The 72,089-nt window shown below is 43.0% G+C and overlaps 1 protein-coding gene and 1 non-coding gene across 2 annotated transcripts; one reads left to right on the top strand and one right to left on the bottom strand.

The window, feature by feature from the left end:
• Positions 1-22,537: 22,537 nt before the first annotated feature.
• Positions 22,538-45,728, top strand: LOC144502022 (uncharacterized). The gene is made up of 5 exons (XM_078226037.1): positions 22,538-22,622; positions 24,262-24,363; positions 34,652-34,719; positions 39,860-40,289; positions 41,998-45,728. Exons 1-5 carry the CDS (start codon positions 22,538-22,540, stop codon positions 42,204-42,206), a joined length of 894 nt encoding a protein of 297 aa, XP_078082163.1. The 3' UTR covers positions 42,207-45,728.
• Positions 45,729-58,148: 12,420 nt separating this feature from the next.
• trnay-gua (transfer RNA tyrosine (anticodon GUA)) lies at positions 58,149-58,220 on the bottom strand. The gene has a single exon. It is a non-coding gene; the product is annotated as a tRNA-Tyr (tRNA).
• Positions 58,221-72,089: the final 13,869 nt, after the last annotated feature.

The raw sequence follows: 72,089 nt of genomic DNA, 5'->3' as shown, positions 1-72,089 counted from the left end.
GAAAATATTATCAGTTGGCAGGTGAGGAAATGCAGAAGGAACCAACCAGAGCAATCGGATTTTGAATCAATACTGCACACAAAACTCCAAACGTGTTGTAACCAACATCCTGAAATAAAGTAACTTCACATTGAAGTATAATATTCTATTAGCTTCCCTATTACTCGCTACCTCTGAAGCGCCGCTACCTCAGCATCGGCTTGTTGGCCTAGGGTTATGATTCTTGCTTTAAGTGTTGCTATCAATGAATTTGCATTGACGTCCCAGGTTCAATTCCCGGATAAACACTCACTTTTCTGTCATTTCCTATTGGCCAAGTCGCAGATTTTGTTCATTTATTTATTCTTTGGAATCATATGGCCCAGCAGTCTGTGAATCCTCAGTCGAACAGAATATTGAAGGTTGAGGTGGAGAGATTTTTGGAATCTAAGGGAATGGAGGGCTATCGGGAGAAGGTGGGAAATTGGGGCTGTGGCTGTAGATCTGTCTTGATTCAGGCATGGAAGAGGCTCAATGGGACATCTGACCCAGTCCTACTCCATTGATTCTGTTCACTGGCAATACCAGATCGGGCACCAATGGCTTCTGCTGGTAGCGATGATGAGTTGTATCTCGCACTGAATTCAGAGTAGCAACTATTTGTGAACAAAGAACAAAGAACAGTACAGCACAGGAAACAGGCCCTTCGGCCCTCCAAGCCTGTGCCGCTCCTTGGTCCAACTAGACCAATCGTTTGTATCCCTCCATTCCCAGGCTGCTCATGTGACTATCCAGGTAAGGCTTAAATGATGTCAGCGTGCTTGCCTCCACCACCCTACTTAGCAGCGCATTCCAGGCCCCCACCACCCTCTGTGTAAAAAACATCCCTCTGATATCTGAGTTATACTTCGCCCCTCTCACCTTGAGCCCGTGACCCCTCGTGATCGTCACCTCCGACCTGGGAAAAAGCTTCCCACTGTTCACCCTATCTATCCCCTTCATAATCTTGTACACCTCTATTAGATCTCCCCTCATTCTCCGTCGTTCCAGGGAGAACAACCCCAGTTTACCCAATCTCTCCTCATAGCTAAGACCCTCCATACCAGGCAACATCCTGGTAAACCTTCTCTGCACTCTCTCTAACGCCTCCACGTCCTTCTGGTAGTGCGGTGACCAGAACTGGACGCAGTACTCCAAATGTGGCCTAACCAGCGTTCTATACAGCTGCATCATCAGACTCCAGCTTTTATACTCTATACCCCGTCCTATAAAGGCAAGCATACCATATGCCTTCTTCACCACCTTCTCCACCTGTGTTGCCACCTTCAAGGATTTGTGGATTTGCACACCTAGGTCCCTCTGTGTTTCTATACTCCTGATGACTCTGCCATTTATTGTATAACTCCTCCCTACATTATTTCTTCCAAGATGCATCACTTTGCATTTATCCGGATTAAACTCCATCTGCCACCTCTCCGCCCAATTTTCCAGCCTATCTATATCCTGCTGTATTGCCCGACAATGCTCTTCGCTATCCGCAAGTCCAGCCATCTTCGTGTCATCCGCAAACTTGCTGATTACACCAGTTACACCTTCTTCCAAATCATTTATATATATCACAAATAGCAGAGGCCCCAGTACAGAGCCCTGTGGAACACCACTGGTCACAGACCTCCAGCCGGAAAAAGACCCTTCGACCACTACCCTCTGTCTCCTATGGCCAAGCCAGTTCTCCACTCATCTAGCCACTTCTTCTTGTATCCCATGAGCCTTAACCTTCTTAACCAACCTGCCATGTGGGACTTTGTCAAATGCCTTACTGAAATCCATATAGACGACATCCACGGCCCTTCCTCCATCAACCGTTTTTGTCACTTCCTCAAAAAACTCCACCAAATTTGTAAGGCACGACCTCCCTCTTACAAAACCATGCTGTCTGTCACTAATGAGATTGTTCCGTTCTAAATGCACATACGTCCTGTCTCTAAGAATCCTCTCCAACAACTTCCCTACCACGGAGCATGCACTCGAATCCCATCACTGCTAAATGTTCAGTTCTAAAACTTTAAATGCCATGGAATACCTTTGGTCGAACATGTTATCACATGAATTTCATGTAGCAGACATGAAAGGTCACCGGTTCAAACCCAGGTAGAAACGGTTTCACAAAAACAGAAAATGCTGGAGAACCTCAACAGGTCTAGTAGCATCTGTGGAGAGAGAGTAGACCCTTCGTCAGAACTCCTGATTCGAAACGTTGGGTCTATTCTCTCTCCACAGATGCTGTCAGACCTGCTGAGACTTTTCAGCATTTTCTGTTTTTGTTTCAGATTCTGGCATCCACAGTGTTTTGCCTTTACAAAAACATTTCCAAATGTTTTTAATTTTAGAATTATACGGTTTTCAGAATTATTTGTGAGTTTGTCACTAAACATTAACTGACCTGTGGAGCATACCCAGCGTTTTCTGATTTAAGTGAGCACTCACTTGGTAAAATGAACAAAGGTGAAGGTCTGTGATGGAGAGCAAGGTATGATCGGTTAACTATCACAAGAAATGATGGACCAGGCAATATTGAGCTGGTGATGGTGGAGTCCCAGTGGTCTAGTGGTTCAGGGTCAATGGTTTTGCCTCTCGGGCCCGAGATTGATGATAAACTGTTAACACAGCAGAACATTTTACTCAGCATGTACTCAGTTTCTGGATGTGAAAGTATCTGAACATAAAGGAAGAAGACATAATTTGATGCAGTTGGTTATAACGTAATTGAATGACTGTTTGACTATGTCTGTACTGGAAGTGACCTGAAATGAAGCAATGGAGACAGAGATTGTGATCAATGAATTACAAATCTCTGACATTAACTTCCCTGGGTGTCTCGTGGTCAGGATTCGGCCCTGGGTTTGATTCCCATCCATGAAGTGAATACATTTTTATTTAATTCTTCATTAAATGAAAACATGCCTCGCAGCGTCTGTGAAAGGAGAAACAAGAGTAATCTTCCGGCTGGATGAACTGGTATCAGAACTGGAAAAGTCAGAGATGTAACATCAACAAAAAGCTCTGAAGAAGAACCACACGGTAGACATTTATCACAAAAGGAACTGACACACGTGTCAAATCCTGCCCCTTTCAAGTCACATCGATTAACTCCTTGTTCTCCATCTCAGACTTTCCACATCCTTCACATATCACCTGCCTGAAAATTCAGCCTGTTCCTCGTTCCACTGATGATGATACACTAACTCTGCGCTGCGCGCAGCAATTGGCTGGTTAGAACAGATTGGGTCTAATGTTAGAAAATGGGGAGATATTCCCTTGTTCATAAACGTAGAAAGAAGGAACATGTTTTAAAAGCTGAGCTAGTTATAAGTATTGCTGTCCAAAGAGAGTTGCCTGTGTTTGTACAAGGAACGCAGGAAGTTAGCATGTAGGAACAGCAAAGAATTAGGAAGGCAAATGGCATTTTGGTCTTTATTACAAGCAGATTGGAGTAGAAAAATAAAAAAAACCTTGCTAAATTTATGCAGGGTGTTGCTGGGGCCACATGTGGAATATTCTGTGCTGTTTTGATATCGACATTTAAAGAGGATATCCTTGCAATTGAAACGGTACAGTCAAGGTTCACTAGATTGATCCCTGAGATGAGCAAGTTCTCCTGGGATGAGAGGCTGTTAAATTGGGCTGAAATTCCCTGGAGTTAAAAAAAATGAGAGGAGATCTCATTGAAACCTGCAGAATACTAGTGATTAGAGACATTGAGTCATAGAATTTTACAACATGGAAACAGGCCCTTCTATCCAACTTGTTCATGCTGCCCCTTTTTTATAACCATTCAGCTAGTCCCAATTGCCCGCGTTTGGCCCATGTTGTTCCATCCCAATCTTACCTATGTAACTGTCTAAATGCTTTTTAAAAGACAAAATATACTTGCTTCTACTACTACATCCGGCAGCTTGTTCCAGACACTCACCACCCTCTGTGTGAAAAAATGCCCATCCGGACCCTTTTGTATTTCTCCACTCTCATCTTAAACCAATGCCCTCTACTTTTAGACTCCCCTACCTTTGGGAAAAGATGTTGACTATCTAGCTGATCTATGTCCCTCATTATTTTATAGATAGAACATAGAACAGTACAGCACAGAACAGGCCCTTCGGCCCACAATGTTGTGCCGAGCTTTATCTGAAACCAAGATCAAGCTATCCCACTCCCTATCATCCTGGTGTGCTCCATGTGCCTATCCAATAACCGCTTAAATGTTCCTAAAGTGTCTGATTCCACTATCATTGCAGGCAGTCCATTCCAAACCCCAACCACTCTCTGCGTAAAGAACTTACCTCTGATATCCTTCCTGTAACTCCCACCATGAACCCTATAGTTATGCCCCCTTGTAATAGCTCCATCCACCCGAGGAAATAGTCTTTATAGACCTCTATAAGATCACCCCTAAGTCTCCTATGCTCCAGGGAAAAAAGTCCCAATTTATCCTGCCTCTCCTTATAAGTCAAACCATCAAATCCCAGTAGCATCCTAGTACATCTTTTCTGCACTCTTTCTAATTTAATAATATCCTTTCTATAATAGGGTGACCAGAACTGAACACAGTATTCAAAGTGTGGCCTTACCAATGTCTTGTACAACTTCAATAAGAGATCCTAACTCCTGTATTCAATGTGCTGACCAATGAAATCAAGCATGCCGAATGCCTTCTTCACCACTCTGTCCACCTGTGATTCCACTTTCAAGGAGCATTGAACCTGTAACCCTAGATTTCTTTGTTCTATAACTCTCCACAACACCCTACCATTAACTGAGTAAATCCTGCCCTGATTTGATCTACCAAAATGCATCATCTCGCATTTATCTAAATTAAACTCCATCTGCCATTCGTCAGCCCACTGGGCCAATTGATCAAGATCCTATTGAAATCCTAGATAACCTTCTTCACTGTCCACTATGCCACTAATCTTGGTGTCATCTGCAAACTTACTAATTATGCCTCTGAAGTTCTCATCCAATCATTAATATAAATCACAAACAACTGTGGACCCAGCACTGATCCCTGAGTCACAGGCTGGTCACAGGCCTCCAGTTTGAAAAACAACCCTCTGCAACCATCTGTCATCTGTCATCAAGCCAATTTTGTATCCATTTGGCTACTTCACCCTGGATCGCGTGAGATTTAACCTGATGCAACAACCTACTATGTGGTACCTTGTCAAAGGCCTTGCTAAAGTCCCTGTAAACAACATCAACTGCACTGCCCTCATCTACCTTCTTGGTTACCCCTTCAAGAATCAAATTTGTGAGACATGATTTTCCACTCACAAAGTCATGCTGACGTCCCAAATCAATTCTTGCCTCTCTAAATGCCTGTAGATCCTGTCTCTCAGAATACCTTCTGACAACTTACCCACTACAGATAATAGGCTCATTGGCCTCTAGTTCCCAGGCTTTTCCCTACAGCCCTTCTTAAACAAAGGCACAACACTTGTCACCCTACAATCTTCAGGCACCACACCTGTGGCTGTTGATGACTGAAATATCTCTGCTAGGAGACCCGCAATTTCCTCCCTTGCCTCCCACAATGTCCTGGTATACACTTTATCAGGTCCCGGGGATTTATCTACCTTGATGTGCTTTAAGACTTCCAGCACCTCCTTCTCTGTAATATGTATAACTCCTAAAGACATCACTATTTAATTCCTCAAGTTCCTTAACATCCATGCCTTACTCAATGGTAAATACCGATGAGAAATATTCATTTAGGATCTTATCCATCTCTTGTGGATCTGCATATAAATGACCTTGTTGATCCTTAAGAGGTCCTACTCTCTCCCTCGTTACTCTTTAGCCCTTTATGTATTTTTAGAAGCTCTTTGAATTCTCCTTTGCCTTATCTGCCAAAGCAATCTCGTGTCTCCTTGTTGCCCTCCTGATTTCTCTCTTAACTCTACTCCTACACCCTCTATATTCTTCAAGGGATCCACTTGATCCCAGCTGCGTATGCATGTCATATGCCTCCTTCTGATTCATCCAGGGTTCCCTACCTCTACCAGCCTTGCCCTTCATTCTAAGAGGAATGTGCTTACCCTGAACTCTGGCTAACACACTTTTGAAAGCCTCCAACTTTGCCTTCACTTTGCCATCACTTTGCCTGCCATCAGACTACCCCATTCAATTTTTAAAGGTTCCTGCCTCAAACAATCAGAATTCGCCTTGCCCCAATTTCGAATTTTCATTTTTAGGCCAGACGTATCGTTCTCCATAACTATCTTAAAACTAATGGAATTATGGTCACTGGTCCAAAACTTCAGTCACCTGCCCTTCCTTATTTCCCAAGAGGAGGTCAAGTTTCACCCCCCCCCCCCCCCCCCCCCCCCCCCAGTCCAACCTACCATTGATTGCTTCCACTGCTCAGGAAATCTGAAACACAGGGGTCCAGTTTTAGGATTAGGACCCCCAGAGAAGTGACACAAGAATACAGACTTCTTATTTGAGGCCTCTTATTTGACTTTAATTCTGAATTTTAGTGGTATATTTGAAGTAAATAGAGTATGAAATGTAATATGTATGAAATTAATATTCATTAACTAAATAATGTTGGTAACACTGGATAACAGTAGTTTTTAGTATTTTCAGTATTTTTTATTGTTGCCCAAGGATCCAAGCACTCTTTGCAACAATGAATGCTGATGGGAATCAAAAGGAGAAAACTCTGTTTGTGGATGGTTTTGAACCATCAACGTTTACGATTAATAATCGAATGTGTAGATCAATTGCACCAGTGAGACTGACAGGGTTAGGGCCCACAATATATCAGTGTGTCAGTAAGTGCTGGATATATCCACCCCTCAATTCTCTTTTTTGTAAAACCTTATCCAGAACTATCGCATGTTCACGCCGTTTACAAATCTTTTCAAGTGCCTTTGACTATTTTACCCCAAAGTTGTTGTTGTGATTTACCTCCTTCTCCTAACATGTGTGTTTGATAGAGCAGATAGGGACAAATTGCTTCCACTGACCAGGGTCAGTAACCACAGGACTGGGATTGAAGATAACTAAAGAAAGACAGACTTGCATTTATACTGCGTCTTCCCCGCTTGCTGGCCGTCACAACGCGCTTTGCAGCCAATGATAGGCAGCTATAATTGAATAAAAAATGGTCACTAAAGTAGAGGAGCACTTGGATTTGAAGCAAGGACCTCTTGATCAGCAGTCAAATGCTCTCCCACTGAACTATACCCCCTAAATTGTCAAATGACCCTTGGAACATACCAAGATCTAAGTCAGTGTTGGAGGAGGCTCGAGGGGACAGTATCCATCCCAATTCCTCTCACAGTTACTGGTTTCTGAGTGAAGTCGGAGATTTTAGTGTTAATTCAGCGAGAACATTTCTTTAATTTGGCTAAAATTTGGATCCAGATGTTGGCGATATCTGTGTCAGTGTAAACAATAAAATCTACCCCATTACCACCCAGATTTTACCATGCATCACCATCTTTACTATCAGTGCTTTGCAGCACATCACTGTTCTTCTCCTTCTGTACTTGTTCTTGACCTGTTGCCCATGTGACGTTTCTATCTTGGACATTAAATTACAGATCTCAGTCCATTGATTCTAACAGAGCTGTTTTTGATCAGAAAGTATTTCAGGTTTGTTTAACGGATTATCAAAAGCATTAAATCTTAGTATATTGAAGTCTGTCTGTGGCCCTGAAAGCGGCGAATCCTAACCATAAGACCACCAGGATCTTATCTTCCAGACTCTCCCAAATACTGATGACAAGAATGTGCACAGTGTCAATTATCCACAGTCACACTCTCCTTCCAATCTTTTGCATGTTGTTAAGCTTTGAGATTGTTCATATTTCCACACTAGCTTCCAATGGGAGGAAAGCAGAGCTGTGATAAGCTGCTGTTGTTCAGCAGATTTACCACAATATGTCTTATAAAGTCATTGCTTTTTGAGTGTGGTGAGCTACAGTGAAATATAATGCAGTAGATGGCAACTTACTAATTTTGACAGGAGGAACCAGCAAGGGCAATGTAAATATGAATTGCTGTGGGTAATTGGGAGGATTGTGGAATGGGACAGATTTTTCTCCCCGTTGTTCACATTGTCACAAGTATCACTCCTGCTTTAGATGAGGAAGTCATTCCAGCGCTGCACGAGAGCAAAAAAACTTCATTCCCTGACACGGAATCGATCCCGAGTCGGCTCGAGATGATTATTTCACCTCAGTGTTGATTTCATGTTGCAGCTTACAACAATCGGTGCTCTACTTGGCTAAAGGAGTGGTTAGTGTCCCAGCCCAACATGGCATTTTTTCCGACAAACCTGCCTTAGGTACTTTAAAATTGTTGACGTTGATAGGTGAGGTTAAAGCCCTTGCAGTCGTCTTCCCTGTTGGTCTAGTGGTTAGGATTTGGCGCTCTCACCCCTGGTCAAGGAACGAAGAGTTATTGCTCTGGTGCAGGGTATGGATTAAGCGGAGCTGCAATAACTTCCTGATAGGACACAGGAGCGATACGTATGTCATTTTCAAAAACAAGGAGAAAATATCCATCCCATTCCACAGACACGTCAATTGCCATCAGCAATTTATATTTACATTGCCTCTGCTGGTTCCTCCTGTCAAATTGAATAACCATACAGTGCATTAAAAGTGAGCCAAAAAATCTGTTCGACCAAAAGCATTTCATGAAATTTGAATTAAATCAAAAGATTTAATTCAAAATTTAACAAACGATGTCACGTCTACAAAAAAGCTGCCAGCCTGCGTTCAGTGCTTTAGACCAGTCGTCAACCTCACTCACAGAATCAATTGTTGACTGATCTGGATTGCTAAGGAGCAGAATCAATGAAGTAGGATTGGTGCCGAAAGAGCTCCCATTAAGCCTCTTTCACCACTGAATAAATTCAAGGTGGATGCATAGCCTCAGCACCGATTTCCAACCCGATCCCACAAGCCATTCATTCCCTTAGAGTCTAGAGATCTCTCATCTCATCGGTCAATATCTCCAAGGACTGAGAAGCCACAGACATCTGGTCTATGGAGTTAGACAGATTCACAAGCCTTTGAGTGAAGAAATATCTCCTCACCTCAGTCCTAAATGGCGCACACATTATCCAGAGAATGTGAACCCAGTTCCAGACGCTCCGACCGGGGAAGAAACAACCTCCAGCAGGTAGATAAAGACAAATTACTCTGGGTGCTGAAATCTGAACCAAAAACAGAACATGCTGGATAAACGCTGCACGTCTGACATGTATCTGTGGCGAGAGAACAGAGCGACCATTCCAAGTCTGGATGTATCTAACAATGAAACTTGTCCATGAGGAACTGTTCAATTGTGTTTGTTAACTGAAGTGAAGCAGTGTTTAATTGCAGTGGTTACTGTCAGCTTCCTTGGAGGTGAAGTGGTTAAGATTCAGCTATTATATCCTTGCGACCCAGGGATTGAGTCTCCGCCAGTTCTAACATACCGTTTTGTAAACAATCACAGTGAGGTTTTTTGAATGAAATCGGTTTTGGCAGCGTCTGTTAATCTTCCAGCTAAATAATCTTTCATCAGATCTAGAAAATCGGAGATAAAACAGGTGGAAAACAAGCCCTTGGCTATGATCATGAGCGGTTCCAAAGTAAATGTGCATTTCTGATGCGCATCCATTATGTTCTAACTCGGTGCATTCAGGGCAATAGTTACCGTGCATTTTTAAGAAGAAGCATCGCCCATCAATTATCTCCCCCATGTCAATGATTCCTTCTGTAACGGAATACTCTCTGGTTAGGGAGGTCTCTATAAATAGTATGGATAGAGGATTGGTTAACTAACAGAATGCAAAGAGTGGGGGTAAATGGGTGTTTTTCTGGTTGGCGATCAGTGACTGGTGGTGTGCCTCAGGGATCAGTGTTGGGACCACAATTGTTTACAATTTACATAGATGATTTGCAGTTGGGGACAAAGTGTAATGTGTCAAAATTCGCAGATGACACTAAGATGAGTGGCAGAGCAAAGTGCGCAGAGGACATTGAAAGTCTGCAAAAGGATATAAATAGTCTGAGTGGGCAAGGGTCTGGTAGATGGAGTACAATGTTGGTAAATGTGAGGTTATCCATTTTGGTAGGAATAACAGCAAAATGGACTATTATTTAAATGGTAAAAGCTTGCAGCATGCTGCTGTGCAGAGGGACCTGGGTGTTCTTGTGCATGAATCACAAAAAAGTTGGTTTGCAGGTGCAGCAGGTAATTAAGAAGCCAAATGGAATTTTGTCCTTCATTGCTGGAGGGATGGAGTTTAAAAACAGGGAGCTTATGTTGCAGCTGTATAAGGTGCTGGTGAGGCCACACCTGGAGTACTGTGTACATTTTTGATCTCCTTACTTGAGAAAGGATATACTGGCACTGGAGGGGGTGCAGAGGAGATTCACTAGGTTGATTCTGGATTTGAGATGGTTGGCTTAAGAGGAGAGACCGAGTAGACTGGGACTATACTCATTGGAATTCAGAATAATGAAGGGAGATCTTATAGAAACATATAAGATTATGAAGGGATTAGATAAGATAGAAGCAGGGAGGTTGTTTTCACTGGCAGGTGAAACTAGAACTTGGGGACATGGCCTCAAAATAAAGGGGAGCAGATTTACGACTGAATTGAGGAGGAACTTCTTCACCCAAAGGGTTGTAAATCTGTGAATTCCCTGCCCAGTGAAGCAGTAGAGGCTACATCATTGAATGTTTTTAAGGCAAGGATAGATACATTTTTGAACAGTAAAGGAAACTAAGGGTTATGGTGAGCAGGCAGGTAAGTTTAGCTGAGTCCACAAAAAGATCAGTCATGATCTTATTGAATGGCGGAGCAGGCTCGAGGGACCAGATGGCCTAGTTCTGCTCCTAGTTCTTATGTAATTTGCTTTTGTTATTTTAAACAGTTGACTCTTTTTTAACCCAGATTTCATTGAATATTATTTAATTATAATTGAACACATAAATATTTTTCTCTGCATTTCCCATTCTTCAGTTATCATTTATTTCTCAGTCCCTTCTCAAATCCAGCACAACCCTACCTATATTCTGCCTCCTGTATACTTAAAGAATATTTGGGGTTATTTGGAATTTCTACTCGAGCACAATTAGGATCTCAACTCACACTCAGCTATAACACACACTGTGAAATGCATATGCGCTTTGCAATCATTTAATCTTCACTTCTTCGAGTTATTAGCAAATTTTCCCAAATGTATTGTCGAATGATGATGCTGAATTTTAATAAATGCAATCACAGCCATTCCAATATCCCAGCCCGAGCTGCAGTCTGACTCTGAATGTAACTAGAAGGGAGAGGAGGGGGATGGAGGTGTGTCGTGATTATGGTAGGGGTTGAGAGTGCGTGTGTGCTGGGGAGGGGGGTGGAATGCAGTGTGAGTTGGGAATGGATGAGGCTGAGGGCTCTTCTCGTCAAGGGTGGTGCATTGGAATTGAAGTTAAATACTACAGTCCTGAACCTCACTCCCAAATTAACAGGGGAATACTCTGCACAGGAACTAAATGTGTAAAGTCAATGCTGAATCGAAGGATTTAACTGATTCAAATCCAGAGTCCTTCAGAACTATATTTGTTTCCAATTCTATTTCTGAAGTGTTGTTCATGGCACTATCGGAATGCATAAAGTAAAACCGACCTCACTGAGTGTCTGAATGAAATGAGGTTTTGTGCAAAACACCAGATAAACATGCTGTGATCATGGAATATCTGATCACTGTTTAATGAATTTCATAATTACAGTAAATGGAAATCTCACCACATTCTTCAGATCCTCTCTGAATTGTGCCTGGGTCACTGCATAAATACATGTGTTGGTGCAGAAACTCAGGAGTTGAAGCATAAATCCCAGTTCCCTTACAAACATGGGTGGATAGAATCAAATTAAATTTAAATCGTACAATCGGTCACAAAAAGAACTGAACAGGAACATAGGCCATAACAGGACAAAATTCCCCGATAGAGCAAACAGTAAGATAATTGATTTCCTTCGCTTCTCTATGTCTGGGTCACTTGGACTCTACAATGCTTGTGGGTGTGAAGTCCCCTGTGGACTTTGCTCAACAGTCGAATCTGTTTAACGGTTATAACATTGAACAGCAGAATCAACAAGAAAGGAGCAAATGAGGTTAAAATATAGTGCAGACTTTCAACTGCTCCCTATGCTGATGAAGAAGGGACATCAAATTCAACATCACAGAAATAGGGATTATTGGAAAGCCAATATGTATCTTCAGACATGAAGAACCAGAAAGTGTTCTTTACAATGAACTGCACACTCACTGTTCCGAGAACCACAGCTGCCATTTTCTCAGTGCAAGATTTTATTTTCAGCTTCTGACAAGTAATGGCCATGAATCGATCAAAGGTAAATGCAACAGTGAACTAGACAGAACAATCAGCGACTGTGTAAAGCAGGACAGCATGGATATTACACACTCTAAAGTAATACAGGAACAGAAATTGATCACTAAAATGGATAGGAATTTGCTTCAATATGACATCGATGATAATGACCAGTAGATCCATGGCAGACATGGAAATTAGATAATGTGTGACACATTTGGAAAGCCCACACCTTCCTCGAGGATTAGAATCATCAATAAGTTCACTGTAAGGAGGAGAGATACAATTAACTCATTTTTTTCAGACTGAGAACAGGACCAGTGGTCTGTTAAGTTTCTGGGGAACAGTTGCAGCATTTTTACTGAATCCAGCCTCAGAAAAGAATGACTTCACCTGTTTTGCTTGATGGAGTAGGGAAGATCCACACTGATATAGCAAATAACCAAATTCACCAAAAGATCAGATCTCCAATTTCCTGCCTTCTCTTAATTTGTATTTTGGAAACGCAGTATTGCCAATGGGTTTAGGCCAAAGTTTTCTGGTCCAGGTCACTCGGTCTGGGTGACTGTGCTGCAGATTGTGCATTTGTACATGTTGGATGAGCTGATTTGGAATTGGCTGTGAATCGTGAAATTGTAAATTACTATTTTTTTAATGCAGTAGATTCCTGTAGCCACTAAGGTGGAAACGGTCAAAGGAGGCGCTCGGGGTTTCAGGGTGAGGGGCGTGGATGGTGCGGTGCAAAGAGAGGGAGAATAGCTGCTCAGTGGGAGTGGCGAGCAGTGCTGTTGGGCGAAAGGAAATTATTTCCAGTGCATTAGGAGATACAGATGAGGACGTTCACACAAAATGGTATTAATAACTGATTCACATGGACAAGGGCATTAACACAGTGAAATATGACTCATCAGTAACACCAACAATAGCAAGATGTGGGTAGTAAATCCTTTGAATATTGTACAGCACCCAAACAATACGAAGCTCAAGTGGAATCATTGTTGAACTGAGTTTGAGATTCAATGATCGCTGTCTGTACTGGAAATCACTCTCAGTTTTAACACTGCTGCACACAGTGAAAACATTCCCCATTTATAGAGTGAGGAATGCCGCCAATGAAACAATTAAACTTCATGCTGAATTACATTAATCACGATCACTGAACAAACAATATGACTTAATCTTTTCATGCAAAATACATGTTTATTGAAAGTCCTTTGCACTTATGCTAAAGGATCTGACTGAAGGCAAACACATTGGTCCAAGCATTTTGGTGAAAAATATGTATATTGATTTAACAGCGTGTTACAGAATTGAAGTGAATTCAAACAGTTATGAAAATTTCTGTCAAATAATGTCAGTCTACTATTTCAGAATTTCTCTCCTTTTGTAAATGTGAATTTAGTGGAGATTCGGGGAATAATGTTGATCATTCCATTGATACAAGAGAGGTGCCAGGAGCATGATGATTGGAAATAATACACTGCTGCCATTCAGCACGAAAAAGTCTAAACTCGGCAAGAGGCATTTACTCTCACAGATATTATTTTATGGGGATTAATCCAAGAGAGAGGTAAGTCACATGTCCCACCTGCTTTCCAAAACATGTAACATTTCCTGTATCTTTGATGATAAGCGAGGATGTGTCCTGTATCCTTCACTCAACCTTACATCTTCTTCCTCATGCATTGCTCCTTCCAGTCTGTATGGAAGCAATTCCTTCCGACTGGAGCCATTACCTTCTCGAACTGTCTTGGAATTTCAATTAATTTTACCCAGTAATGTTTAATACCCTCTATTATTTTTGCTCGGAATTAAAGAAAATCAGACCGAGAAAAACCTAGAAAAAAGAATTAAATTGCATGCAATGTAATGGTGCTGAAGGAAGCCATTCATTCCCCAACTTTCAGCTGAGGTCCACCTATAGCTCAGTGAATCACCTAGTCAGTATTCCAAAATGTCAAACAGCTTTTAAAGGAAAATCTGATAGAACATGGAGACAGAAAGTTTCTGCTGTGTGTCTTTTTCCCCGATGTTCCCATGGTGGGGGTGTCCAGAACCAGGGGTCACGGTCTGCAGATACCATAAACTGCTTAGGCGAGAGATGATGAGGAATTTCTTCACCCAGAGAGTGGTCAGCCTGTGGAATTCATTACCTCAGCAAGTAGTTGAGGCCTAAGCATTGTATGATCTCTAGAAGCTGTTAGATATAGCACTTGAGGTGAAAGCGATCAAAGGAAATGGAGGGAAGGCAGGATCCGGATATTCAGTTGGATGATCATCCATGATCACAATAAATGGCACAGCAGCCTCGGCCAGAATTGTCCTCCTGTTTTTCCTGTGTTTCCATATTTTCAAGATCCAAAAACAAGTGCAGTTGCCATCACTACTGAGCCAGCAGTCTGAATCATGGAAGATATTAACATCAGAACCCGGCCTGTCACAACTGATGGACTAAAACAATGGAGCCACTGTGTTGAACTTAGTTATAAACTATTTCATCCACCCGACTGCCTTTAAATACAGTTTTTATTTAAATGTGAGCACTAAATATGTCTGCTGATGAAATAATGTTAGATCCTGAGTCCTCTTGACAGGGCACATTAAAAAATAAATCTCATGTTGTGCCAGAATCTAGTTCTCGGCTTGAAACTGATGAAAATATTTACTTTTTCGAAAGGCTTTGGAACTCTATTCCACAAAATGTAGTTAAAACAGCACCTTGAATATTTTATTTTGATAAACAACAGGGAGCAAGATTATCAGGCATAGATGGGAATGTGTGCTTCAAGTTCTGTTCAGATCAGCCATGATCTCATTGACTGGAAGAGCAGGCTCGAGATGCCATGTGACCTTTTCCCGTTCCTAATTTCTATGTTTGCATGAAATCTATTTTCGACATCAGAGGTCTTCTCCAACAGGCATTTTGTACTATCACTTTGTTACTTGCGGGTGTTCTGGCAGCCCAGTTTGGGAATCCATCAGATACTGTGTGCATTTAGCTTTGGAAAAACTAAAAACATATCCGTAATCTGTATATTTATTACTGACACGGTACGGTAGCACAGTGGTTAGCACTGCTGCTTCACAGCTCCAGGGACCTGGGTTCGATTCCCGGCTTGGGTCACTGTCTGTGTGGAGTTTGCACATTCTCCCCGTGTCTGCGTGGGTTTCCTCCGGGTGCTCCGGTTTCATCCCACAGTCCAAAGATTTGCGGGTCAGGTTGATTGGCCATGCTAAAATTGCCCCTTAGTGTCCTGAGATGCGTAGGTTAGAGTGATTAGCGGGTAAAATGTGTAGGGATATGGGGATAGGGCCTGAGTGGGATTGTGGTCAGTGCAGACTCGATGGGCCGAATGGCCTCTTTCTGCACTGTAGGGTTTATATGATTTCTATAACTTCTATGACATACCACAAACTCCTCTGTTCCTGCTTCAATAATGCTTGTAGAAGATAGCGAGTACAAAGCTCGGAACTACTTATGCAGCAATTTCATTATATTACACCAAGTTTATGTTGAAAAGAAAAAAAATAGGCAGTAAACAGAACAAATCAGGTCGGCACAAATATCTGCACCCTTACCAGAGTCAGTCAACATTGATGATTGCCAGTGAGACAACAACTAGGGAGAACAATCTCTTGGAATATCACAATTCTCAAACAGAGAAGGGCACAGATGCGAGTGAAAGAGACAGATGAATCTGAAATTAGTTTAATAATCAGACACAAAGGGTGTTGGTAGAAGCCTATTTAAGTGAATGAACGGCAGTGTCCAGTAGTGTAACACAAGGTTCAGTGCTGATACCTTTATTCATTGCTTTCTATGTAGATGATAATGTTGGGGAATTAATACGCACGTTTGAAGATGACACCAAGATTGGCAGAGTCATTAATGTTGAAGAAGAACGTTGTAGGTTACAGGATGATATAGATGGGTTGCACAGATGGAGAGAGCAGTGATGTATGATATTTAACCAAGACAAGTGGGCGGTGATGCACTTTTGAAGAAGTAACAAGTGAAGAGAGTATTTAAAATTGGCAGGCCACTAGGAAGCTCACAGGGATAGACAGAACTTGGGACACTTATTCATAGATCTCTGAAAGCGGCAGAGCGGAGAATAGGATAGTCAAGAAGGCATATGAGACACTTGGTTTTATCAGTCATGGCATAGAGTATAAGAGCAAGGAAGTCATGTTAGGAATGTACAGGTCGTTGGCTTGGCAACAAATGGAATACTGTGTGCAATTCTGGTCGCCACACCATAGGAAGGATATAGTTCCACTCAAGGGAATAGAGAGGAGTCTTGTCCAGGATGTTGCCTGGGATAGTTATTTGGGCTAGAAGGAGAGACCGGATAGAGTCAATTTGTTTTCTCTAGAGCAGAGAAGGCTGCAGGCTTACATAATTGAGGTATAAAAGATTTTGAGGGGTATGGACGAGGTGAATAGGAAGCAGCTGTTCCCATAGTTGAGGGGTCAATAACGAGGGAGCATAGTTTTAGCGTAAGGGGCAGGAGATTTAGAGGGGATTTGAGAAAACCTTTTTTTCACTCAAAATGTTGTGGCAATCTGGAATGTACTGTCTGAGAAAGTACTGGAGACCAAAAATCTTAAAACATTTAAACGCATTTGGATGAGCAGTTGAAACATTATAACATTCGTGGATATAGAACCAATGCCGGATAATGAGATTAGTACGACTTTAGTGGTAGGTATTATCATAGAAATCATAGAAACCCCACAGTGCAGAAGGAGGCCATTCGGCCCATCGAGTCTGCACCGACCACAATCCCACCCAGGCCCTACCCCCACATATTTACCCACTAATCCCTCTAACCTACGCATCTCAGGATTCTAAGGGACAATTTTTAACCTGGCCAATCAACCTAACCCGCACATCTTTGGACTGTGGGAGGAAACCGGAGCACCCGGAGGAAACCCATGCAGACACGAGGAGAATGTGCAAACTCCACACAGACAGTGACCCGAGCCGGGAATCGAACCCAGGACCCTGGAGCTGTGAAGCAGCAGTGCTAACCACTGCACTACTGTGCCGCCCTATTATCGGGGAGGTATTGAACAGCTGAAGGGCCTTTTCTGTGCTGTATGACTCTATGACTGTATAAAAGGGAAAATGGGGTCCTTTCATAGGAGAAAGATTGGGAGGCTGCAGAAAGAGGCCTGGTAACACATTAGAGATATAGAGGTTAACAGCATGGAAACAGGCCCTTTGGCCCAACTTATCCATGCTGCCGAGTTTTTACCACTACGCTAGCCCCAATTGCCCGCATTTGGCCCATATCCCTCTATACATCTTACCATGTAACTGTCTAAATGCTTTTTAAAAGACAAAATAGTACCCACATCTACTACGACCTCTGACAGCTTGTTCCAGACACTTACCACCCTCTGTGTGAAAATATTGCCCCTCTGGGCCGTTTTATATCCCTCCCTTCTCACCTTAAACCTGTGCCCTCTAGTTTTAGACTCCCCTACCTTTGGGAAAAGATGTTGACTGTTTAACTGATCTATGCTCCTCAAAAAAAATATTTTGTCGGGGAATGTAAAATACACAGTTTCCTTGTCGATGGTATAGTAAAATAAAGCAAATGTAAATAGGAAATTAGTGGAAAACTGTTGAATTGGGGGGAAAGAGGGGGAAATTAGTTAATTTGTTGAAATAAAGAGGTAAATGGGGTCATATTCTTGAATGGATCGAGAAAAGAGGTGGGAAAGTGAGACATCATGCTGAATGGAAGCAGGACAGAGAGAAGAGGGAAAGAAAGGAAAATGAATATAACATTGTTGAATTGAAGGGATAAAAGAAGGAAAATAATGCATATAGTGGAACAGCGACAAAATGCAAACCATTCATTTATAGACTCATATATTGTGATTCGCGAGAACAGCGGATTAATGAATAGTGTCTGTTACAATCAGTCTGTCAATTTCTAAGTTGATCTTTCACTGTTCCCTGTACAATTGTGAACTGTTTATGGAAATGATTTATGTAGAAATATTGGGAATAGTAAGTTTTCACAAGCATGTTGACATTATCGAAATGCATGTCTTGCAACATAAAATTTACTGTTAACTCTGTGTTGCTACCTGATTTACTGCATACTTATTTATGTAACGAAGAAAAAAACTTTGAATCGTGTTTGAAGCAATCAGTACTATCAGTTTTAAGATTTGCGTTCCTTGATATTATGAAATCTGATTTGTGTTGTTGGGGGAAACTGTTGCTTCTATTTTCTCACCAATCTCTCTCTGCCACTTCTCTATTTTTTGCATTAATTTACATAATGCCTGACTTGTTTTGTTGCGAGTTTCTTGCCATCTGCTTATCTGTTCAAACTCTGATCGAACTATTTTAGGAAAAATACAGTTTTTCACTTTAGAACACAAATGGATTCGAGCATAATTAATGTTGTATCTGCCGGGCGATGCACTGATAACTGCTCCGAGGAGACTGCTCCGAACTTAGTTGATATTTTATTTACTTTTATTAAAAGGTGGGCTGAAGAAAGCAAGATACACAAAATATGGGAAGGCGTAAATAGCACCAGAATTAAGAATAATAGTGAAACAAGAGCAAAAGGATTTCAGGCAAATAGCGACGCAGTTTGACGTGTGCTGGCAGAGAATGTTCGGAGAACCTTGAATGGCAAATAGGATAGATTGACTGCAAAGAATGTAGCCACGTCAGACTATGCTATCGTGGCAATAGTAGTGGGACCTGATTAAATGCTGGCATTGATTTAAAACTAATATTTTAGTCTATAAGGGCCTCAGGAAAAATTGTGAATGGAATAAACGATGGGTTAATATTAAAGAATTTGGTAAGTCGCCCAGAAAAATAACATATTTAAGAAGTTAAAGGCGGATTTCATTTGGCTAAAGTTAAGGAGCAATAGAGGATTGGATGCTATAGACCAGTGGTTCCCAAAGGGTGCGGAGCACCACACTGGTGCGGTGAGAGAGGATGACAAATGTGGCGGGAAGATTCAAGGACAATCAAAGAAACATTTAAACATGGTTTAAACAAGCATTGTTTTATACTTTCTGGATGTCCCATGATCATATTATAAAGTAGTTGTGTTCTATGCTATGAATCAAGCACTGCTAGGAGTTGTTTTTTTTTGTTTTTGAATGTATTTCTTATCAATAAAAAATTTGGTGTGGCGAGAGCAAATCTTTATTCCGAAAGTGCGGCCCAGTGAAAAAAGTTTGGGAACCACTGCGATAGACCATCAAATGGTTTGTAGGAGATGGCAGACCATAGCTGCAAGTTATTACGGAAAAGATGCAAAACCTAGGAGTGGTGATAATGGACGACATCAACTTTCTCCTTGTCTCTAAAGATTGAAGTTTTGTCATCAAGTTAAATGCCCCGAGCAGTCAGAACTCTTTCCGACACTAACTCTAACTCTGACACTCAGTGTTCCTGCCGGAACTAAATTCCACATTCTATCAACTTATTGATCCGACGTTCGTCGTCCGCTTTCTTCTCCATCACCTAAACCTCATCGCCATTGCCCATCCTGCACTCAGTCACTAATTTCTATTTTGTAATCCGATGGCTGGAAGCAGTGTTCCTTTTCCGCAATAAAACATAAATTGTTCTTTCGCAGACAATGCAGCAGATTATTTTTATTACATTATAAGTGAACTGCTCAGTCAATGAGATTTCTCCTTAATGACTATTTAGCACACAGTGACATTTGTTTCAATGCAGCCAGATAATTGTCCACCGAGGCTCTGTGGAAACATCTCATTGGTGCTTCACTGTCGCTGGGTCAAAATCCTGGAAGACCTTCTCTATCAGCACTGTGGGTTTCCCTACACCACAGGGATTGCAGAGGTTCAAGAGTGCAGCTCACCACTATCTTGTCAAGCGCAACTAGGAATGAGAAATGAAAATGCCAATCTAGCCAGCGAGGACAACATTCTATGAACTATTTTTTTAAAAGCAGCGATGGAAAGAAAAATGGGAACGTAGTAGAAATGGTCGAGAGCTTCAAGTTTTTAGGTGTCCAGATCAGCGACAACCTGTCCTGGCCCCTCCATGCCGATACTACAGTTGAGAAACTCTATCAATGCCTGTACATTCTCCTCTAAGTTACAAGTCTGAGGACACGTACCAACTGACTCAAGAACAGCTTCTTCACTGCTGCCATCAGAATTTTGAATGGACCTACCTCACATTAAGTTGATCTTTCTCTGCATGCTAGCTATGACTGTAACACTACATTCTGCACTCTTTCCTTTCCTTCTCTAAGAATGGTATGCTTTATTTGTATAGCGTACAAGAAACAATACTTTTCATTGTATAGTAATACATGTGACAATAATAAAATCCAATCAAAAAAACATAATTTAAGTTTCTCGTTATTCAAAATAATTTACAAGGAAGGAAACTATTGAAGAATTTGACGGCCAATATGGACTCAGAGTGAAGGAGAAATAGATGTTAGCACAGGAAAAAGCAACAATTCCTAACTATAAAAAATCTGTGAGTAGATAAAGCTGCTGATTAGGACAGCGTGGTCAAAGGATGTGCATTGGTAGAAGCTCCATTTATAACCAATCAGCAGAAGCAATTGTAAATTACACAAAATAGCTGAATGCAACCATTATCCTTCTGGAAATCCCAGCAAATGGTAACATCTTTCCTGCATCTACCCTATCCTCTAAGAATTATATAGGTCTCTTTGAATTCCTCCCTCATTTTTCCAGAGCATCCTTTCCAGATGTATCACAGCTTAGTCTGGCTCTAGTTCTGTCCAACATCGCAATAAACTACAAAGAGTTGTGACCATAGCCTCCCATCCATTGTCTCTGGCTACTCTTCCCGCTGCCCCAGTAAAGGAGTCAGCATAATGAAGATCCCCATGCACCCTGGACAAACTCTCTTTCACCTTCTTCCATCAGGAAAAAATGTATACAAAAGTTTGAGAGCAAGTATTAACCAACTCAAGAACAGTTTCTTCCCTGCTGGTATCAGACTTTTGGATGGGCTTATTAGATATTAAGCTGATTTTTTTCTTCACCCTATGTGTAACTGCAACACTATATTCTGCGCCCTATCATTTCTTCCTCCCCTGAACTCTATGAACACTACGTTTCATCTGTATAGCAAGCAAGAAACAATACTTTTATACTTTTCACTGCATTCCAACATGTGATAAAAATAAATCAAATCAAATCCTAAAAGATTAACTCCTTGTCCTCAAACTATGACCACTAGTTCTGGACATCCCAACATTATGTCTGAATTTTCCCTGTCTCATCCTGTCAGAATTTTATAAGTTTCTATAAGATCCACATGGTTGTAGATCTGAAGGTGAAGGCTACCTGAATGCATGCCACAGGCATGGCCATTTCTTTCGATGAACATTAAAGGCTGTTGGTAATGAGAATCTGGTCTTTGTCTGCATTACTACACTGGCGATGAGGACAACCTCTGTAAGTCAATAATCTTATTGGTAAGAACCAGCCATTATGCATCTTTTCAGGAAATGCGAGCCCTACTGCATCAGTGGGGAAGACCTGGCCCAATATACTGAGTGCATGCATTACTTCTACTGGGCGGCATGGTGGCCATTGTTGCCTCTCAGTATCAGGGACCTGGGTTTGACTCCTTGCTTGGGTCACTGTCTGTGCAGAGTCTGCATGTTCTTCCTATGTCTGCGTGGGTTTCATTCGGGTGCTCCAGTTTCCTCCCAGAGTCTGAAAGACGTGCTGGTTAGGGGCATTGGTCATGCTAAGTTCTCCCTCAGTGTACCCGAGCAGGTGTCGGAGTGTGGCGACTGGGGGATTTTCATGGTAACTTCAATGCAGTGTTATTTTAAGCCTACTTGTGACACTAAATAAACTAAACTAAACAACAACAAAGGAGACAAAGTCCAAAAGTGATATCACTGACAGCATGTGGGGCACCGACTTTCAGTGTGATAAAAAGTCTGTCCTGTCCAGATGTCCATGACTCAAAAAGATTTAATGAACGAGTAAACTAATTTTAATGAACTAGTAAATCCACGCAGTTAAATGAAACCACCAGGAGAAGTTTCAGGAAGAGGGAAAATGCTCACTGGCTCAGAAGAGAGCTCAGTGCAGTACTTGAGCTGACCAAGCAGGTATACCCCATTCCAGAGACAGCAACATGACAACTGAATCACATTATTACAATGAAAGTTGTCCTGATAGTGGGAGAATTACTATTGAAACACCATTCTTTGTAGATGGAGGTATACGCAGGAGCTGTATTAGAACAAAGAAAAGGACAGCTCAGGAACAGTCTGAACCAAAAACCCCTACCCTTCCAGGGACCATATCCCTCTATTCACATCCTATTTATGTATTTGTCCAGATGGCCCTTAAAAGCCACTATCATATCTGCTACCACTACCTCCCCCGTCAGCGAGTTCCAGGCACCCACCACCCTCTGTGTAAAAAAAACTTGCCTTGTACATCTCCTTTAAACATTGCCCCTTACACCTTCAGCATCTGCCTGGTATGGAGGGCATTTATCGTCATCCATAATGAATAGCCAGTAATTGTATACATGCAGAATGTCACTGTGCTGAAGTAGACCATTTAACATTGAATTTACGGACATTGTATAGGATAACACCGTAAATGAAGGTGTTAAAATGAGCGTGTTTACAATGAACGCAACTGTGCCATGCAGGAGCTGTCCACTATAAATTGTGTTTGTTCGTATTGAATGCAACAGCACTGTCCTGAGCAAAACAAAAACGTAGGGACATGAGTTGGTAATTGATGCTATGCAGACTGCTCCGCTATTCCATTAAACCATGGCTGATCATTTATCTCAAGGCCACTCACCACACTATCCCAGTGTCACTTGGTATGATCATTCTCCAAAAGAAATTACCGATTTATGTTCTGAACATGTGCAACGATGAATTTGCACAGGTCTGTGAGTATTCCACTGACTGACCACCCTTTGTGTGAAGAAATTCCTCCTCATCTCCGTCTTAAATGGCCTCCCTATTTTCCTGAGGTCGAACATTTTTCCCAGTTTTAGATGATAAGTCTGCATTGCATTAATTTTTGAAGAAGAGACAACATGAATTTGACTGTGACATTACTTAACTGTACCTTACGAGATGAAATACACAGACGTCTGTGTTAAAGTGTGTGTTCAGTCTTACAACCATTCACAACCTCAAACACCTAACCAGTGATCGCTGGGACTGAATGATTATCAGAAGCAAGAACCTGGCTGAAATTTTCTGGGAAAATTTTCATTTCCCAGCATGGTCAACATAGAGCAGCAGTGCATTGAACTGGCCACAAATGTTCAGGCAATCATATTGATACAAATAAGTGTTACTGGGATAATTCTGAAATTTCTGGATATTCCAGTTTGGAACAATGAGAGGCTTCATAAAGAAAATCAATTCCAATAAAACAAAAACACCAGAAAGCAGCAGCTGCACAAGTCTGTTCGTCATTTTAATGAAGCCAAAAGTCAAATCAACTAATTATCTCCCTAGGGGCTAGCATGAGATATAACAATGATTATTTTCAGCATGCTTTAGACCACGCTCAGAGCTTCAGATAGAAATGCACGCAATACCAAAAGATCTGGTGTTTGCTATTTACTATCCCATCCTTATGAAGAAGGGAAAGGGTTAATGTTTTTTGTATTCAATGTATTTTGTACCTAAAGGGTTAATGGATTTTGTACCTAAAAGGTTGAACTTTGTACTTAGAATGTATCACAAGCATAACCCTTCATTATGGCTAATCCCCTTGTTTATACTGCTTCTGACATTAATACAAGTTAACTTTTATTCTTATAGCAATAGATAGTCAAATGTAAATGTGAATGTGTTTGAGAGAATACCTTTTCTACAGGCTTGCATGGTAAATGTAAACGGAAGAAAGCATTACAAGATGTGGAGCATGATAACGGCCGTTTAAAGGAGGACTCCCGCTGGGCCAGCTACAATTGTGCCGGTAACTTCAAAGGAAGGGCCATGGAAGAGCAGGAAACCTCAGACTGTATCGTGACTACAGCTGCCAGAGAACTGCTGCTTCGTGATCAAGGACTTTTGTATGGACTTTGATTCATGACCAGACCAGTGTTTGTGTCGTGACTGATGCTGGGAGCCACAATGTATATATATCCCCACTTTTCTGTGTTCAGAGAGAACTTTGGCTTCCGCTTTCAAGGGGTCAAGTTCTCCTACAAGCTTGTGAGAATAAAGCCTACTCTATTTTGACTCATACCAGCCTCAGAGGTATTTTTTACCGACTACACTTGCAACAATTGGTGTTCTAGGTAAAGTATTATAGTTAGTGAGTAACTGTCGGAATCATTGCTTACCTGCATTAACTCACACATCTGCAACTCTTTTCCACATTACAAAAGCACTTGCTCACATTTTACAAGATAAATGTTACATCTCTAATGCAATGTGTTTAGTTTAAATGCTGAATTTTCTCTTCTTTTACCGAACAATCCTTTTATCAGTTAACAATTTTAGCATTTTTTTTCCAATTACCTACATAATTTTGTGATATTCGTATTTATATTGCACTCCTTTAAGATTGTTATTTCATGTCTGACCAGCATTGTTTCATTATTTGCTTGCATAATATGTCAGCTTTAAAGACATATTAAAGCTATCTTTCCGTGACAGGTACTATGTCACCACTGTAATTTTACAATTTCACCCACTTAATAGCTGACGGTGCATAAGGAATTCTGTTGTTGAACTGCAACTGGTACTTGGAATGAATAAGCAGACTATTATTCATTGTGCTATTGTCAAAGTTCATGCGGCTGAGTGACTGCACAACTATTATGGTATATATGTTGATCTATTATCACAGATTATTTTGGCTTCTGCATTCTGACACGACTGTCACCATGTCAATGAAATTGTATTGTGGTACTAGCGCTGTTCCTAGACATGATTTTTTAACATTGTTATCACGCCATATACAGAGATTTATTGCACTATTGACATTGAAGCAATGGAACAATTCCTCAAATAATTCATTAAGAGGATTGAAACATTGAATATTCTGAACTGAATCCCATGAGTTTTTTTAAGGAATATTAGGAGGCACAGAGCGGTTGACAGGTAGGTAAGCAATTTCTCTCGTTGTCCTTTAATGGATGATTGTTGTTTACCCTTAACTCACTGAGTTCAGGCTTTCCGTTCTCAGTCTCTAATATTTACTGGTTCAGCCTGCCTCTGTGCATTCAGATTTGCTGTTGTTTATGGCTCTAAGCTGATGATTGCTGAATAGAGGATTTTCTTATCTTCCAACAGACCTTTTGGTATTGCATCTTCTTTGCATATGGCAACGTCTCTGACTAGTCACACCTGCGCAACTGTTTCAACAATGAGAAGCTCCATAAGTAGTGGCATGACTTGTATGTCGTGTACAAGTTTCTTATTTCAAATATCAGCTACTGTTTAAGTTTGATCATTTACCCAGACAGGGCTGTGCAACATGGAGGAAGTGCTGAATTGTAGAAGCGGTTTTGTCAACGTGAGACAACATCATCTGACTGTTCCAATGAATCAGCATAACCTCCAGTGATTTGGTGGCGACGTCCTATTTATCCCTGAATAATATCTACAATGTCCCAGCAAGTCAGAGAAATACCAATTGTCCATTGCTTCCCATCTGTTGAGGATATTTCTGAATCAATCTGCTGCTAAATTTTCTAAAAGCAAATAATTTTACTGTGTTGTAGGTAAAAAATACCTCTGAGACTAGTCTGAGTCAAAATACAATAAGGCTCTATTCTCACAAGCTTGCGGGAGAACCTGACCCCTGAAAGTGGAAGCCAAAGTTCTCTCAAAACACAGAAAAGTGGGGATATATATATACAGCATGGCTCCCAATACTAGTCACGACTCAAAAGTACAATTCACAACTGCTGGTCACGAAGCAAATTCCAGACCAGTTATAAATCAAAAGTACAATTCACAGCTTCTGGTCACGAAGCAAACTCCGGTTTCCCCTTTGAAGTTACCGGCGCAATTGCAGCTGTCCCAGCAGGGAGTCTTCCTGTCAAACGGCCGTATCGCACTCCACATCATGCAATTGCTTTCTTTCCTCAAACTACACACAAGCTTGTAGAAAAGGTAAGACTTTACAATTAACATTCACATTGACTGTCTATCATTATAAGAATAAGAGTTTAAAGAATGAATAACTTGTATTAATGTCAGGAGTAGTATAAACAAGGGGAGATTAGCCACAATGAAGGGTTATGTTGGTGATACATTCTAAGTACAAAGTTCAACCTTTTAGGTACAAAATACATTAACCCTTTCCCTTTAGGTACAAAATACATTAACCCTTTCCCTTTAGGTACAAAATACATTAACCCTTTCCCTTCTTCAATCCCCCCCTTTTGGTCGGAGCCAAGTTCAAACATGGCCCCATGACCAACTCAGAACCAAACGATACCAGCATATGGGCCTTCCTCCTTCATCAGGAAGTCTGCCCCCTCTGCCTGTACACTTGCACTCGGCATAATTCAAACGGTGACTGTTTGACAACAAGTGTTCAATAATGCCATACCAACACAACAAACGATAACAATGACAATTAATACAATCAACCCATGCATCAGGTATGATCCCCACGACCCAAACCATTTCCCCAGCCATCCCGGAGGGTTATAATTATGATATTGGCTCCCTTCACCTTGTATTGTCTTCGCTACTCGTTCGATATGATCTGCCAAACGAGTTATATTTTCCAAATCATGTGCAGCATTTGGATTCAATTTTCGCGCACGTTCCTCCCTGGAAAGCCAACACATAATCAAGTGTCAATCGGTTCTGTAAAGCAACAGTCCGGATAGCTATAACCTCGGCTGATACTTCAGAGATGGCTGTGCTCACCTCCTCAAACCTATCTCTAGTTTCATTCGCAATTCTCTCCAAGGTCGAGGCCATATGTATAAATTCCTGTGCTGCTTTTGCTGTCCCATAAAGTGGGAAAGCTATCATAAAGAACCCTTCTGTCTCACTAATGGTGAATATAGGGTACTACATATACTAAATAACACGATCCTGCCCAATCCCAAGGAAGCCATGGATAGGCATTGTTTCCACAGACACAACAGGTACCATTATATGCAGTCATGCTGCTCATATAAGTAGAGGAGAGGCTGACCAGGACATCAGCAGTAGGGCAATGGATTGTAATCTGTTGCACCAAAGCCCAGGCACCACTGGTGACATTAATCTGCTGGGTACAGTAGCTACGGCCAATAAGTATGGTTCCGTTTCTTACCAAGCAGATAGATCCCCCCTTGTTGGTTTTTCACAACATGCCTGATGGGGTTTTAAATGTCACTTTCCTTGTCCTGTCTTGGATTCCATTCTGATTCAAAATCCCCTCTACCATTTCCGGAGTTGACAAAGGGATAGGGAATAAAGGACTTTCCCCCCTTTCCTCTGTGCATGGGAATATGTAAGCAGACCCAGCACTTGCTCAAATTTGACTGTAATGCAAACAAGTGAGACATATACATGAAAGTGTTCATGTGATGGGATCTGATTTTAGAGGATTGGTACAATGATCGCTTGGATCGGCCAAATCTCGTGTTGATGTGCACATCCTCTCGGGCCCTCTGCTGTTGCCAGGTACAGGTTCATCCCGGTCCCTCAGCTAAACACCGAAAATTCTAGTTACATCAAGTTACATTGCATGGAAGACCCCAATCACCTCGCCCCTCCAACAGAGTTGGCAACATGGCATGGTTAAGGAATCCCGAGGAGCGATCCCTATGGGTTACCTCCCAGGGACCTATTCCATGTGTCGGAAGGTTACAATAGACAGAGCCATCGTTACAGAGATGCTTGCAATGCTCTGTCCCCAAGTCTACACAATTCCATCTATACTTCCCCTCTGTAACTAACAGGGCAAGGATCGTGAGAGGCAGCAAGAAAATCATCCTATCACTTAACTAATAACCCGCGCGACCGTTATACAATGGTTCAAAGGCTATACCGCCCGCGCGCAACTTTCTGCGAACCCGTTCAGCTTGCTTGGAGGTCAACCGTCTCACATATCTGTGAATTAAGCACACTACACAATTTTTAACCTCATAGGGACCCTTCCATTTAGGGGCGATCCCAGGTTTGTCAAGTAGTGCTTACTAGGACGCAACTTCCCGCCCATCAGGGAGCATTTCAAGTTCTCTCTCTCTGTGTCTCTTTGTTCCGGATTGTCTTTTACCAATTTGCACATCCCTTTTAGTTGGGTGCTTAGTTCCAAACATATCTCCTGAATTCATCTTTTAGTGAACCTACATCATCGCCCATTCTGTCATTAATTCCTAAGAGGTTAATCCGGTTGTCCGGTTTGTGGTTACTCTTAATCTCATTAGTATAGTGGACCTCTGTCCACATTTTCCTGATGTCTGTATGGCTTTAGCTAGTACATTATACAGTTAACTACACATTCCCCCTTCCATAGGAAAAGCTTAGTGTGAATTAAATAACACTTTACACTGGCTTTTTGGCTGCAGTTGGACATCCATTCATTTGTATATAATCTCATCAAAAGACATCGCTTTCCCCATTAAATCACATGCCATATAGCTCCAATCTTTATATGATGTACTCTTACACTATATCTAATTTAATCATTTGTATGGCGAGGAAAACAGGAAGCTCCTACAGAATGATGTTTTATCAACACACAACATATAATATATAACCATATTATACAAAATTGGTGAAGGCTTTTCGGGATTTGATTTTATTCTCGTGTCTATATGACAGTGCTATACTGTATAAAAAATAATCAAGCGCCAGTTGTATCATACCACTTTACACATTAAAACCGTAATATCCAAACCCTTTTAATTCAAGCTGTTTCCATTTTTGAGCTCCAGATCAAACCCCGGCACTCGAGGAAAACAACAGGTGCCAAATCAAAACCAAAGTAGGTACAATACATACTAGTTAATTAATCAGAAACATTTTGGTTTGATTTTAACTGGCTAGATTTTAAGCTTTGCAGTATTTTATAATTAGAAAACTTTGAACAATAGATAGCACATAAAATTCCAACGGCAGTACATAATTTTAACCAGTTTACAGAATATTAAACTATCAGACATTCGTAAATCGCTATATCGTGCGGACCTTAATACTGCATTCTAAATGGGCAATTTGCATTGGCAACTAAGATTTAATTGATTAATCTCCTGATGGAACTTGGAATAAGCAGAATTATGATTCATTTCACTCACTTAATATATTTTAAACTGACTCATAGACAGTACATTTATCTCATTCTTTTGTTCTTGCTTATCTACTTTTCCATAAAATGACTTATTTTATAAGTGTGTGGTGGTTCATTTTGGCAGGTTGAATTGGATGAAAGAATATAATATTAAGGGTAAGACGCTTGGCAGTGAGGAAGATCAGAAGGATCTTGGGGTTCGGATTCACAGGACGCTCAAAGCAGCGTCGCAGGTAGAGGCTGTGGTTAAGAAGGCGTATGGAATACTGGCCTTCATCAATAGAGGAACTGAGTTTAGAAATCGGGAGATAATGCTGCAGCTGTATAGGACCCTGGTCAGACCCCACCTGGAGTACTGTGCCCAGTTCTGGTCGCCTCATTACAGAAAGGATGTGGAAGCCATAGAAAGGGTGCAGAGGAGATTTACAAGGATGTTGCCTGGAGTAGGTGGCATGCCTTATGAGGATAGGTTGAGAGAGCTAGGTCTTCTCTCCTCGGAGAAGCGAAGGATGAGAGGTGACCTAATAGAGGTGTATAAGATGTTGAGAGGTATTGATAGAGTGGATTCTCAGAGGCTTTTACCCAGGGCTGAAATGGTTGCCACAAGAGGTCACAGGATTAGGGTGCTGGGGAGTAGGTACAGAGGAGATGTTAGGGGTAAGTTTTTCACTCAGAGGGTGGTGGGTGCATGGAATTGGCTGCCGGTAGTGGTGGTGGAGGCGGATTCGATAGGGTCTTTTAAGAGACTTTTGGATAAGTTCATGGAAGTTAGTAAGATAGAGGGTTATAGGTAAGCCTAGAAGGTAGGGACATGTTCGGCGCAACTTGTGGGCCAAAGGGCTTGTTTGTGCTGTAACTTTTCTATGTTCTATGTTCTTCTCCCAATTTCTCAACTAACTCTCTCATAATCTTCACTTTAAGACAAAGGGGAGAGCACATGGTTCCCTCCAAGGTTTAAATCCTTCCTTAACAAAATTCAAACACAGGTTTAATCAAAATTCAAATTGGCTATTTCAAACTTCAATTTATGTACCTCGATTTTGAAATTTCAATTTACTTTCCAATTTTATTTAAACTCTGTATCAAACCCACTGTTGTAAAATCACAACTGGGGAAAACACCAAAGCAAACAACTTTGTTAAACACACACATAGACACATATGGAAGCTTCCAACATTCATTCAAACTTAACATCAACTGAGATGTAAGTAAAACATTTTTAAAAATACAGAACGTGGATTAAGACAGTCACTTTTATTCTTCTTTCTTCTGTTGTGGGCAAAGTTTTGGAAAGGATTATAAGAGAGGATTTATAATCATCTAGAAAGGAATAATTTGATTAGGGATAGTCAACACGGTTTTGTGAAGGGTAGGTCGTGCCTCACAAACCTTATTGAGTTCTTTGAGAAGGTGACCAAAGAGGTGGATGAGGGTAAAGCAGTTGATGTGGTATATATGGATTTCAGTAAAGCATTTGATAAGGTTCCCCACGGTAAGCTATTGCAGAAGATACAGAGGCATGGGATTGAGGGTGATTTAGCGGTATGGATCAGGAATTGGCTAGCTGTAAGAAGACAGAGGGTGGTGGTTGATGGGAAAAGTTCACCCTGGAGTTCAGTTACTGGTGGTGTACCGCAGGGATCTGTTTTGGGCCACTGCTGTTTGTCATTTTTATAAATGACCTGGATGAGGGCGTAGAAGGATGTGTTAGTAAATTTGCGGATGACACTAAAGTCGGTGGAGTTGTGGACAGTGCAGAAGGTTGTTGCAGGTTACAGAGGGACATAGATAAGCTGAGAGGTGGCAAATGGAGTTCAATGCGGAAAAGTGTAAGGTGATTCACTTTGGAAGGAGTAACAGGAATACAGAGTACTGGGCTAATGGTAAGATACTTGGTAGTGTGGATGAACAGAGAGATCTCGGTGTCCATGTGCATAGATCCCTGAAAGTTGGCACCCAAGTTGATAGGGTTGTTAAGAAGGCATACGAGTGTTAGCTTTTATTGGTAGAGGGATTGAGTTTCGGAGCCAGGAGGTCATGTTGCAGCTGTACAAAACTCTGGCGCGGCCACACTTGGAGTATTGCGTACAGTTCTGGTCGCCGCATTATAGGAAGGATGTGGATGCATTGGAAAGGATGCAGAGGAGATTTACCAGGATGTTGCCTGGTATGGTGGGAAGGTCTTATGAGGAAAGGCTGAGGGACTTGAGGTTGTTTTCGTTAGAGAGAAGGTTAAGAGGTGACTTAATAGAGGCATACAAGATGATCAGAGGATTAGATAGGGTGGATAGTGAGAGCCTTTTTCCTCAGATGGTGATAGCTAGCAAGAGGGGACATAGCTTTAAATTGAGGGGTGATAGATATAAGAAAGATGTTAGAGGTAGGTTCTTCACTCAGAGAGTGGTAAGGGCGTGGAATGCCCTGCCTGCAACAGTAGTGGACTTGCCAACATTAAGGGCATTTAAATGGTCATTGGATAAACATATGGATGATATTGGAATAGTGTAGGTTAGATGGGCTTTAGATTGGTTTCACTGTTCGGCGCAACATCGAGGGCCGAAGGGCCTGTACTGCGCTGTAAGGTTCTATGTTCTGTGTTCTAAAACTGTGCACAATAGTCCAGGTGCGGCCTCACCAATGTCTTGTATAGTTGCAACAGTACTTCCTTACCTTTATATTCTATTCCTTTAGCTATAAATGCCAACATTCCATTCACTTTCTTTATTTTCTGCTGTACCTGCATGCTATTTTTCTATGACTCTTGGACGAGGACACCCAGATGCCTCTGCACCGGAGCAACCTGAATTCTCTCCCCATTTAGAGAATAAGTCGCCTTCCCGTTTTTCTGACCAAAATGCATGACCTCATACTTATCCACGTTAAACTCCATTCACCATCTTTTCGCCCAGTCTCCTAACCTATCTATATCCATTTGTAGGGTTCCTATTTCCTCATTGAAACTTACTGCCCACCTATCTTTGTGTCATTTGCAAATTTGGCTATAGAGCCTTCTATCCCTGTATCAAAGTTGTTAATATAGATTGTAAATAGCTGGGGCCCAAGGACCGAACCCTCTGGCACCCCACTAGTTATTTCTTGCCATCCAGAAAAAAAAATCATTTGTCCTGACTCTCTGTCTTCTGTCCATCAGCCAGTGACCTATCCAAGCTAATAAATTACCCCCAAGCCCATGTGATCTAACCTTGTAAATTAACCTTTTGCGCAGCACCTTATCAAATATCTTCCAGAAGTCCAGATATACTACATCTACAGAATCCCCATCATCCATTTTGCTTGTTACATCATCGAAGAACTCTAGCAAATTAGTCAAATATGATTTGCCCTTCATAAAACCATGCTGACTCTGATGGAGAGTGTTTTGACTTTCCAAATGTTCTGATATTTCTTCCTTGATAATTGATTCCAACACTTTCCCACCAACCGATGTTAAACTGACTGGTCTGTAATTTCCCACATTTTGACCCCCCTTTTTTTTGAATAAGCATTTATTAGCATTTTTCCAATCCATTGGAACCTTTCCAGTGTCCAGTGAATTTTGGAATATTATAACCAATGGATCCACTATCTCCGCCGTCACTTCCTTTAATACGCTAGGATGTAGGCCATCAGGGCCAGGGACTTGTCTGCCCTCAATCCCAATAGTTTGCTGAGTACCTTTCCCTATCGATGTTGATTGTTCTAAGTTTTACTCTTTCTATCACCTCTGACTTGCCCATTCCTATAAGAATGGTACTAGTGTCCTCCACCGTGAAAATTGAGGCAAAATATTGATTTAGCATCTCTGCCATTTCAGTGTTCCCCACTATTAACTCTCCGGTTTCATCTTCCACCTTAGCGAATCTCTTCCCTTTTATATACTGAGAGAAGCTTTCGCTAGCCTTTTTGATATTTTGTGCTAGTTTTCTTTTGTAATTTACTTTCGTTCTTTTTATTTTTTTTAGAATCCCTTTGTTTATGTTTGAAAGTTCCCCAATCTTCCAGCTTTCCACTGGCCTTTGCAATATGGCATAGCTTAGTTTCTGTCTTTATATTGTCCTTGACCTCCTTGTTTAGCCATGGATATTTTTTACCCCTGGTCCCACAAGTTACCAGATTGATTCAGCTCAATGTCACAAGCTGTTTTTCTGGGTTCTCTCTCACTACCTTTTTTCTGTTTTAAATCAATTTGTGGAGATGCCGGCGTTGGACTGGGGTAAACACAGTAAGAGTTTTAACAACACCAGGTTAAAGTCCAACAGGTTTATTTGGTAGCAAATACCATTAGCTTTCGGAGCGCTGCTCCTTCGTCAGAGCAGCGCTCCAAAAGCTAATGGTATTTGCTACCAAATAAACCTGTTGGACTTTAACCTGGTGTTGTTAAAACTCTTACCCTGTGAAATTGATTTAAACACAGTATCAGAAGGGGATATCACATCAGGACCTGACAGAGTTGTCTGATTGATTGTAACCTGCAAGTCATTGGATATTAAACAGGGAAGGGAAAAGCACTGTTCACAATGGGGGGAAACCTTACATGTGTTCTGCGTTTGGACAAGAATTCAGACAATCTTCTGGCCTGTCAAACACAAATGCAGTCACGCTGGGGAGATGATGTGCAAATGTGGAGACTGCAGGAAGGGATTCAAATACCCGAGTGACCTGTAAAAACATCAACACAGTCACACTGGGGAGAGACCTTTCACGTGCCCCACATGCGGGAAGACATTCACTCAGTCACCTAACCTGCTGAGACACCAGTGAGTTCACATTGGAGAGAGGCCGTTCACCTGTCCCCAGTGTGGGAAGGGATTCAATTAGTCATCCCAACTGCTATCACACCAGCGAGTTCACACTGACGAGAAACCTTTTAAATGCCCAGAATGTGGGAAATGCTTCCAAAGTTCCAGGGAACTGATGTCTCATCAACAGGTTCACACGGATGAGAAACCATTCAATTGCTCTAACTATGGCTCTGGGTTCAAGACATCATCTGAGCTCACTGTACAACAGTGAGTTCACACTGGGGAGAGATCATTCATCTGCTCCAAGTGTGGCAAAGGATTCAGTCAGTTATCCAATCTGGTGAGACATCAGTGAGTTCACAACTAGCTACATCATGCTGTTTTGCTGTTATTCAATTTAGATCAGATCCATGTTTCTTGGGGTCAGTTTCTGCTGATGTCCACCAACTCCAACTCAGTTCTAGGTGTTAATATTCTGAATAAAAATCAAATAAATCTGCTTCGTGTAAGCTACCATGTGTGTCAAGGCTTTATAATATCTCTGAACCAAGTTTGTTCATTTTGAAGGTCCCTCCCTCTCTCCTGCCTCCTCTATTCTCATTTCCAACAACAAGTGTAAGGAGCTGATGAAGCTTCTTTGTCACTAAGAATGAAACAATTTGATCAGCTGCCTTTCCTGCTTCTATCCCTTCCACTAGCCCCCTGGACATATCAGGAAGCATAGTGGAGGGAATCTTCTCTCCCACTTCAATGGGGATGAAGTAGAAATGGTATAGAGCTTCAAGTTTTTAGATTTCCACATCACCAAAAACCTGTCCTGGTCCCCCCATGATGGCGCAGAGCAGTAGCCACACCAAGCTGTGATACAACCAGAAAGAATTCTTTCTATGGTGCATCTGTAAAAATTGGTGAGAGTCGTCCTGGACATGCCAAATTTCCTTAGCCTTCTGAGAAAATAGAGGCATTGGTGGGCTTTCTTAACTATAGTGTTGGCATGGGGGGACCAGGACAGGTTGTTGGTGTTCTGGACACTTGAATACTTGAAGCTCTCGACCATTTCTACTTCATCCCCATTGATATAGACAGGGGGTCCTCCACTACGCTTCCTGAAGTCGATGATTATCTCCTTCATATTGTTGACATTGAGAAATTATTGTCGTCATACGATAAAGAAAGGAAAGATAGATTATGAAACTAAACTAGCTCTAAACATAAAAATAGTAAAAGTTTTTACAAATATATAAAAAGTGGCTAGAGTGAATGTTGGACCCTTGGAGGACGAGAGGGGGGATTTAATAGTGGAAAAATAGGAAATGGCTGAGACTTTAAATAGGTTTTTTGTGTCGGTCTTCACGGTGGAAGACACAAATAGTTTACCGAATATTAACGATCGAGTGTTGGTAGGAGGAGAGATACTCAATACAATTATTGTTACGAGAGAGGCAGTGCTTGGTAGACTAATGGGACTGAAGGTGGACAAGTCCCCGGGCCCGGATGGAATGCATCCCAGGGTACTGAAAGAAATGTCAGAGGTAATAGCGGATGCGTTAGTGGTTATTTATCAAAATTCACTGGACTCTGGGGTAGTGCCAGCTGATTGGAAAACGGCTAATGTTACGCCGTTGTTTAAAAAAGGAAGTAGACAAAAGGCGGGTAACTACAGGCCGGTTAGCTTAACGTCTGTAGTTGGGAAAATGCTGGAATCCATCATTAAAGAAGAAATAGCAGGCCATCTGGATAAGAATGGTTCGATCAAGCAGACGCAGCATGGATTCATGAGAGGAAAGTCATGTTTGACGAACTTACTGGATTTTTATGAAGATGTGACTAGTGCGGTTGACGGAGGGGAACCGGTAGATGTGGTGGTTTTGGATTTCCAAAAGGCATTTGATAAGGTGCCTCACAAAAGGTTGCTGCAGAAGATTGGGGCACACGGAGTTGGGGGTAGGGTGTTAGCGTGGATTGGGGATTGGCTATCCAACAGGAAGCAGAGAGTTGGAATAAATGGGTGCTTTTCTGGTTGGCAGATGGTGACTAGTGGCGTGCCGCAGGGATCGGTGCTGCGGCCTCAACTGTTTACTATTTACATAGATGATCTGGAGGAGGGGACTGAGTGTAGGATAACAAAGTTTGCTGATGACACGGAGATAAGTGGGAAGGTGAATTACGTGGAGGAAGCGGAAGGTCTGCAGAGAAATTTGAATAGGCTGAGTGAGTGGACGAGGATTTGGCATATGGAGTATAACGTTGGCAAATGCGAGGTTATTCACTTTGGAAGAAATAATAGCAAATTGGATTATTATTTCAATGGAAAAAAATTACAACATGCTACTGTGCAAAGGAACTTGGGGGTCCTTGTGCATGAGTCGCAAAAACTCAGTCTGCAAGGGGCGGCACGGTAGCACAGTGGTTAGCACTGCTGCTTCACAGCTCCAGGGTCCCAGGTTCGATTCCCGGCTCGGGTCACTGTCTGTGTGAAGTTTGCACATTCTCCTCGTGTCTGCGTGGGTTTCCTCCGGGTGCTCCGGTTTCCTCCCACAGTCCAAAGATGTGCGGGTTAGGTTGATTGGCCAGGTTAAAAAAAACAATTGCCCCTTAGAATCCTGAGATGCGTAGGTTAGAGGGCTTAGCGGGTAAATATGTGGGGGGAGGGCCTGGGTGGGATTGTGGTCGGTGCAGACTCGATGGGCCAAATGGCCTCCTTCTGCACTGTAGGGTTTCTATGATTTCTATGAAGTACAACAGGTGATCAAGAAGGCAAATGGGATGTTGGCATTTATCGCGAGGGGGATAGAATATAAAAGCAGAGAAGTCTTGCTGCATCTGTACAAGGCATTGGTGAGACCGCAGCTGGAATACTGTGTGCAGTTTTGGTTCCCTTATTTGCGAAAGGATATATTGGCCTTGGAGGGAGTGCAGAGAAGGTTCACCAGATTGATACCGGAGATGAGGGGTGTAGATTATGAGGAGAGATTGAGCAGATTAGGTTTGTACTCATTGGAGTTTAGAAGGCTGAGGGGTGATCTTATAGAGGCATATACGATAATGAAGGGGCTGGATAGGGTAGAAGTGGAGATATTCTTTCCACTTAGAACGGAAACCAGAACTAGAGGGCACAGCCTCAAAATAAAGGGGGGTCAGTTTAGGACAGAGTTGAGGAAGAACTTCTTCTCTCAGAGGGTGGTGAATCTCTGGAATTCTCTGCCCACTGAAGTGGTGGAGGCTACCTCATTGAATATGTTTAAGTCACGGATAGATGGATTCCTGATCGGTAGGGGAATTAAGGGTTATGGGGAGCAGGCGGGTAAGTGGAACTGATTCGCTTCAGATCAGCCATGATCTTATTGAATGGCGGGGCAGGCTCGAGGGGCTAGATGGCCTACTCCTGCTCCTATTTCTTATGTTCTTATGTTCATACCAGTTCACCAGATTCTCTATCGCTTTCCTGTACTCCGTAATGTTTTGTCTGCATAGGATGCAAGAAACAATACTTTTCACTTTAAATAAAATCAAATATGGTTTCTAAAATTGCCCCTTCTCTGAGCCCTGAACCCACATCTTTCTTTATTATATCTCCCCTCCTCATTCACGCCCTCTCTGTGCTCATCCTGTCCACGAGACCCATCTCCTGTTCCATTGATTTTTTCTCCACTGAACTGATCACCCTAGGCCACCAGGTTCACTGATATTTTCAATGGTTCTCTCTGTTCAGGTACCATTCCGCTCTCTTTCAAATCTTTCATTGATGATCTGCCATCATCACCTCCTCAAAAAAAAACTTGACCCAATATCCTTGCAAATCCCCTCCCCAATCTCCAACTTCTTTTTCTCTCCCATGTCCTGCTCATCTTCCAAATCCATGCCCAACTTTCCGGGAAGTCCATGTTTGAATCCTGCAAGAAGATTTGTGTCCCTGTCACAGTATTGAAGCAGCTCTTCTCAAAGTCACAATTTCAATGCAACGTGAGTGTGACTCAGGTAAACTCTCCCTCATTGTCCATCTCACTCTGTCAGCCACACCTCTCACACTGACACCTCACAATGCCCGGCTGATTGACGGCAGCTCCGGACCAATACGAAGAGAGGGGGCAGCAACTGCTGGTCCTTCAAACAATCGGAGTGAATGAGGGCGGGACCGGAAGTGGAGTATGCGCACTGTGAATTTGACGATGGAGATGCTTGTTACTGGGATGCGTCCTCGGTGAGGGAAATAAATGGCTGTGAGCAGGAGCTATGGATCCGGCGAGTGAACGGAAAGGCTTTGTAACCATATTGTGTAAGTTACAAAGTCCCGAAAATCCTCTTCCCGGTCCCCGATTACCCGGAGCCGGCCGCAGTTTCTTTTCCCAAAACCCGTGCACGTTCACCATTTTTCCAGTGGGCGACGCGCGATAGAGCGCATGCGCCGCGGCCATGTTTGTCAGGGGCAATGGGCACCTGCGTGGTCGCCATATTTGTGAGGAGCAATGTTCTTCACCCTTTTCAATGTGAACAACTTGTCCATCAAACTGCTCCATCAACATGTGAACAGTCTGGTTCCGCTCGGACAGTTGTCAGGGAGAGGGATGGAGTCAATGGTCAGGGAGTGGAGTTTGCAGTGGGAACGGATGACAATGACTTAAGTCTTCCCAAAATTTAAATGCAGTAAATTTCTACTCAGCCAGTTCTGAATGTCAGACCAATCAGTTCCTCTCCAAGTATGACTTCAAGGTGATGGTTTTCACATACACCTGCTCCGCTGGTCGTTCTAGGTGGTGGAGGGTGAGGATTTTGGAGATTCTCTCATAGTTCTGGTTGTGTTCTGCATGAAGTACAATTGAGCACTATGTCAGCAGACTGGTATCGCAGAATCTCAAGAGTGCAGAGGCAGGCCATTCAGCCTGCTCTGACCCAGACCCTATTCCTGTAACCACATGATGACTATCTCCTTTGTCCTGTTGATATCGAGGGAGAGATTACTGCAGTCGCACCAATTCACCAGATTCTCTATCTCTTTCCTGTTCTAAGTCTCGCCATTGTTTGAGATCTGACCCACAACAGAAGAGAGAATTTTGTGAATTTCTATCTGGACTCACACTGATGGCTTTTGAAACTCCTTTTACAGGGGATTAAAAGGGGAGCATTTACACACACAAAACTCAAACCAAGGGGAATCTTTCTATGTTCTCAATTAATATCCTGGACTGATACTGACTGTATTTTTGCAGGATATGTAATGAAGACTGGAAACTCAATTCAAACACCACGTCAATATCTAACAAGAGTCACTCGATCCATCAGGACCTGAATGTCAGTGGATTTTGAATATGGAAGAAAACAACACTGTTCACATTGTGGAGAAACCGTGGAAATGCGTAGACTGTGGGAAGGGATTCAATTATCCCTCTGGCCTGAAAACTCATCGACGCACTCACACTGGGGAGAGGCCGATCATCTGCCCCAAGTGTGGGAAGGGGTTCACTCAGTCATCTGCTCTGCAGAAACACCTGCGGGTTCACTCTGGGGAGAGACCATTCACCTGCTCTGATTGTGGGAAGGGATTCACTCAGTCATCCCATCTGCAGACGCATAAGAGAGTTCACACGGGGGAGAGACCATTCACCTGCTCCGAGTGTGGGATGGGGTTCATTAATTTGACAAACCTGCAGACACACAAGAGACACCACATTCAGGAGAAGTCGTTTATCTGCTCCAAGTGTGGGAAAGAATTCACTCGGTCATTTGACCTGCTGACACACCAGCAAGTTCATACTGGGGAGAAACCGTACATCTGTACCGAGTGTGGGAAGAGATTCGCTCGGTCATCCTACCTACTGAGACACCAGCATGTTCACACACCCAAGACCCTGTTTATATGTACCGACTGTGGGAAGACCTATGGAAGTTCGCAGGACCTGAAGTCCCATCAAGGTATTCACACTGATGTGAGACCATTTGGATGCCCTCACTGTGAGGCACGGTTCAGGCGATCAAATGACCTCCTGGTACACCAACGCAGCCACACTGGAGAGAGGCCATTCACCTGTTCTGTTTGTGGGAAGGGCTTCACTCAGTCATCTAACCTACTGAGACACCAGCAAGTTCACACTAGGGAAAGGGCTGCTCAATTGCCCTGACGTTGGTTTAATTAACTGAGACACCATCACGTTCATACTTCTGAGAGACCAGTCAGCTATTGTGTGTGTGGGGGCGGGGATTCACTCAGTAATTTCCGCTACTAAGACACTATCGAGTTCACATGTAATTACACTGACTGGATTTTGCTGTTAATCATTATCAGGAATACACCACAGGGACTGCAGCACTTCAAGAAGGCAGGTCAGCACCACCTCCTAGGGATAGACAATGAATGCTGTCCTAACCAATGATGCCCAACAAAAGACTGAACCACGTACAGTGGAGTCAGTCTATTTGTTTCTGGAGTTTGCAGGCACTTTCCTGTCTAATTAAACAATTATATAATATGGTATTTGTAGATCAGAGACAGAAGTACAGATAATTGCAATCAGTTTGATTCCCATATTCTTCCGTTCTCCGGCATTCTGTCTGCTGCGATAACAAATTTGATGAAGGCAGATCTTCAGTTTAAATTGTCCCCATGCTGTCAGTGGAAAGAGTTAACATCTCTGCTTGTTTGTAAAAGAGTGAAGCAAAAATCCTCAAATGCACATCGGGCGGCACGGTAGCACAGTGGTTAGCACTGCTGCTTCACAGCTCCAGGGTCCCGGGTTCGATTCCCGGCTCAGGTCACTGTCTGTGTGGAGTTTGCACATTCTCCTCGTGTCTGCGTGGGTTTCCTCCGGGTGCTCCGGTTTCCTCCCACATCCAAAGATGTGTAGGTTAGGTTGATTGGCCAGGTTAAAAATTGCCCCTTAGAATCCTGGGATGCGTAGGTTAGAGGGATTAGTGGGTAAATATGTGGGGGTAAGGCCTGGGTGGGATTGTGGTCGGTGCAGACTCGATGGGCCGAATGGCCTCCTTCTGCATTGTAGGGTTTCTATGATTTCTATGACTGTGTCAACTTTATTTTCAGATCAAAGATGGACCAAACACCATTCTCATCTTTGTTTTCAACAATTCTTTTGGTATTTTTCTCAGCTTTGCCCAAATGTTTTCTTTTAAATTTCTTAAGGCATCTTTCAGAATCATTACGCTTGAACTGAAGAAAAATGAGACTAGCATAATTAACTTCCACTGGTAAACAGATGCTTCAATCACCTGAGACTAAAAAGAGTTGAAGAGGGTGGAGGTTCACACAGCTTGTGAGCTGTGAAACATAACCTCAAGGCTGAAGCTTATCTTCAGGGAATGAAACATTTTGGTGCATGGAATTCATACTGAAAGCTTTACTTTCACTCAGTTTCACTTTTCTCAGCACAGAAGCTGGCAGCATTTTAGATTAAATCCCAATTGTAGATTTATCTTGTAGCTGGTGTATGGAGAAGATCATGTCCACTGTAGATCAGCCAGCACAGAAACCACACTGTGCTTCTGGGCACACTTGGGCTGTGAATAGATGGAGTCTTGCCTGAACCTAGTGAAGGTCTTCACAGTGATGCTAAGGAGTGAGATGTCCTGTAGTCGTTGCAATCTCCTCTGTCACCGTTGTTTCTTCTAGAATGCTTTTTGTGTCACACATCTCCTGTGGAATGGATCCTACCCTCCAGCAGAGGAGGAAGCGGAGGTGATGAAGGTGTGGTAGTAGATGGGGCTTTCTGGGCTGGAGCAGTTCAACTGGAATTCCATCCTTGCCGGGTGCCTTTCTGCTCGCTCAGCGATCAATGGCCTTTTCCAGCTCAAGTGATGAGGCTTCCTCGCCCAACTTAACCATGGAAGGAAGCTGCAGAAGAACGTCAGAGACTGGGAGATGTCTGTCTCATGGGAGTAAAGTTCACAACAATGTTCAACCCAGTGGGACATCTGTTTATTCAATTGGTGAGTAATTCACTACCAGTTTCAGGGAGGTAACATTACTGATGGTAGCACCAAACACGTTCTTGTTCCTGTAATTCACAGCGCATAGATTTTGGTTGTCACAGGCAGTGACTGTACTCAATGTCACTCAGTGTATATGTAGTTTAATTGTATTGCTGGAGACCTATATCTAAGCAATGTTTTCAATGTGTATATCAGTGTTTGACAGAATGTGGTCCCCAATATAAACATCGATCATTGGATTCCACAGCAATGAGATCAGGTTCTGGAATATTCCAACTGAACTTCAGATTCTGAGAATAATCTATAATTTACAAAATATTCACCATCCACTCCTTGCTGCTGTAGGTGTTACAAATCAGTGATTATTTTGGAAATTATTTCTATGAAACACCTATCACTGTTCATGCTGTCTTTATGCTTGACGTGCAATTGTATTGTGTGTAATTCTTATGTTCTGTGAATTGTATGCTCTGAGTTTCTGTCATGTCATGTTTCATCCACAGTTCAAGGAACCATTTGTATATTTCATCACTTATTGCAACTGATTTTTTGCGAATTTGGCGCACTGAATATTTTACACAATAAATATTAGTGATGCATTATATTGATTGAACATCTGCAGTTCACTATCTGAACTGAATCCAAATATCTGATCAGAAATACGTTTTGCAGGTATTGATTTTATGGTTCATAGAAACCCGACAGTGCAGAAGGAGGCCATTCGGCCCATCGAGTCTGCACCGACCACAATCCCACCCCACATATTTACCCGCTAAGCCCTCTAACCTACGCATCTCAGGACTCTAAGGGGCAATTTTTAACCTGGCCAATCAACCTAACCCGCACATCTTTGGACTGTGGGAGGAAACCGGAGCACCCGGAGGAAACCCACGCAGACACAAGGAGAATGTGCAAACTCCACACAGACAGTGACCCGAGCCAGGAATCGAACCTGGGACCCTGGAGCTGTGAAGCAGCAGTGCTAACCACTGTGCTACCGTGCCGCCCCATATATTTGTATATTTCATCACTTGATGGATATCTGATGAATATGTTCTATGGAAATCAGAGTTGATTATATAGATCATGAATAATTCTCATATTAGAGAAAACATCTGATAATGATTCAGTTCCGGGCAACTATCTTCCTTCCAACCATCTCCCACTTTGCCCTAGAATCACTGAATCCAGATAGTCAGGCAAGGATTTAAACTGGAATCATTGTTTGAGAATAGTTCTTCCCCTCGCCAGCCATTGGCCCCATTCCTGTTTCTATTGTTATAATGATGTGGAGATACCAGCGTTGGACTGTGGTAAGCACAGTAAGAAGTCTCACAACACCAGGTTAAAGTCCAACAGGTTTATTTAGCAGCACAAGCTTTTGGAGCGCTGCTCCTTCACCAGGTGAGTGAGGACTTGTGTTCACAAACAGGGCATACACAGACACACCCTCAATTTACAAGATAATGCGAGTCTTTACAGGTAATCATGTCTTAAAGGTACAGACAATGTGAGTGGAGAGAGGGCAAAGGTTGATCCCCTGAGAACTAATGCCGAAACACCCAAAGAGGAGTACCTAGCCTTATAATCTGTAAAAGTTGTGTGAAATGGTGTGACCTGCGCTTCAGCAACTCTTCATATTTGAATACAAAATAAATCCCTGACACTCACTCTAAAATCAACCCATAACAATTCATTTATCGAACAGTGAACAAATTTACTAAACTTAACAAACTGAATAAATCCCTTCTATTAACTATTCCCAAATAAAACAAGATTCTAATGGAATGCTGTTCAAATAAATATAATTCCTACTCATTTACAAAAAAGAAATGAATTTAGTCACTCTCTAAATTACAACCAGGTTTTGTGTCTTCCGGAATATTCTAGGCCTTCTCTGTTGATTCTTCTGCCTGGAACTTCTTTGTTCTTTGATACCTTTGCTATCTAGATGGTGCTTTGAGCTGTAAGCTGTGGCAGTTGCTCTCTCATTTTTGTCCCACTGCCCCTCTTCTTTTATACGCATGATGACATATGATTATTTCCCACATTAGGATTGGTCCTAGGTTGTCCAAACCATCAGATTTAAATTTAATAGGTTCTTGGTATCTAAGTGCCTAATTCAAACTGATTGTCTAAATTCAAAAGCCTGTTATCTTGGTAACACTGCTGCTTAGCCTTTCAATACAAATGTTTCAGTTTGGAACTCTGTGTACTGCTTTTTTTTTAACCCTCTAAGCACAGAAAAAGCACCACCTTTTAAAGGAACCATGCAATGCTCTCTCCCTGACATTTTACAATTTTACAAACACCAATCTACAATTACTCTCCCCAACTTCACAACACTATCCACAGACCTCATTTCCCTCCCTTGTCTCAGAATTGCAGATAATTATTCATCTCACTCTGCACCACTTTGTGACAGAGTTCCATTTATTGTCTATCCAGGGGTAAGCGGGGAAGCTGGTGATGAGTCGTCTTGCTGAACTGAATTATTCCTTCTGCTGATGGTACTTCCACCCGGAGTTACGGAATTCCTGAACTCTGACTGATGAAGGGAGGGGATATTTATCCAAGTCAGGATGGTGGTTAGTGATGGTGCATCTCACAACATTGCAGCTCTACTCCTTGTCGTTGTAAGGGTCACAGTGCAGGGAGGTGCTGTCGAAGTAACCTGCGTGTTTTGGTGCAGTCAATTCTGCAGATGTACTTCGTACATCCACAGAGAAGGAGGTGGCAGTGAATAGATTTTCATAGACAGGCACTGGTGAAACAAAAATCTATTCCATCTTGGAAGGTGATTGTGTTTATTATCCTGCTGAAATGCCCAAAAGAGTACTGAGTATTCCCTCATATTTCAGGCATCAGAATTCCAGTTGTTTGATAGGTTTGTAAGAATCAGACATTAAAATTCCTCTGAGTCCTATTGAAATGATGCCTTCCTATGGACCATGATGTGTTTTATCATCGGGTGTTTCAGGTCGAGCCCAAGATGAACAAAGAAAACTACAGCCCAGGAACAGGCCCTTCGGCTCTCCAATCCTGCACCGACCATACTGCCTGACTTAACTAAAACCCCCTACGCTTCCGGGGACCATATCCCTCCATTCCCATCCTATTCATGTACTTGTCAAGATGCCCCTTAAAAGGCACTACCGTATCCGCTTCCACTACCTCCCCCGGCAACAAGTTCCAGGCACCCACTACTCTCTGTGTAAAATATCTGCCTCGTACATCTCCTTTAAACCTTGCCCCTCGCACCTTAAACCTATGCCCCCGAGTAATTGACTCTTCCACCCTGGGAAAAATTCTGACTATCCACTCTGTCCATGCCCCTCGTAATCTTGTAGACTTCTTTCAGGTCTCCCCTCAACCTCCGTCAGTCCAGTGAGAACAAACCAAGTTTCTCCAACCTCGCCTCATAGCTAATGCCCTCCATACCAGGCAACATCCTGGTAAATCTTTTCTGTACCCTCTCCAAAGCCTCCACATCCTTCTGGTAGTGTGGCGACCAGAATTGAACACTATATTCCAAGTGCGGCCTCACTAAGGTTCTATAAAGCGTCAACATGACTTGCCAATTTTTAAACTCAATACCCCAGCCGATGAAGGCAAGCATGCCATATGTCTTCTTGACTACCTTCTCCACCTGCATTGCCACTTTCAGTGACCTGTGTACTTGTACACCCAGATCCCTTTGCCTATCAATACTCCTAACGGTTCTGCCATTTACTGTATATTTCCTATCTGTATTAGACCTTCCAAAATGCATTATCTCACATTTGTCCGGATTAAACTCCATCTGCCATCTCTCCGCCCAAGTCTCCAACTGATCTATATCCTGCTGTATCCTCTGATGGTCCTCATTGCTATCCGCAAATCCACCAACCTTTGTGTCGTCCGCAAACTTACTAATCAATCCAGTTACATTTTCCTCCAAATCATTTATATATATTACAAACAGCAAAGGTCCCAGCACTGATCCCAGAGGACAGCACTTGTCACAGCCCTCCATTCAGAAATGCACCCTTCCACTGGTACCCTCTGTCTTCTTTGACCGAGCCAGTTTTGTATCCACCTTGCTAGCTCACCTCTGATCCCATGTGACTTCACCTTCTGCACCAGTCTGCCAAGAGGGACCTTGTCAACGGTCTTACTGAAGTCCGTGTAAACAACATCCACTGCCCTACCCTCATCAATCATCTTCGTCACTTCCTCAAAAAACACTATCAAGTTCGTGAGACACGACCTCCCCTTCACAAAACCATGTTGCCTCTCATGAATATGTCCACTTTTTTCCAAGTGGGAATAAATCCTGTCTCGAAGAATCCTCTCCAATAATTTCCCTACCACTGATGCAAGGCTCACCGGCCTGTAATTACCTGGATTATTCTTGCTACCCTTCTTAAACAAAGGAACAACATTGGCTATTCTCCAATCCTCTGGGACCTCCCCTGTAGCCAGTGAGAATACAAAGATTTCTCTCAAGGCCCCAGCAATTTCCTCTCTTGCCTCTCTCAGTATTCTGGGGTATATTCCATCAGGCCCTGGAGACTTGTCTACCTTGATGTTTCTCAAGAACCCCAATACCTCCTCCTTTTTGATCTCAACATGACTCAAATTATCTACACATGCTTTCCCAGTCTCATCATCCACCAAGTCCTTCTCTTTGGTGAATACTGACGCAAAGTACTCATTTAATACCTCGCCCATTTCCTCTGGCTCCACACATAGATTCCCTTCCTTGTCCTTGAGTGGGCCAACCCTCCCCCTGGCTACCCTCTTGCTCTTTATATATGTGTAAAAAGCCTTGGGATTTTCCTTAATCCTGCTGGCCAATGCTTTTTCATGACTCCTTTTAGCTCTTCTTACTCCTTGCTTAAGTTTTTTTCTACTTTCCTTGTATTCCACATTTGCTTCGTGTGTTCCCAACCTCCTAGCTATGAGTATTGATTATAAGGGTATTGGTGTGTAGATGTGACTTTATTGCTCTAGTTAAAGCTCCTCCATCAATTTACTGATAACTTGTTGAGTTTTGCAGGTTGATAGGATGAGATGAGACAATCTCTCTTGATGTCTGCTGCATTGTCGGTTTTATTTTTAGGATACCCTGAGCAGATTCATTCGGCACAGGCAGCATCATCTCCAAGTCATACACCATCCTGACTGAACTATTCTAATGCACTCCTGGCCATACTCCCACATTCAACCTCCCTGTCATCTTGAGGTTATCCAAAACTCTGCTCCCTGTGTGCTTACTCACACCAAGTCTTGTTGACCCTTCACCCCTGTGTTCACTGACCTACAAAGGCTCTGAGTTCCAAATCCAAACCGTCCATTCACTGCTACATTTCTGCAGTTTCTCTGATCTGTTCACTCACCTCCTTATCTATATCGCTGATATCTTTTACACATCAGTATCAGCCCTTTACATATTAAAATAGGAAACAGGAGCAGGAATTAACTTGTGCTATAGGTATTACAAGACTGGACAATCTGTATTGAACATAAAGCTGATTTATTCAACTTTGATCCAGAACATAACTCAAAATAGGTTTAAAGATGAACATCAGAAGAAACAGACCCCAACGACTATGGTTCTGGATGTGATTGACAAAAATATCCAATCACTATAGTTACTTGTGAACTCGCTGGTATCTCAGCAGATATGATGGGGATTAAATCTCTTGCAACACTGAGGGCAAATGAGTGTCTCTCCCGTATGAACTCACTGGTGTGTCAGCAGGTGGGATGTCTGAGCAAATCCCTTACCACACTCAGAACAGGTGAACAGCCTCTCCCTGGTGTGAACTCATTGGTCTACAGTGAGATGAGATGACTGCCTGAACATGTTGATGAATCACCAGATTCCGGAACTTTTAAGACATTTCCTGCAGTCTGGACATTCAAAAGATCTCTTGTCAGTGTGAACTCGCTGGCGGGTCAGCAGTTGGGATGACTGAATGAATCCCTCCCCACTGTCGGAGCAGGTGAATCTCTTCTCTCCAATGTGACTGCGCCAATGTCTCTCCGATGCTGATGGGTAAATGAATCTCTTCTCACAGTCCAAACATTTCCACGGTTTTTCCCCAATGTGACTGCATTTATGTTTCAACAGGTCAGGTGTTCGGCTGAATCCTTGTCCACACAGAACACGTGTACAGTTTCTCCCCACTATGAATGGTGCTTTTTCCTTCCATGTTGAAAACCTGATGTTATTCAGATTACAATAAATTGAGTGACTGTCAGATCCTGACGTGATGTTTGGTTTCAATTTCCTGACTGCAAATCCTTCCTTACTGATACCCTATGAGATTGATTTAAAACAGAAAAAGGGAGAGAGAGAGAGAGAGAAAACCCACAAGAGCAGAAAAGCAGGTTGTGAAATTGAGCTGAATTAATCTGGTAATTTGAGAGACTGACACAGACAGCATCACTTCCAAGTCACACACCATCCTGACTGAAATATTCTAACGCACTCCCGGCCATACTCCCACATTCAACCTCCCTGTCTTCTTGAGGTTATCCAAACTCTGCTCCCTGTGTGCTTACTCACACCAAGTCTTGTTGACCCTTCACCTGTGTTCACTGACCTACAAAGGCTCCCGGTAAGAAACACTAACATTTTAAATTTCTCATCTGTAATTTTAAATTCCATCATGGGTTTGCCTCTCCCTATCTTGGTGATCCCCTCCAACCCCACATCCCTCTGAGATATGTGCTTCCTCTAATTCTCACCTCATGAACATTCCTGTGGATAGGCCGACAAGAGGTGGGGCCATATTGGACTTGGTACTGGGTAATGAACCGGGCCAAGTGTTAGATTTGTTTGTGGGAGAGCACTTTGGAGATAGTGACCACAATTCGGTGTCTTTCATTATTGCAATGGAGAGGGATAGGGCCATACGGCAGGGCAAGATTTATAATTGGGGGAGGGGTAATTATGACGCGATTAGGCAAGAATTAGGGAGCATAAGCTGGGAACAGAAACTGTCAGGGAAAGGCACAAATGAAAAGTGGAGCTTGTTCAAGGACCAAATACTGCGTGTCCTTGATAGGTATGTCCCTGTCAGGCAGGGAGGAAATGGCCGAGTGAGGGAACCATGGTTCACAAAAGAATTGAATGTCTTGTCAAGAGGAAAAACGAAGCGTATGTAAGGATGAGAAAACAAGGTTCAGATGGCTCGATTGAGGGTTACAAGGTAGCAAAGAATGAGCTACAAAAAGGGCTTAGGAGAGCTAGGAGTGGGCATGAGAAGTCCTTGGCGGGTCGGATCAAGGAAAACCCCAAGGCTTTTTCTCTTATGTGAGAAATAAAAGAATGACCAGGGTGAGGTTAGGGCCGGTCAAGGACAGTAGTGGGAACTTGTGCATGGAGTCAGAAGAGATAGGAGAGGCGATGAATGAATACTTTTCTTCAGTGTTCTCCAAGGAGAGGGGCCATGTTTTTGAGGATGTGTGTGTGATACAGGCTGATAGGCTGGAGGAAGTAGATGTTCTGAGGGAAGATGTATTAGCAATTTGAAAAACCTGAGGATCGATAAGTCCCCTGGGCCAGATGGGATATATCCTAGGATTCTTTGGGAGGCAAGGGATGAGATTGCAGAGCCTTTGGCTTTGATCTCTGGGTCCTCGCTGTCCACGGGGATAGTGCCAGAGGACTGGAGACTGGCGAATGTTGTTCCTCTGTTCAAGAAAGGAAATAGGAATGACCCTGGTAATTATAGGCTGGTTAGTCTTACCTCGGTGGTCGGTAAGTTAATGGAGAAGGTCCTGAGGGATAGGATTTATGACCATTTGGAAAGATGCAGCTTAATCCGGGATAGTCAACACGGATTCGTGAAGGGTAAGTCTTGCCTCACAAATTTGATTGAATTCTTTGAGGAGGTAACTAAGTGTGTAGATGGAGGTAGAGCAGTTGATGTCGTATACATAGATTTTAGTAAGGCGTTTGATAAGGTTCCCCATGGTCGGCTCATGAAGTAAGTAAGGAGGTGTGGGATAGAGGGAAAGTTGGCCGATTGGATAAGTAACTGACTATCTCATAGAAGACAGAGGGTGGTGGTGGATGGAAAATTTTCAGACTGGAGACCAGTTACCAGCGGTGTACCACAGGGATCAGTGCTGGGTCCTCTGCTATTTCTGATTTTTATCAATGACTTGGAGGAGGGGGCTGAAGGGTGGGTCAGTAAATTTGCTGATGACACCAAGATTGGTGGAGTAGTGGATGAGGTGGAGGACTGTTGTAGGCTGCAAAGAGACATTGATAGGATGCAGAGCTGGGCCGAAAAATGGCAGATGGAGTTTAACCCTGATAAATGCGAGGTGCTTCATTTTGGCTGGACAAATTTGAATGTGGATTACAGGGTCAACGGCAGAGTTCTGAGGAATGTGGAGGAACAGAGAGATCTTGGGGTTCATATCCACAAATCTCTGAAGGTTGCCACTCAAGTGGATAGAGCCATGAAGAAGGCCTATAGTGTGTTAGCGTTTATTAACAGGGGGTTTGAGTTTAAGAGCCGTGGGGTTATGCTGCAACTGTACAGGATCTTGGTGAGACCACATATGGAATATTGTGTGCAGTTCTGGTCACCTCACGATAAGAAGGATGTGGAAGCATTGGAAAGAGTGCAGAGGAGATTTACCAAGATGCTGCCTGGTTTGGAGGGTAGGTCTTATGAGGAAAGGTTGAGGGAGCTAGGGCTTTTCTCTTTAGAGCGGAGGAGGATGAGAGGCGACTTAATAGAGGTTTATAAGATGATGAGGGGGATAGATAGAGTGGACGTTCGGAGACTCTTTCCTCAGGTGGATGTAGCTGTTACTAGGGGGCATAACTATAAGGTTCATGGTGGGAGATATAGAAGGGATGTCCGAGGTAGGTTCTTTACTCAGAGAGTGGTTGGGGTGTGGAATGGACTGGCTGCTGTGATAGTGGAATCGGACACTTTGGGAACTTTCAAGCGGTTATTGGATAGGCACATGGAGCACACCAGAATGATAGGGAGTGGGATAGCTTGATATTGGTTTCGGACAAAGCTCGGCACAACATTGAGGGCCGAAGGGCCTGTACTGTGCTGTACTGTTCTCTGTTCTATGTCTATTCCTGATTTTAATTCTCTGCCATTGGTGGCCATTCTGTCAGTTTTCTGTCAAACTTTGCTTTGTATCATTTCTGTGAAAGATCTTGGAACAATGTCTGACATTAAAAATGTGATAAGCACAAATTGTTGTTGATTTGGACATTGTTATATATCATTGTTCCTTCATCATCATGGGTGAAAGCCCTGTAACTGCTTACCTAACAGCATCGTGGGAACATCTTCACCACAAGGATTGCAGCAGTTCAAGGTCAAACATCATCTTCTCCACAGGCAACAAGTTTGACAATATACTGCTAGTATCTGTGGAGAGAGAAACAGAATTAATAGCTCACACTGTTCAAAATTAATTAAAATTGTGCTGAATTTGATGGTTAATATAAGCTTAGAAACAGACGAGAAATAGACTTTAGAACAGGACAAACAATTCCTGACTATGAAAGATACTGTGGGAAAATAAAGCTGGTACAGAAGCGAGTCTAAAGTATACCAATTATTAGAGACAGAGGGAGTCGGACAATGACAGAGAGGTGATCAGGGAGGGCAGAGGTAAAACACAGCAATGGATGGACATGGATTCAGATCCACAGTAAAGGAGTCAGACCAGCCCAAGAGACATAGAACCTCTTACAGATAACAGTGATATGGAGTTGCCGGTGTTGGACTGAGGTAGGCACAGTAATTAGTCTCACAACACCAAGTTAAAGTCCAACAGGTTTATTTGGTAGCACAAGCTTTCGGAGCATCGCTCCTTCATCAGGTGAGTGCAGGATTTATTTGTGAAACAAATCCTGCACTCATCCGATGAAGGAGTGGTGCTCCGAAAGCTTGTGCTACCAATAAACCTGTTGACTTTAACCTGATGTTGTGAGACTACTTACACATGTGAGAGCACAGCACTAAAAGCTCTAAGTTATGGATGCATAATCAAAAATACTCTCCTCTGAAACAAGTTCACTGTTTTCAATGTTAAAATCTTGTGCTTGAGCCTGCAGCTGGAAAGATATCAGAAGCACTGGAGTCAAGAGAGAAATCGCCCAGTTGAGGAAATTCCTGGGGAGCAGGGGTGATGTCACCGTGCAATAGTCGCTGTGTGATGATGCCCCAGACATGGACACAGAACATCTGGGTCGGTGCAAACCAGAGATCACCACACATTTTGGAAGATGCAGAAGAGATTTACCAGAATGGCTTGAGGGAATTTAGTTGCATATTATGTTGGATAAACTCGGGTTATTTTCCTTGGAGCAAAATCGATTTAGGGGAGATTTGATAGAGCTGTACAAGTTTATGTTAGATTTATTTGAGTTAAAGATAATCTGTCCCTATTACCTGACTGTACACAGTTACGAACATAAATATAAGATTTGGGACAAGATCTGCAGGGAGCAGGTGAGGAAGAAATTTTACAGGGTGAGTGGTAATGACCTGAAACTCAATGCTTCCACTTAGCAGCCCGTAATATCTAGGTCCCGATGAATCACGTGACTGTCAAATTATAACGTGAGGTTTGTTTCAAATGTCTGCTAATAACATTAATTACTAAGATTGAGCATACACAAACACTGATCTTAGTTTGAGTTTTATGTGTGTAAATTCTCCCCTTTAAATTCCCTGTAAAAGGAGTTTCCAAAAGTCATCTGAATCCAGGATAGAAATTCACAACATTCTTTGCTCCTGGTGCCTGGAGCAGGACGAGCGCGCATGCGCTCTGCTGCCTATTGCCCCTATAAAGATGGCGGCCGTTAACCCCAGTCTAGCGAAGGGAGAAATCCAGACTTTTCTCGCCCGTTTTCTGTAAACACAAGACTGGGACCTTGTTCTTTGAGGTGTGCGGCCTGAACTGTGTCTTTATGAAGCCTCTGTGCCCATTTCGCAGGCTCCATTCCTCGCCCACCCCGAATTCTGTTAATTTTCTCCACTCGATATTCACTCATCCGCTCTGCGTATGCTCCAGGCTCAGTCTCCGTACTGCGCATGTTCAGGGTGGTGCAGTTGCGAAGATAGGGTACATTCTCACCCGTGATGAATGCTGGATCACGGCTCCAGAATTGAAAGCAATACTGTAGTTTAGAAACCTATGTTCTGTAAATGATAATACAGTGAGTGCCATTGGACCAAAATATAAAACTGTTGATTCAGTTACTACAGAGATCAATTTTCCTGACCTGCACCATAATTCTCTAATGGATGTAATGAACTGTAGAACAAATCCCCACAGTTAGAACTGAACTCAGTGGAATCTCAGCAAATGGGGTGACCTCGTGACATTTTTCTTACAGATGTGACATCTGAACCATATCTTGCCGGCAACAATGCCTTCATTGTGGAACAAATCCTTTCAAATTTTAAATTTGAAGTATTTTGTGGTGTGCAAACTGAATAAATCCCTTCATAGACTTGACGTATCTGAATGTTCTCACGCCAATGAGACTATGCTGCTGTATCAGTTAATGGGTTGATCGGGTGAATCCCTTTCCATTTTCAGATGGTGAAAAATCTATTTAGTGTGAGTTTGCAGATACATTTTCAGCTCAGTCATGGATCTTAATATCATTTGGAATTATTAAATCTATTTGTTCCTTTCACTGTCGATCCCACTCTCTGTCTCTATGAGTCTCTTTGTCTCTGGGGGGACCAATATCCTGGCAGGAAGGTTGGCTAAGGCTACTGGGGAGAGTTTAAACTAGATAGGTTGGGGGGAGGGGATCAAAGTGACGTGACTGAGAGTGAGGAAGGTAGCTCGCAAACAGAGAAGGGTTATAGGCAGTGCAAGAGGGCAGGTGGACTGGGAACAGAGAAGGGGAGAGGTCAGACCATAGGATTGAGAGGTGTCTACTCTAATGCTGGGAGTATAGTGAATAAACAACTAGCTAAAGGAGGAGAGGGCTTGGGAGATGTTAGTAGCACTTCAATAAACCGGGTCCAGATAAAGGCTGGCATAAAGACACTTTGCCTGAATGCACGAAGCATTCGAAAAAAAGTAAATGAGTTGATGGCACAAATCCATACAAATGAATATGATCTAGTGTCCATCACAGAAACGTGGTTGCAGGGTGACCAGGACTGGGAACTGAATATACAGGGTTATCAGGCATTTAGGAAGGATAGACAGGTAGAAAAAGGAGGTGGGGTAGCTTTGTTAATAAAGGATAATATCAGGACGGTAGTGAGAGACGACATAGGATCTAAGGAGCAAAACGTGGAATCATTGTGGGTGGAGATAAGGAATAGTAGGGGGAGAAAGACACTGGTAGGTGTGGTCTATAGGCCCCCAAATAATAACTTAGAGGTGGGGAGGGCTATAAACAAGCAAATAATGGATGCGTGCAAAAGTGGAACGGCAATAATCATGGGGGATTTTAATCTACATATTGATTGGTCGACTCAAATTGGACGTGGAGGGCTTGAGGAAGAGTTCTTGGAATGCTGTCGGGATTGTTTCATTGAACAGTATGTTACAGAACCTACGAGAGAGCGAGCTATTTTGGATGTGGTTCTGTGCAATGAGACAGGTAGGATTAAGGATCTTCTTGTGAAGGATCCTCTTGGGATGAGTGATCATAATATGGTGCAATTTCTGATACAGATGGAGGGTGAGAAAGTAGGGTCCCAAACCAGTGTCCTCTGCTTGAACAGAGGGGAGTACGATAGGATGAGGGTGGAATTGGCTAATGTAGACTGGGCGAGCAGACTGGTAGGTAGGACAGCTGAGGAACAGTGGAGGACTTTTAAGGAGATTTTTTTAAGTACTCAGCAAAAATATATTCCGGTGATAAAGAAGGACTGTAAGAAAAAGGATAACCGGACGTGGATAACGAAGGAAATAAAGGAGAGTATTAAAATAAAATCAGATGCGTACAGAGTGGCCAAAAATAGTGGAGAATTAGTGGATTGGGAAAGCTTTAAAGAAAAACAAAGAACGACTAAGAAAGCAATTAAGAAAGGAAAGATAGATTATGAAACTAAACTAGCTCAAAATATAAAAAATGATAGTAAAAGATTTTACAAGTATATAAAAAGGAATAGAGTGGCTAGAGTGAATGTTGGACCCTTGGAAGATGAGAGGGGGGATTTAATAGTGGAAAACGAGGAAATGGCTGAGACTTTAAATAAGTTCTTTGTGTCGGTCTTCACGGTGGAAGACACAAATAGTTTGCCGAATATTAGAGATCGAGAGTTGGTGGGAGGGGAGGTCCTTAATACAATTACTGTTACTAAGGAGGTGGTGCTTGGTAGACTAATAGGACTGAAGGTAGACAAGTCCCCGGGCCCGGATGGAATGCATCCCAGGGTACTGAAAGAAATGGCTGAGGTAATAGCAGATGCGTTAGTAGTAATTTATCAAAATTCGCTGGACTCTGGGGTAGTGCCGGCTGACTGGAAAACAGCTACTGTTACGCCGCTGTTTAAAAAAGGAAGTAGACAAAAGGCGGGTAACTACAGGCCGGTTAGCTTAACGTCCGTAGTTGGGAAGATGCTAGAGTCCATTATTAAAGAGGAAATAACAGAGCACCTGAATAAGAATGGTTCGATCAAGCAGACGCAGCATGGATTCATGAAGGGAAAGTCGTGTTTGACGAATCTACTGGACTTTTATGAAGATGTCACTAGTGCGGTTGACAGAGGGGAACCGGTGGATGTGGTGTTTTTAGATTTCCAGAAGGCGTTCGATAAGGTGCCTCACAAAAGGTTGCTGCAGAAGATTGGGGTACACGGAGTTAGGGGTAAGGTGTTGGCGTGGATTGGGGATTGGCTATCTAACAGGAAGCAGAGAGTTGGGGTAAATGGGTGCTTTTCTGGTTGGCAGTTGGTGACCAGTGGCGTGCCGCAGGGATCGGTGCTGGGGCCTCAATTGTTTACCATTTACATAGATGATCTGGAGGAGGGGACTGAATGTAGGGTATTCAAGTTTGCTGATGACACAAAGGTGAGTGGGAAAGCGAATTGCGTGGAGGACGCGGAAAGTCTGCAGAGAGATTTGGATAGGCTGAGCGAGTGGGCGAGGATCTGGCAGATGGAATATAACGTTAGCAAATGTGAGGTTATCCACTTTGGAAGAAATAATAGTAAATTGGAATATTATTTAAATGGAGAAAAATTACATCGTGCGACTGTGCAGAGGGACCTGGGGGTCCTTGTGCACGAATCGCAAAAACTCAGTCTGCAGGTGCAGCAAGTGATCAAGAAGGTGAATGGAATGTTGGCCTTTATCGCGAGGGGGATAGAGTATAAAAGCAGGGAGGTCTTGCTGCAACTGTACAAGGCACTGGTGAGGCTGCAACTGGAGTACTGTGTACAGTTTTGGTCCCCTTATTTGCGAAAGGATATTTTGGCCTTGGAGGGAGTGCAGAGAAGGTTCACCAGGTTGATACCAGAGATGAGGGGTGTAGCTTATGAGGAGAGATTAAACAGATTGGGTCTGTACTCGTTGGAGTTTAGAAGGATGAGGGGGTGATCTTATAGAGACATATAAGATAATGAAGGGGCTGGATAGGGTAGAGGTGGAGAGATTCTTTCCACTTAGAAGGGAAACCAGAACTAGAGGGCACAAAATAAGGCGGGGCCGGTTCAGAACAGAGTTGAGGGGGAACTTCTTCTCTCAGAGGGTAGTGAATCTCTGGAATTCTCTGCCCATTGAAGTGGTGGAGGCTTCCTCGTTGAATATGTTTAAATCACGTGTAGATAGTTTTCTGATCGATAAGGGAATTAGGGGATATGGGGAGCAGGCGGGTAAATGGAACTGATTCGCTTCAGATCAGCCATGATCTTGTTGAATGGCGAGGCAGGCTCGAAGGGCCAGATGGCCTACTCCTGCTCCTATTTCTTCTGTTCTTATGTTCTCTGTATATCTGCCTTGGTCTCTTTCTCTCTATCTGTGTCTCTATCGAATGCTGGGTGACCGCCCCACCATTGAAAGCAATATTGTAGAATGGAAACCTGTGTCCTGTAATCAGAATAAGATGGGCATCATAGCAACAAGATAACATTTCTGAATCAATTGATGTACCAAGCAAATTTCTCTTGCCTCCACCCTAATTCTAAGCTGTATATAATTTCCATCAAATCAAATCCCTGCGGTTAGACTTGAATTCAGTGGACTCTGGTTGCCCTGAAATGGATATCAGGTTTCAATTCCTGATGTGCAGTAATGAGAATCCTTTCAATGTCTCAGATCAGTTAATTTCACTGATAACATCGGAGTCAATGTTCCAGTGTACTAAAGAAGGAAAAGGTGCCTTGACTGTCTCTGCTCAGTCAGACAGTTCACCCTTCATTCTGCTCTGATTCCAGTTCCCAAATATTTTCTAAAGATTCACAAAGCTGGAGACTGGATTTTCTGGTTTGATTCCTGTTCCATTTTACCGCCTGCCAATTGGTCATATTTTCCAAAATCTCCTCTCAATCCTCCGCCTTGCATCATGTCCAGAGCTGAGGAAATTCAATTTTGTGGGGAGATTATAGAGACTGACATTGTTCTTTTTGGAGCAGCAAAGTTTCAACGGAGACTTCATGCATCTGTTCAATATTATGGGGATGGATGGTTTGATAGAGCAGGTCAGGAGAAACTGTTTCCACTGACGAAGATCAGAGACCAGAGGACTGGGTTTGAATGTAATTAAAGAAAGACAGACTTGCATTTATGTAGCACCTTCGCCAACAAGCAGGCCACTAAATGGGCGTTCCAGCAAATAACGGGTTGTTGTTATAATGTAGGAAACAGCAACGCTAAAGGGGGCACATGGATTCAAACAATGGACCTCTTGATCTACAGTCAAATGCTCTACCACTGAGCTATACGCCCTCACATACAGCACCCGCATATTTTGGCTCTTATCCCCATTGTCATTTAATCAATCCAACTTTCCAACCTATCACAAGACCATTTATTCTTTCCTTCTCTCCCCCTCTATTTTCCTTGACTTTGGACTTGTTTATGAACTATTAAATCTCTACATTCTTCCAGTTTGCATAAAAGGTCAGCGACCTGAAGCACTCACTCTGATCCCTTGCCATAGAATCTGTTTGAGTGTTTCCAACATTTTCTGTTTTCAGGTGGGATTTGCAGGTCGCAGTTGATCAGTTTTCGTTGACTGAACCTTACCTGTTTAAATAGTTAAAGGGCAGTGATTTTAAACAATAAAACACCAGAATGTCATCCTATTTGACATGAAACGAAAGAAAATGAGAATTAATTTCATAAAAGCATATTTATGCAATATGTATTTTGTGGTCAAGGCCAGCCCTATTTTCCCTTGAACTGACTATTTTTCTGTGTGATTTCTGAGGGCAGTTAAGAGTCAATATATTGCTGTGGGGTTGAAGTTCCATGCCATTCAGACTGGGTAAGGATGGCAAATTTCCTTCTGCAAAGTGGATAGAAATACTTGGAGCGAGGAACAGGCTAAATTTTCAGGTGAGTGATATTTTTTGGGTGTGACAATGTCTGAGATGGGGAGTAGGGAGTTCAAAGATGCACCATACAAGTGGGAGAATTGTACATGTGTCAGCTCTTTTCAGTGATGAATGGCTGCCATGTATTAACTTGTAAGTTTCACAGGAGCCAGCGATTAGATTGGTGTGTTTTGAAGATTCCACTATTTCTCTTCACTTCCATTTCATGTCCAAGCTAACATCAAACAGTGCTGTAACTCATATTCAGTCATGTAGAAATGGCAAAATTAACGTGGATTTCTCCATCATTATGCAGTACACAAGAACACTATTCCAAGCACGGCTCAGTTGTAGACCACTCCAATGGCACAGGCCCTATTTTCCCTCCTACTGATGCCAGTGCCCCACAAACTAGAACCCACTTCTCTCACACCAATCTTTGAGCGGATTTGTCTCTCTAATTTAGGTACTCTACCTCTACCCAGTTAATAGCCCAATGAATACATGTTTCAGTTGCTTTTTCCAAAATTAGCGGCTCCTGCATCAGATTCTCGATGCAAAACTTATTTCTGAGTTCTACCTTTGTCATTGGGACCAAGGTATGGTACCTGGCACAGGGTAGGCAACACAGACATCTGGCCTTTTGCTGTAGAGAAAATTGTCAATCCCATTCACTATACCGTCCCTACTACCAGTTCCTTTTTGCACCCCCAGTCAAATATAAACCAGCTGAGAGAACAGCACTGCCATTTGACAATTGCAGATTCTGAAACTCCTGAACTCATAGAGTCATAAAGGTTTACAGCAAGGAAACATGCCCTTCGGCCCAACTTGTCCATGCCGCCCCTTTTTTTTAAACCCCTAAGCTAGTCCCAATTACCTGCATTTGGCCCATATCCCTCTATACCCATCTTACCCATGTAACTGTCTAAATGCTTTTTAAAAGACAAAATTGTACCCACCTCTACTATTACCTCTGGCAGCTTGTTCCAGACACTCACCACCCTCTGAGTGAAAAAATTGCCCCTCTGAACACTTTTGTCTCTCTCCCCTCTCACCTTAAACCTCTGCCCTTAAGTTTTAGACTCCCCTACCCTTTGGGAAAAGATATTGACTATCTAGCTGATCTGTGCCCCTCATTATTTTATAGACCTCTATAAGTTCACCCCTCAGTCTTCTGCGCTCCAGAGAAAAAAGTCCCAGTCTATCCAGCCTCCCCTTATAACTTAAACCATCAAGTCCCAGTAGCATCTTAGTAAATCTTTTCTGCACTCTTTCTAGTTTAATAATATCCTTTCTATAATAGGGTGACCAGAACTGTACACAGTATTCCAAGTGTGGCCTTACCAATGTTCAACTTCAACAAGACATTGCAACTCCTGTATTCAATGTTCTGTTCAATGAAACCAAGCATGCTGAATGCTTTCTTCACCACTCTGTCCATCTGTGACTCCACTTTCAAGGAACTATGAACCTGTACCCCTAGATCCCTTTGTTCTGCAACTCTCCCCAGTGCCCTACCATTAACTGAGTAAGTCCTGCCCTGGTTCAATCTACCAAAATGCATTACCTCGCATTTATCTAAATTAAACTCCATCTGCCATTCATCAGCCCACTGGCCCAATTGATCAAGATCCCGTTGCAATCGGAGATAACTTTTTTCACTGTCCACTATGCCACCAATCTTGGTGTCATCTACAAACTTACTAACCATGCCTCCTATGTTCTCATCCAAATCATTAATATAAATGACAAATAACAGTGGACCCAGCACTGATCCCTGAGGCACACCACTGGTCACAGGCCTCCAGTTTGAAAAATACCCCTCTGGCTTCTGTCATCAAGCCAATTTTGTATTCATTTAGCTACCTCACCCTGGATCCTGTGAGATTTAACCTCATGCAACAACCTACCATGCGGTACCTTGTCAAAGGCCCTGCTAAAGTCCAGGTTGACAACATCAACTGCACTGCCCTCATCTACCTTCTTGGTTACCCCTTCAAAAAATCCAATCAAATTTGTGAGACACGATTTTCCACTCACAAAGCCATACTGACTGTCCCTAATCAGTCCTTGTGTCCCTAAATGCCTATAGATCCTGTCTCTCAAAATACCTTCCAACAATTTACCCACCACAGATGTGAGGCTCACTGGCCTGTAGTTCCCAGGCTTTTCCCTGCAACCCTTTTTAAACAAATGCACAACATTTGTCATCCTGCAATCTTTAGGCACCTCACCCGTGACTATCAATGATTCAAATATCTCTGCTAGGGGACCTGCAATTTCATCCCTAGCCTCCCACAATAACCTGGGATACACTTCATCAGGTCCTGGGGATTTATCTACCTTGATGCGCTTTAAGACTTCCAGCACCTCCTTCTCTGTAATATGTACACTCCTCAAGACATTATTATTTATTTCCCCAAGTTCCCTAACATCCATGCTATTCTCAACAGTAAATAATGATGAGAAATATTCATTTGGAATCTCACCCATCCCTTGTGGATCCGCACATAGATGACCTTCTTAGAGTCATAGAGGTTTACAGCATGGAAACAGGCCCTTCGGCCCAACTTGTCCATGCCGCCCTTTTTTTTAAACCCGTAAACTAATCCCAATTGCCCGCATTTGGCCCATATCCCTCTATACCCATTGTACCCATGTAACTATCTAAATGCTTTTTAAAAGACAAAATTGTATCCGCCTCTACTACTACCTCTGGCAGCTTGTTCCAGTCACTCACCACCCTTTGTGTGAAAAAATTGCCCCTCTGGACTCTTTTGTATCTCTCCCCTCTCACCTTAAACCTATGCCCTCTAGTTTTAGACTCCCCTACCTTTGGGAAAAGATATTGACTATCTACCTTGTCTATGCCCCTCATTATTTTATAGACCTCTATAAGATCACCCCTCAGCCTCCTACGCTCCAGAGAAAAAAGTCCCAGTCTATTCAGCCTCTCCTTGTAACTCAATCCATCAAGTCCCGGTAGCATCTTAGTAAATCTTTTCTGCACTCTTTCTAGTTTAATAGTATCCTTTCTATAATAGGGTGACCAGAATTGCACACAGTATTCCAAGTGTGGCCTTACCAATGTCTTGTACAACTTCAACAAGACATTCCAACTCCTATTCAATGTTCTGCCCGATGAAACCAAGCATGCCGAATGCCTTCTTCACCACTCTGTCCACCTGTGACTCCACTTCCAAGGAGCTATGAACATGTACCCCTAGATCTCTTTGTTCTGTAACTCTCCCCAACGCCCCACCATTAACTGAGTAAGTCCTGCCCTGGTTCAATCTACCAAAATGCATCACCTCGCATTTGTCTAAATTTAACTCCAAGTGCCATTCGTCAGCCCACTGGCCCAACTGATCAAGATCCTTAAGCAGCCCTACTCTCTCCCTTGTTACTCTTTTGCCCTTTATGTATTTGTAGAAGCTCTTTGGATTCTCCTTTGCCTTATCTGCCAAAACAATCTTGTGCCTCCTTTTTGTCCTCCTGATTTCTCTCTTCAACCCGGATAAGTGTGTAGTGATCCATTTTGGCAGATCCAATGGGATGGAGCAGCAGTATAAAATGAAGGGTACCATTCTTAGCAGTGTAGAGGATCAGAAGGACCTTGGGGTCCGGGTCCATAGGACTCTTAAATCGGCCTCGCAGGTGGAGGATGCGGTCAAGAAGGCGTATGGCGTACTAGCCTTCATTAATCGAGGGATTGAGTTTAGGAGTCGGGAGATAATGCTGCAGCTTTATAGGACCCTGGTTAGACCCCACTTGGAGTACTGCGCGCAGTTCTGGTCACCTCATTACAGGAAAGATGTTGAAGCCATTGAAAGGGTGCAGAGGAGATTTACAAGGATGTTGCCTGGATTGGGGGGCATGCCTTATGAGGATAGGTTGAGGGAGCTTGGTCTCTTCTCCCTGGAGAGACGAAGGATGAGAGGTGACCTGATAGAGGTTTACAAGATGTTGAGGGGTCTGGATAGGGTGGACTCTCAGAGGCTATTTCCAAGGGCTGAAATGGTTGCTACGAGAGGACACAGGTTTAAGGTGCTGGGGGGTAGGTACAGGGGGGATGTCAGGGGTAAGTTTTTCACTCAGAGGGTGGTGGGTGAGTGGAATCGGCTGACGTCGGTGGTGGTGGAGGCAAACTCGTTGGGGTCTTTTAAGAGACTTCTGGATGAGTACATGGGATTTAATGGGATTGAGGGCTATAGATAGGCCTAGAGGTGGGGATGTGATCGGCGCAACTTGTGGGCCGAAGGGCCTGTTTGTGCTGTGGCTTTCTATGTTCTATGTTCTATGTTCAATCAGTTTATCCTATGTTCTAACTCTACTCCTACACCCCCTATACTCTTCAAGCGATTCACTTGATCCCAGCTGCCTATGCATGTCATGTGCCTCCTCCTTCTTCTTCTTGACCATGTCCTTTGTGTCCCTTCATCTGCCTGACTTGCAGTCACACCTTCTTGTCCCTGACCATTGACCACATTAGAAGACTCTATCCTCAATAATGTGCCTGCCTCCTGGTACAAAACATCTGGGTACCTTTCTCTATCCCTGATGTGTTGCACTGTCTCCAGCTCAGCCTTCTGCTTGATGATTCTGAGCCAAAACTCTTCAAGCTACAGACACATACGTGTTTGCCTGGGTTACACTGGCATCCAGCAGCTCCAGCACGACACAGACTCAGATGAAGAGATATTAGCTTGGATGAGTGTTAAGGACACGTACCAATTGACTCAAGAACAGCTTCTTCCCTGCTGCCATCAGAATTTTGAATGGCCAAACTTCACATTAAGTCAATTTTTCTCCAAATCCTAACTATGACTGTAACATTACATTCTGCACTCTCTCTTTTCCTTCTCTATATATGGTATGCTTTGTCTGTATAGCACACAAGAAACAATACTTTTCACTGTATACTAATACATGTGACAATAGTAAATCAAATCAACAAAGGAATCACTTAATGGAGGACAGCAAGATAAAGAGTGGGAGATATTTAGGGAGGGAATTCCTGAGATTAGGCCCTCAGAAACTGAACTGCAATGGTGGATCAATTTGGATTGAAAATGTACAAGAGGCTCGAATTAGAGGAGCACAGATAACTCAGAGGTTTGTGGGGTTCAGAGAGGTTAAAGAGAGGGGCAAGGGCATGGATGTATTTGAATACAATGGTGATTTTTTTGGACACTTTTTCCAGGAGCCAATACGGGTCAATGAGCAGAGGGATGAGAGGGCATGGGACTCAGGCAGTAGAGTTTTGCATGTTCACGTTTACAGAGAATAGAATGTTCACTTACATTCCAGAACTGACATTCTGCTGGATCAGCACTGCCCTGTTCCCAAGACCAATACTGATCCTAGAACTACAATATACACAGTCCTCCAAGTGTGATCTAACCAGGGCTTTGTAAAGCCGTTGGAAACCTTTCCCTCTTTTCTATAACAGCCTCTGTAACAGGATGTGCAGTGGGGGAAATTAGATTGTATATATCAACTGAGAAATGAGCACATTCTTGATGAAAATAAGTTTATTTTAAACAATCAAAATGAAATTGCTTGCAGAAATAAATATTTTGCATTCCAAAAACTGCATGAATCCCAACTCTAGCTCAACCTGTCATTGAGTCGAGTCAAAGGCTCCAATATCTCTTTCAATGTTACCTTCTTAACTCAGTTTTCATAAGGGAATTTGACAATGACTTGAAATGTAAAGTTCATAGTGATGAATAAAGAAAATTATATTGGGGCAAACTAGACAGCTCTGAAAAAGCTGGCATAGAGACGATGGACTGAAGCCCCTCTTAATGAGCTGGGACATTTCACGATTCTGTTGCTGGATCAATTTCTTGACAACATTCCAAAACATCCCAGCCCAATTCTATTGCTGCAAAACAAGATCTTGAAATGCAGCATGATGGTACAGTTTATAATTCTGATCAAGTCCCTTTGGCTGTTTTCAGCAGAGAGTTTCTGTAACGTAGTGGTTATTGCATTCACCTCACACATGGTGACTGATTCGAAACATTACCAAATTCATTTAATTTTAGAGTGAGAACAAAGATAATTAATTCACGTTTATTGTTGAATATTTGTTACAGCCCGTACCTGGGACACAAGGTGCTCCAACCTGGGCCAAACCCCACAATACACCGAGCAAAGGCACAGGAAAACACTAATAGATTATATCCCATTCACTAAACCTCCGAGCAGTATTTACCCAGTACCCGAGCCATTGAAACTTTCTTTGAGAATCAATGTGAAAACTTCAGCTGATACAAATTGTGAAAATGTTTTCCTCATGAATGTTTCTTCTCGTGCGAAAGGGACTAAAATCATTTTAAATTTAGTAATGGGCTGCAGCAGATTTTTCATGTCCTTAGAAGCTTTTTAATCAAACTCTTAAAATGCAGTCCACAAAATGAGAAGAGGTAAAAGTTCATCCACATAGAGTAAATAAAGTGACGAAAGGACTGACCATCACTGGGCAGACATATTCCTCACAGTCTGCAATATTAATTCATGGATTTATTGAAGCAAAGTAAAACATTAACTTACCATCCGTCATGAATATGATACAGGCATGAATGTCTTCAGTCACAAACTCCAACTTCTACAGTTACTTGTGAATGTGCTGATGCCTCATCAGTTGGTCTGACTTAGGGAATCTTTTTCCACACTCTGAGCAGGTGAATGGCTTCTCCTCAGTGTGAATTTGCTGGTGTTTCATCAGGTTCGACGATCGAGCAAATCCCTTCCCACACTCAGCAGGTAAATGGTCTTTCCTTGGTGTGTATTTGCTGGTGTTAAAGCGGGCTAGATGAATGAGTGAATCACCTCCCACACTCTGAGAATGGTGTTTCCCCACTGTGAATTTGCTGGTGTGGTAGCAGATGTGATGCCTGAGTGAATTCTTCTTCACATAAGGAGCAGGCGAATGGTCTCTCCCCACCAATGTGCTTCCAATTAAGATGGGTAACCTTTTCACAATGGTCACATTTCCATGGTTTCTCCCCACTGTGACTGCATTCATGTTTTGACAGATCAGATGATCTTCGTCCACACACAGAACACGTGTACACTTTCTTCCCACTACAAATGGTACTTTGACCTTCCATGTTCACAATCAGGTGATATTCAGCCAACGATAGTTTGGGCAACTCTGTCAGATTGAGTTTCTTGACTGGGGACATTGATTTAAGTAAGAAGTCTCACAACACCAGGTTAAAGTCCAACAGGTTTATTTGGTAGCAAATACCATAAGCTTTCGGAGCAATGCTCCTTCGTCAGATGGAGTGGTCTCTGTTCTCAAACAGGGCACAGACACAGAAATCAAATTACAGAATACTGATTAGAATGCAAATCTCTACAGCCAGCCAGGTCTTAAATGTACAGACAATGTGGGTGGAGGGAGCATTCAACACAGGTTAAAGAGATGTGTATTGTCTCCAGACAGTACAGCTTGTGAAATTGTGCAAGTCCAGGAGGCAAGGGGTTACTGATAATGTGACATAAATCCAACATCCCGGTTTAGACCGTCCTCATGTGTGTGGAACTTGGCTATCAGTTTCTGCTCAGTGACTCTGCGCTGTCGTGTGTCGTGAAGGCCGCCTTGGAGAACGCTTACCTGAAGATCCAAGGCTGAATGCCCGTGACTGCTGAAGTGCTCCCCCACAGGAAGAGAACAGTCTTGCCTGGTGATTGTCGAGCGGTGTTCATTCATCCGTTGTCGTAGCGTCTGCATGGTTTCCCCAATGTACCATGCCTCGGGACATCCTTTCTTGCAGCGTATCAGGTAGACAACGTTGGCCGAGTTGCAAGAGTAGGTACCGTGTACCTGGTAGATGGTGTTCTGTCTGGAGACAATACACATCTCTTTAACCTGTGTTGAATGCTCCCTCCACCCACATTGTCTGTACATTTAAGACCTGGCTGGCTGTAGAGATTTGCATTCTAATCAGTATTCTGTAATTTGATTTCTGTGTCTGTGCCCTGTTTGAGAACAGAGACCACTCCATCTGACGAAGGAGCATTGCTCCGAAAGCTTATGGTATTTGCTACCAAATAAACCTGTTGGACTTTAACCTGGTGTTGTGAGACTTCTTACTGTGCTTACCCCAGTCCAACGCCGGCATCTCCACATCATGACATTGATTTAAAACAGAGAAAGGTGAATGACAGAGAACCTACAAAAACACAAAGACAGGTTGTGAAAATGAGCTGAATTTGTGGGGCCGGCACTAGGAAAATCTGACTATGAAAGCAGTTGCAAAATCCCAGCATGTTTTTCTGTGTGGAGGACAGATGATGTGGAGATGCCGGCGTTGGACTGGGGTAAACACAGTAAGAGTTTTAACAACACCAGGTTAAAGTCCAACAGGTTTATTTGGTAGCAAATGCTATTAGCTTTCGGAGCGCTGCTCCGTCGTCAGATGGAGTGGATATCTGCTCTCAAACAGGGCACAGAGACACAAAATCAAGTTGCAGAATACTGATTAGAATGCGAATCTCTACAACCAACCAGGTCTTAAAGATACAGACAATGTGAGTAGAGGGAGGATTAAGCACAGGTTAAAGAGATGTGTATTGTCTCCAGACAGGACAGCCAGTGAGATTCTGCAGGTCCAGGCAAGCTGTGGGGATTACAGATAGTGTGACATGAACCCAATATCCCGGTTGAGGCCGTCCTCATGTGTGCGGAACTTGGCTATCAGTTTCTGCTCGGCGACTCTGCGCTGTCGTGTGTCGTGAAGGCCGCGTTGGAGAACGCTTACCCGAAGATCAGAGGCTGAATGCCCGTGACCGCTGAAGTGCTCCCCCACAGGAAGAGAACAGTCTTGCCTGGTGATTGTCGAGCGATGTTCATTCATCCGTTGTCATAGAGTCTGCATGGTTTCCCCAATGTACCATGCCTCGGGACATCCTTTCCTGCAGCGTATCAGGTAGACAACGTCGGCCGAGTTGCAAGAGTAGGTACCATGTACCTGGTAGATGGTGTTCTCACGTGAGATTATGGCATCCGTGTCGATGATCTGGCACGTCTTCATAGAAATCATAGAAATCATAGAAACCCTACAGTGCAGAAGGAGGCCATTCGGCCCATCGAGTCTGCACCGACCACAATCCCACCCAGGCCCTACCCCCACATATTTTACCCACTAATCCCTCTAACCTACACATCCCAGGACACTAAGGGGCAATTTTTTAAGCTGGCCAATCAACCTAATCCTGCTGTGGCAGGATTGTGTGGTGTCGTGGTCACTGTTCTGAAGGCTGGGTAGTTTGCTGCGGACAATGGTCTGTTTGAGGTTGTGTGGTTGTTTGAAGGCAAGAAGTGGGGGTGTGGGGATGGCCTTGGTGAGATGTTCGTCTTCATCAATGACATGTTGAAGGCTCCAGAGGGGTGCCATAGCTTCTCCGCTCCGGGGAAGTACTGGACGACGAAGGGTACTCTGTCCACCGTGTCCCGTACAAACAAAAAGAACAGTACAGCACAGGAACAGGCCCTTCGGCCCTCCAAGCCCGCGCCGCTCCCTGGTCCAAACTAGACCATTCTTTTGTATCCCTCCATTCCCACTCCGTTCATGTGGCTATCTAGATAAGTCTTAAACGTTCCCAGTGTGTCCGCCTCCACCACCTTGTCCAGCAGCACATTCCATGCCCCCACCACCCTCTGTGTAAAATACGTCCTTCAGATATCCGTGTTAAACCTCCCCCCCCCCTCACCTTGAACCTATGACCCCTCGTGAACGTCACCACCGACCTGGGAAAAAGTTTCCCACCGTTCACCCTATCTATGCCTTTCATAATTTTATACACCTCTATTAGGTCATCCCTCATCCTCCGTCTTTCCAGTGAGAACAACTCCAGTTTACCCAATCTTTCCTCATAACTAAGCCCTTTCATACCAGGCAACATCCTGGTAAACCTCCTCTGCACTCTCTCTAAAGCCTCCACGTCCTTCTGGTAGTGTGGTGACCAGAACTGGGCGCAGTATTCTAAATGCGGCCAAATCAATGTTCTATACAACTGCAAAATTAGACCCCAACCTTTATACTCTATGCCCCGTCCTATAAAGGCAAGCATGCCATATGCCGTGTTTGTCTTCTGAGGAGGTCGGTGCGGTTTTTCACTGTGGCGCGTCGGAACTGTCGATCGATGAGTCGAGCGCCATATCCTGTTCTTATGAGGGCATCTTTCAGCGTCTGGAGGTGTCTGTTGCGATCCTCCTCATCCGAGCAGATCCTGTGTATACGGAGGCCTTGTCCATAAGGGATGGCTTCTTTAACGTGTTTAGGGTGGAAGCTGGAGAAGTGGAGCATCGTGAGGTTATCCGTGGGCTTGCGGTACAGTGAGGTGCTGAGGTGACCGTCCTTAATGGAGATGCGTGTGTCCAAGAATGCAACCGATTCCGGAGAGTAGTCCATGGTGAGTCCGATGGTGGGATGGAACTTGTTGATGTCATCATATAGTTGTTTCAGTGATTGTTCGCCATGAGTCCAAAGGAAGGAAATGTCAACGATGTATCTAGTGTATAGCATCGGTTGAAGGTCCTGTGCGGTGAAGAAGTCTTGTTCGAACCTGTGCATGAAGATGTTGGCATATTGAGGTGCGAATTTGGTCCCCATGGCTGTTCCGTGTGTCTGGATGAAGAACTGGTTGTTGAAGGTGAAGACATTGTGGTCCAGGATGAAGTGGATGAGTTGTAAAATTGGAAACTGGCAGTTGTTGGCATTGAGTACTGAGGCCGTTGCAGCAATGCCATCATCGTGGGGGATGCTGGTGTAGAGTGCTGAGACATCCATTGTGACGAGGAGTGCTCCTGGTTCAACTGCTCCATGTGTCTTGAGTTTCTGTAGGAAGTCCATAGTGTCGCGACAAAAGCTGGGGGTTCTTTGTACAATGGGTTTCAGGATGCCCTCGACATAGCCGGAGAGGTTCTCGCACAGGGTCCTATTTCCCGATACGATGGGACGGCCGGGTGTGTTTGCCTTGTGTATCTTCGGGAGGCAGTAGAGATCTCCAACGTGGGTAGTACGTGGGATGAGAGCACGGGGGGTATTCTGAAGGTCCGGATCAAAGGTCTTGATCAGAGTGACTGGAGGAAAGATTGCAGAGCAGGAGGGTCAAAGTATTTCTACAACTCAAACAGAAGTTTGACAGTATCTCCCAAACCCTCAACTTCCACCACCAGGAAGGACCAGTGTAGCAGGTGTATGTGAAAAATCATAACTTCCAAGTTTCCCTTCAAGTCACATACCACTTGTCTGACATCCAGTACTGGGTGAACAGAAATATTCTCCATTTCTATGAGAAGACTGAAGTCACTGTATTCAGTCCCCGCTACAAACTTCACTCCCTAATCATCAAATCATTCATCGCCCTTGCAGCTTTGAGGCTGAAATAGACTGTTCACAATCTTAGTGTCATGTTTCACCTCAAACTGAGCTCCTGACAACAGATCACTAAGACCCAGCTTATCTGCTGTTGTAACTCATCCACACCTTTGATCCCTTGAAACTGGACTATTCACAGCCAGCCACATAAATATGCGGTCATTCAAAACTCTGCTTCCTGTGTCCTTACTCGCACTCAATCTCATTTAAACAACACCCCTGTGCTCACTGAGCTCCACAGGCTCCTGGTTAAGCAGCACATTAATGTTAACATTTTCGTCCTTGTTTTCAAATCCATCAGTAACCTCTCTCCTCACTATCTCTATAATACCCTCCAATCTCCAATCCAAACTCGACCAAATTCCCCTCCAATTTGATTTTCAAGTTTGCTGACAACACCACCATAGTGGGTCAGATCTCAAACAATGACAAGACAGAGTACAGAAATGAGATAGAGAATCTGGTGAACTGGTATGGCAACAATAATCTCTCTCTTAATGTCAACAGAATGAAGGAGATTGTCATCGACTTCAGGAAGGTAAAGGAGAACATGCCCCTGTCTACATCAATGGGGACGAAGTAGAAAGGGTTGAGAGCTTCATGTTTTTAGGTGTCCAGATCCGACAACCTGTCCTGGTTTCCCCCCCCCATGCCGACACTATAGTTAAGAAAGCTCACCAACGCCTCTACTTTCTCAGAAGACTAAGGAAATGTGGCATGTCAGTTATGACCCTCACCAACCTTTACAGATGCACCATAGAAACCATTCTTTCTGGTTGAATCACAACTTGGTATGGCTCCTGCTCTGCCCAAGACCGCAAGAAACTACAAAATGTCGTGAATGTCGCCCAATCCATCACGCAAACCAGCCTCCCATCCATTGACTCTGTCCACACTTCCTGCTACCTCGGCAAAATAGCCAGCATAATTAAGGACTCCACGCACCCCGGACATTCTCTGCTCCACCTTCTTCCTTCGTTAAAAGATACAAAAGCCTGAGGTCACGTACCAACCGACTCAAGAACAGCTTCTTCCCTGCTGCTGTCAGACTTTTGAGTGGACTTACCTTGCATTAAGTTGATCTTTCTCTACACCCTAGCTATGACTGTAACACTACATTCTGCACTCTTGTTTCCTTCTCTATGAACTATATGTTTTGTCTGTATAGCGCTTAAGAAACAATACTTTTCACTAAATATTAATACATGTGACAATAATAAATCAAATCAAATCAAATCAAAATCTATATCCCTCCCAGATATCTGGGTCATCTAATTCTGATCTATTACACATCCCTGATTTTAACTGACCCACCATTGGTGACCGCCCCTTCAGCTGCACAGGCCATACGCTCTGGAATTCTCTCCTCAGACCTCTCCACCTCTCTCTTATTCATTAGGATTCTCATTATAGCCTCGTTCTTTGACCAAGCTTTTGATCCTCTACCCTGATATCTCCTTATGTATCAGTGTAAAATATTGCAATATACTATTCCAGTGAAATACTTTGTAATGTTTTATTCTATTCAGGGTGCTACATAAATACAAGTGGTTGTTGATTTGGACATATCTCATCACTAAGTGAAAATCCTGTAACTCCTTACCAAACAGCATTGTGGGAGCACCTTCACCACAATGACTGCAGCGGTTCTGGAAGAAGGTCCACCAACGCCTGATACTGACAACTAAAGATTGACAGTATCTGCTGCTCTTGTTACTCACACCCAAATCCCGAGAATAAAGTTAAGATGCGTAATCCGATAAAAGGTACTGTATAAATATTTTTACTAAAACAACATTCTGAAGTGGAATGGACAGGATGCGTTTGGTAATCTGATCTTCCCCAGTACAAGGAACAAAGAACAAAGAAAATTACAA

The sequence above is a fragment of the Mustelus asterias genome, chromosome 12, assembly GCF_964213995.1.
Source record: "Mustelus asterias chromosome 12, sMusAst1.hap1.1, whole genome shotgun sequence".
In the NCBI taxonomy this organism is placed as follows: Eukaryota; Metazoa; Chordata; class Chondrichthyes; order Carcharhiniformes; family Triakidae; genus Mustelus; species Mustelus asterias.
Note: the sequence above shows the minus strand (reverse complement) of the source record. Positions and strands in the feature narration are given on the sequence as shown.

What these genes read in the sequence shown, in the direction of transcription:
- LOC144502022 (XM_078226037.1), top strand. Translation starts at nt 22,538, where the DNA reads ATGACAACTGAATCACATTATTACAATGAAAGTTGTCCTGATAGTGGG. An exon ending in GGCCAGCTACAATTGTGCCG is followed by an intron (nt 24,364 to 34,651) that starts GTAACTTCAAAG and finishes TACAACAGTGAG; the next exon opens with TTCACACTGGGGAGAGATCA. An exon ending in TCAGTCAGTTATCCAATCTG is followed by an intron (nt 34,720 to 39,859) that starts GTGAGACATCAG and finishes TCTGCTCTGCAG; the next exon opens with AAACACCTGCGGGTTCACTC.